The 66,729-nt window shown below is 36.2% G+C and overlaps 10 protein-coding genes across 27 annotated transcripts in view; 4 read left to right on the plus strand and 6 right to left on the minus strand.

Annotated features, from left to right (window-relative positions):
• Positions 1 to 417: 417 nt before the first annotated feature.
• On the minus strand, positions 418 to 4,725 carry LOC121238272 (protein trichome birefringence-like 38). Its single transcript, XM_041135100.1, has 6 exons — positions 4,620 to 4,725; positions 3,957 to 4,335; positions 1,569 to 1,740; positions 1,271 to 1,446; positions 970 to 1,131; positions 418 to 868 (listed from the first exon to the last, which is right to left on the minus strand). The coding sequence occupies exons 1-6, from the start codon at positions 4,699 to 4,701 to the stop codon at positions 571 to 573; spliced, it is 1,269 nt and encodes a 422-aa protein (XP_040991034.1). The 5' UTR covers positions 4,702 to 4,725; the 3' UTR covers positions 418 to 570.
• Positions 4,726 to 6,853: 2,128 nt separating this feature from the next.
• On the plus strand, positions 6,854 to 9,591 carry LOC121239257. 2 transcript variants are annotated; one of them, XM_041136466.1, is made up of 5 exons: positions 6,854 to 6,994; positions 7,890 to 7,995; positions 8,639 to 8,760; positions 8,872 to 8,993; positions 9,142 to 9,591. In XM_041136466.1, the coding sequence occupies exons 2-5, from the start codon at positions 7,890 to 7,892 to the stop codon at positions 9,449 to 9,451; spliced, it is 660 nt and encodes a 219-aa protein (XP_040992400.1). In that variant the 5' UTR covers positions 6,854 to 6,994; the 3' UTR covers positions 9,452 to 9,591. The 2 variants fall into 2 exon arrangements, with proteins under 2 accessions (XP_040992400.1, XP_040992401.1); XM_041136467.1 differs by having other exon boundaries at positions 9,095 to 9,284.
• Positions 9,592 to 10,019: 428 nt separating this feature from the next.
• LOC121239259 (calmodulin binding protein PICBP) lies at positions 10,020 to 13,532 on the minus strand. The gene is given in 5 exon segments (XM_041136468.1): positions 10,020 to 10,299; positions 10,414 to 11,089; positions 11,234 to 11,548; positions 11,550 to 11,948; positions 12,021 to 13,532. Coding segments are annotated over 4 exon segments (2,580 nt in total). The 5' UTR covers positions 13,224 to 13,532; the 3' UTR covers positions 10,020 to 10,299; positions 10,414 to 10,426.
• A 5,210-nt stretch (positions 13,533 to 18,742) lies between these two features.
• Positions 18,743 to 22,873, minus strand: LOC121239410 (the record flags this gene model as incomplete). The annotated part of the gene is given in 9 exon segments (XM_041136662.1): positions 18,743 to 19,071; positions 19,385 to 19,478; positions 20,416 to 20,474; positions 20,865 to 20,957; positions 21,374 to 21,526; positions 21,773 to 21,807; positions 21,810 to 22,108; positions 22,210 to 22,249; positions 22,384 to 22,873. Coding segments are annotated over 9 exon segments (1,482 nt in total), but the record flags the coding sequence as incomplete, so codon positions are not given.
• Positions 22,874 to 24,303: 1,430 nt separating this feature from the next.
• LOC121239256 (RNA helicase aquarius) lies at positions 24,304 to 37,381 on the plus strand. Its single transcript, XM_041136465.1, has 14 exons — positions 24,304 to 25,019; positions 25,166 to 25,255; positions 26,218 to 26,280; positions 28,002 to 28,088; positions 28,185 to 28,337; positions 28,432 to 28,589; positions 30,679 to 30,913; positions 31,046 to 31,156; positions 32,148 to 33,206; positions 33,323 to 33,586; positions 34,131 to 34,316; positions 34,470 to 35,624; positions 36,091 to 36,429; positions 36,593 to 37,381. The coding sequence occupies exons 1-14, from the start codon at positions 24,609 to 24,611 to the stop codon at positions 36,914 to 36,916; spliced, it is 4,635 nt and encodes a 1,544-aa protein (XP_040992399.1). The 5' UTR covers positions 24,304 to 24,608; the 3' UTR covers positions 36,917 to 37,381.
• Positions 37,382 to 37,849: 468 nt separating this feature from the next.
• Positions 37,850 to 41,264, minus strand: LOC121239766 (U-box domain-containing protein 44-like). The gene is made up of 3 exons (XM_041137079.1): positions 40,451 to 41,264; positions 40,059 to 40,359; positions 37,850 to 39,569 (listed from the first exon to the last, which is right to left on the minus strand). Exons 1-3 carry the CDS (start codon positions 41,195 to 41,197, stop codon positions 38,119 to 38,121), a joined length of 2,499 nt encoding a protein of 832 aa, XP_040993013.1. The 5' UTR covers positions 41,198 to 41,264; the 3' UTR covers positions 37,850 to 38,118.
• Positions 41,265 to 44,418: 3,154 nt separating this feature from the next.
• Positions 44,419 to 53,130, plus strand: LOC121239688 (CSC1-like protein At3g54510). 13 transcript variants are annotated; one of them, XM_041136966.1, is made up of 10 exons: positions 44,426 to 44,770; positions 45,631 to 45,771; positions 47,181 to 47,244; positions 47,495 to 47,707; positions 48,158 to 48,346; positions 49,496 to 49,794; positions 50,649 to 50,928; positions 51,172 to 51,450; positions 52,130 to 52,363; positions 52,475 to 52,789. In XM_041136966.1, exons 1-10 carry the CDS (start codon positions 44,487 to 44,489, stop codon positions 52,679 to 52,681), a joined length of 2,190 nt encoding a protein of 729 aa, XP_040992900.1. In that variant the 5' UTR covers positions 44,426 to 44,486; the 3' UTR covers positions 52,682 to 52,789. The 13 variants fall into 13 exon arrangements, with proteins under 13 accessions (XP_040992910.1, XP_040992907.1, XP_040992901.1 ...); XM_041136968.1 differs by lacking the exon at positions 52,475 to 52,789 and adding an exon at positions 52,865 to 53,130 and having other exon boundaries at positions 44,427 to 44,770; XM_041136973.1 differs by lacking the exons at positions 52,130 to 52,363; positions 52,475 to 52,789 and adding an exon at positions 52,865 to 53,130 and having other exon boundaries at positions 44,424 to 44,770.
• A 1,211-nt stretch (positions 53,131 to 54,341) lies between these two features.
• LOC121238465 (proline-rich protein 4-like) lies at positions 54,342 to 55,865 on the minus strand. Of its 2 annotated transcripts, XM_041135322.1 has the most exons (3): positions 55,647 to 55,838; positions 54,882 to 55,507; positions 54,342 to 54,815 (listed from the first exon to the last, which is right to left on the minus strand). In XM_041135322.1, the coding sequence occupies exons 1-3, from the start codon at positions 55,735 to 55,737 to the stop codon at positions 54,534 to 54,536; spliced, it is 999 nt and encodes a 332-aa protein (XP_040991256.1). In that variant the 5' UTR covers positions 55,738 to 55,838; the 3' UTR covers positions 54,342 to 54,533. The 2 variants fall into 2 exon arrangements, with proteins under 2 accessions (XP_040991256.1, XP_040991255.1); XM_041135321.1 differs by having other exon boundaries at positions 54,342 to 55,507; positions 55,647 to 55,865.
• A 3,875-nt stretch (positions 55,866 to 59,740) lies between these two features.
• Positions 59,741 to 66,043, plus strand: LOC121238462 (integrator complex subunit 9). Of its 2 annotated transcripts, none has more exons than XM_041135320.1 (12): positions 59,741 to 59,861; positions 60,012 to 60,092; positions 60,201 to 60,590; positions 60,678 to 60,892; positions 61,540 to 61,863; positions 62,066 to 62,261; positions 62,527 to 62,619; positions 62,745 to 62,836; positions 63,592 to 63,709; positions 63,861 to 63,946; positions 64,657 to 64,708; positions 65,355 to 66,043. In XM_041135320.1, the coding sequence occupies exons 2-12, from the start codon at positions 60,084 to 60,086 to the stop codon at positions 65,877 to 65,879; spliced, it is 2,100 nt and encodes a 699-aa protein (XP_040991254.1). In that variant the 5' UTR covers positions 59,741 to 59,861; positions 60,012 to 60,083; the 3' UTR covers positions 65,880 to 66,043. The 2 variants fall into 2 exon arrangements, with proteins under 2 accessions (XP_040991254.1, XP_040991253.1); XM_041135319.1 differs by having other exon boundaries at positions 59,747 to 59,861; positions 60,017 to 60,092.
• Positions 66,044 to 66,300: 257 nt separating this feature from the next.
• Positions 66,301 to 66,729, minus strand: part of LOC121238466 (annexin D3) — a 3,560-nt gene continuing 3,131 nt past the window's right edge. For all 3 annotated transcript variants that reach the window (XM_041135325.1, XM_041135323.1, XM_041135326.1), the window contains exon 6: positions 66,301 to 66,613. In XM_041135325.1, the coding sequence (XP_040991259.1) occupies positions 66,410 to 66,613 (204 nt within the window). In that variant the 3' untranslated portion in view covers positions 66,301 to 66,409. The remainder of the gene's footprint in view (positions 66,614 to 66,729) is intronic.

Genomic DNA, 66,729 nt, shown 5'->3' on the forward strand with positions numbered 1-66,729 from the left:
GATTCAAGGAGAGGAGAGTTGGGACTAGGTCTTCGAAGGGAGGGGGTTCCAAGGAAGGGAGGGGGAGAGTTGGAGGAGAAGAGTGGCCTGGGGTCAAAGGGATTCAAAGAGGGGGAGAGTTTGGAATTGGGTTTTCGAAGGGAGGGAGATACAAAACGACGCGTTTTATTTTCCACTTAGGCACTGATTTCGCGGCGACTATGCATGCCGACTGACTTTAGCATTTTTCTTAATATTAATAATGACGGAATCGCATCAGCAATTCAAATTCTAATTAATAATTCGAATTTTAGAACACAGAAGCACTTATTTAATTTAGTACGTACGTACGTACATGATATTGCACGTACCACGTGCTAACTAATTATAATTAATATCTCAGGTAGATATATATTATTTTCTGTAAAAATATTCAAATCAATCGTGAACAGATCATCAGTACTAGCTATATATTGGAGTAATTTCTTAAAAATTAATTAATGCTTTCATGCAATATGGCTAGCTATATATAGCTACGCGGCTTTTTTCATTAATGTGTTTGTACATTAATTGAAGAATTCGATTAATTAGCTAGGTAGAGATCACGAGAGCCGCGTATAGAAGCTGATTCCAGGTGTCTGGAATTCCAGCAAGACACCAATGGGTGCAGTCCATGCCCTTGAATCCATTATAAGAGGCAGGATGTCCATCTTTTCTCAGTTGTGAGAGGTTCGTTATGTCAAGCAAATGAACAGGTTTCCTTATTGTGCTCAACACTTCTTTCACCACGTATGCTGCCTCTGGCAAACCACCTGGGTAAGACGACCCGTTTATGGGCTTTGTCTCCTTTGAGCAGTTCTTTACTTCTGGCTCGTCCCAACCCTTCCCACTATATGCACCATATAATATGCTCATAATCAACACAAAAAACTTGGGAAAAATTAAAGATTACAATTTAAGAATTAAAAAGTATATTGATCATGATCTTACTCGTAGTGTGAAGGAGAAATTCCTTGAAAAATGACTCTGGTTTTGTTAGGATCCACATCTGTATCGACCCACTTCGCCCATGTTGTTAAACCTTTTCGAAAAGCAACCATCCGATCCATGTCCTTGACAACGTCCTTGTTTTCATCTTCAATGTAATCCCATCTGCAATCAGAATTCCGTTACATATTTTCTTATAGTTATGAAAATACATGTGACAGTTTATATATATATATATATAATATCTATCATAGATGCTCGACTTTATAAATATTTAGAGGTCAGTACTCAATATTGTACGTACGGTTGCTTAGGTCCTCTACGGTACCACCACTGCCAAGTGTTGAAAACCAGAACATCGATTTCTTTCCACATGTCGCCATTCTTCAGGGAATCAAGCTTTAAAACACGACCGATTTGTTCTTCTTCGATGTCTACCAAGTAGTGAGAATTGAATAGCAGAACTGAAACTCCATAGTCCTGCATGCAAATTAAGTTTATAGAGTACTACTGCAATTCTTAGCCATTAATGTACATGAAACCTAAATTTTTGGTACGAACATTAATTAATAATATTATTAGTTCGTTTATATTATATATACCTGAAACGTGGTGTTAGAAATCGAGTCATTTCTCTGGTCTATGATAGTGGAATTTGGCACAGCTGCATGAAGAAGGCAATTTAGAGATTCCCACTGGTTGAGACTAATAGAGTCTCCTATAAACATTATCTTCTTGCCCTTAAACCTCTGTAAAAACTCTTGACCATCGAAACTGCAATTCATCATCATGTTTTCCAACATAAATAAATAATATTAGCATTAACCAAAGACAGGAAAATCCAACGAGAAGAGAAAAAGTAAAATTATATAACAGCTTCACCAACTAATATATATATATATATATATATATATATACACACACATACTAGGGAACGGCCCCTGGTGTGTTAGCCTCGGAATGCACCTGATATAATGATTTAAATAAATAAAAAAGACAGTAGCTTATTTATCTAGGAAAAGAAAATACAAGGTTAAAGAAAGACAAAAAAATCATGATTAAAAAAAAATTTAAATTTCAGCAAAATATGAGCATTAGTCTGCATCCATATTGGATTATTTATTTACTCTCTATATAATAATAAAATATTATTAATTTAATAATTTTTTTAATTTTTTTTTATCACATTTTATAGTTTTACTAATTAAAATATTAATAATAATTATATTCTAATCAAATTAATAATATTCAATATTAATATTAATAATAATTATATTCTATTAATAATCTTTTGGTAAAACATGATCATTCATTAAATTCTACAAGGGAGTTACATGTCAAATAGTCAAGGGTCTTAAGGACCTTTTGATAAAACAAGATCCTTCATTAAATTTTACAAGTGAGCTACATGTCAAATGGTCAAAAGTTTTAAGGACTTTTTGGTAAAATAAGACTTAACGGACTTAACTGACTTAACGGTAAAACAAGACTTATATAATAGAGTATATATATATATATATCTTTCATTTTCAGATCGTCATTTATTGATCTAAGAAAATAAAAACCATTAATTTTCGTAATAATGGAGAAGACAAAAACATGATCCCTGGACTATATATATATATATATATATATATATTATGCAAGATACCTCTAAGTTATTCTAAAACTGATCATTTATGAAGATCAAGAAAACATTAATTTCAAGATAATAATTATTATGAGTCTCTGAAAACTTATGCCATGTGCATGCAAAGGATCATCATATATTAGCTGGCATGCATGAAGCTTCAATTGTTCCTTCCCATTCATAGATCATTAGTCAATTAATAGATAATTATTTCTCTGGGATGATGATGTTACCTAATATGCTAATGGTTCGAGAAAGGAATCTATCAAAACCAAAAAAAAAAAAAAAAATTGAAAAAAGGTAATTAAGAAAGTTAATAACTAAAAATGAATATATACACTTAATATGAGCACTAAATAATTGGGTCAATTATATGAATATATATATATATATATATATATCATCTGTGGTACCTTTTTTTTTTTTTTTTTGGGGGGGGGGGGGGAGGTATCATATGTGGTACCTGAGAAAAAATTTATTCGAATATGGTGACTAAATCAAAGGCTAATTATAATTTGAAATAGAAACAATGAGACCCTCGCATTATACTTTTTACTTAAAAAAGAAAAAAAGAGAAATATTTTAACTATAAAAGACTCTAAAAAAATAAAGTTATGAATTTATATGACTTGATTATATTGTGATACTTTAGATTATTAAATTAGTTTTATTATAAAGTAGATATAATGTATCATATGTAATTATACATGTCAATTTATGCATGTATTTTTATATGATAATCTAGCTCTTTATGTCGTTAGCACTTCTAAAAAAACGATGCACGAGACTTATTTCATATTTCGATTACAAGTACTGCATGCGCCTCAGTAACAATATCCTAGATACTGCAGATGTTCCAGATGACATACATACATGATGATACATATTCATATATATATATATATATATATATAGTACAATTAATCCTGAAAAATGAGAAAGCCAGGACAACACGCTAGTAAAAGACAGCGTGAAGATCATGTATTCTCTAGATATTTTAATGCGTCCAAGACTCAAAAAGGAAATTGTGTGAGCCTGCGAAAAAAGATGGTAGACAATCTAGAAATTCCACCGAAAAAAGGTAGAGAGGAGAGAAAAAACAGCGGCGTTAGGAGAAGAAAAACGAACTCCACTTTTGCAAAAGTCACCCAACTTTTTCCAAAAGCCAGAAGATTGATAAATACATGATAGGCTAGATGGAAGGCGCATGATCAACAGCTGCTTTTGTTTTTTCTTCTATCTTTTACATGTGCGGTTGCGCTCGATCACATGCCTCATAGGGGAAAAGTTAAACACTCTTATTCATATAAACACATGGCAGAGCAGAAGTGCAGAGCGAGAGAGAGAGAGAGATCAGAACCTGGGTAAGTCGCATTCCTTGGGCTGCCATCTATATTTGAGGTAGAGTTTATCCGGCCGACCAAACTTCTGGCAGTCAAACTCCTTGCGGATGTGATAGCAAGTTTGAGAATCGTAGAGAGGGTAAGCATCATCGATCACCCAAGTTCCTTCATACAAGTTACAACTGATCCTTTGTTCCTTTCGCCACTTCACATTCATGTCTCTCTTGTTTGGAGAGTTTGCTAGACAAAGGCATGCGTAAATCACAAAGAAGGTAAGAAGGAATATGGAACAAGAATATCTCTGTACTGTTCCAGAACCCTGCTGCATCTTTGTTTCTTCTGGTGAAGAAGCGATGAGAGGGCGAGAGAGAGATTGGGAATCATCATTATATATACCTATATAGAGAGAGAGAGAGAGAGATGTAATTACATGGAGAATCTTCTTAGCTGTATAATAGATACAATTTTCCTTTTTCATGGTAATTCTGATTACTACTAGTATTTAAGATTTCAAAAAATCCACTATAAAAATCACCTTAACATTAATATCTTAAACACGCGCACATATATATATATATATATATAATAGTTAAGATTTGAACATGCATGAACATGTTTGACAAATCTTAAATTGATACATGCATTTTGTAATTTATGAATGAAAACGAAATTAATGTTACCAGCTTCCAGGAAGGGGTCCAGAGCAGATATGATATCATATCCCAGCTCGCTAGCTCCTTGATTTGAAGAGGCCGTTGACATGATAAAAATTGCAAAAAAAAAAAATAAAAGCTAGGGACGAGAGTTTTATATATAGGCCAGAGCGCTAGCTGGAGATCACCGATCGATGGAGTTCATGTAGTCAAAGAATGTGCATGCATGATCCATCATCCATCCAAGTTTTAGATCATTGGAACTGCTTTAATTAGGTGATGTTTGATCATGATCACATGCACCACATGACTGACCACTTACACCTCAATTCAAAAACGTATCATTATGTCTTATAGTTGGCTTCATTAATTCTTGCACGCATGGATTTCTCTCTACAGTTTAGATCACTAATTGAAAGAGAGAGAGAGAGAGAGAGAGAGAGAGAGAGAGGGGTTTTACAGATCGTCGGAGAGAAAGAATGAACAAATTAATGGGTATTTAGTGATTGCTATGATGATGAGGAGGCCGGAAGGTAGAGAAGCAGATCAGATAACCCTCATCTTGTAGAATCATTTGTGACAGAGTATTAATGCTATATATACACCATATTCTCATCTCACTTTTATTCTATTATATAATATGTGTCATATTTATCACTATTAAATTATAATAAAAAATTATCAAATAAAAGATCAATTAATAATAATAAATATGCTACATCTTGCATAATTGGATGAAAGTGAAATAATATTAATGTGGTGCAAGTATAGAATTTTCCTTTATGATATTAATGGAGGCCGTTTTAATTGAAAGTGATGATATCATTTAAATATACTTACTACTTACACGTTAAAATAAAATTAGAGGATTGCGCGCATATCTATTTTATTTTCTTATTTTATAAATATTCTAATCATATATAAAGAAATTTTATAAAAATAACCTTATCAGATTAATCTAACTTTAGGTAATAAGTTAGATTATAAGATTATTTTTATTGTAAACAAATCTAATAAATTCATATTAATTTATAACTTTACTTTTATAAAAAAAAATTTATAGTTATATTATCTGTTTTTTTTAATCGAGCCAGCCAAATGTCTCTCCTTTCCATTAAATACAATTAATCCTACTAATTTGACTTTGCTCGATTAAATTAGGTAGTTATGATTGTAGAATAAGAATCTTTTTATTAAAATGGATCGTATCCATTGACTATCCAATCTATTTTACAGTAAAATTCAGATCTTTTCGATCGTCGAAATCTTGTTAAATTTTTTAAGGGAAATTGTTGTCATTTATTTATCAAAGAAATTTATATTCATAACTAGATACATTCTGAAAAGTTTTCATATTTAACATAACATCATAAATCAAAATAATATATTTGGAGTTCCACCAGTATACTATTTCCTTTCGTGATTGGTTTGGTCTTTACTATTGCTAATACTCTCTGCAGACAAGCGTCTAAGAGACAACACTCTCTACATAAACAGAGACTCAACCTTACTCTTCATAGAAATAGAGAATTCAACCTCTACATACAAAAGTTCGAGAGACAGAACATTTTTTTTTAATTAACAATAATGAAACAAAAAATGTGCGAGAATCACCACTTTTCTTTGAACGATTCGACCTGTGAATCTGCTTGTGTCACGCGTGTCTCTTGAGAGTTGTTGAAAAGCTATAGATCTACTTTTTTCAACCTTGAAGAAAATAAAATTAAATTAAATAAAAAAAACCTTAATAGACAAGGTAGGTGAATGAGAGAATAAGGGAAGGAGAGGGATGAGGAGGAGGAGGAAGAAGCCGGGGCTCCCTCCTTCCGACAAAAATAAAATCTGAACCTCTTAATTTTCTTCGAGAGAAAGAGAGAAGAAGGCCCGGTTCCACCACCATTGAAATCTGAAAAACCATATAACACCCGATATTTATGTTTTATTTTTGAGTTATTCTATTTTTTATAAGAGTGATGCTAATGTGTCGTCTAGCTTTAACCGTTGGATGTGTCCACTAATATAAATTCTATATTTTCTTTTCTTTTCATATTTTTTAAACATCTTTAAATATTTTTAAAAAATATACAAATATATTAAAAGTCATTTCTAAAAATATACAAATATATTAAAAGTCATTTCTTTAACTATTAAGTAAAAAAATTAAGAAATAAATTTAAATATATAAGAGACCAAAATGAGAGGAGAAAGTTAGATACTAGCATTTTCTTTTTTATAATTGTAATTTTTCTTTTTTTTTTTTTAAGCGGATCTGTTGTGCCACGTAAGTTCGTAACTACAGAAGCACCGCCAAAGACACAGAGAGAGAGAGTACTGGCATTCCAAAGTAATCGGAAAGTAAATCATCAGAAAACTTTCACCCCACGCCGGCCAAAGGATTTGAGGTAATCCAAGCCAAGCAGCTCCTTGTATTGCTCTTCTTCTTCTTCTTCTTCCTTTTTTTCTTTTTTTTTTTTTTTTTTTTAAATTTTTTTTTTAAATTTTTATTTTTATTTTTATACAAGTAAATAAGTAGTTTTATCGAATAGAATGAAACTAAGCAATGCCCAAGCTCCTTGTATTACTTTTTTCTTCTAGAAAATTAGTCGTTGCTCCTATCTCGTTCCAAGTTTATTCTTTTTTTAATTATTATTTATTTTTCTCGATTTGGTGTGCATAATACATATCGTCGAATATATATATATATATATATGAATTTTGTTATATCAAATTTTGAAACTTCTCAGGTTAGTGATTGGGTATTGCTGGATTTGTGGTGGGATGTTGAATTTGGCGATTGAATATCTTATTTTTGAGGTATTGGGCATTCTACCTGTTCGATGAAATGTCTTATTGGCAACAGGCTTTTAAGTTTACATTAAGTGCATAGGTTGTAAATTATTGCGTGCTTGACATTTGTTCTCTTTGTCGCAAATGCCTGCTTTGGAACTGCAACTGTTACGTGACGAATTTGTATGGGTATATTGAGTTTTTGGTTTAGATTTTGGCGTCTCTCCTGTGTTATATCCATGTACTTTTGCATGTCCACTTCTATATTCTAATATAATTCTACTTCTGAACAAGAAAAAAAATTCATATTGATACTTTAGGAGTTGGTTATTGTGTTTATGCAAACACCAAACACCTTGCCACTTGAAGTATATTTATATCCAATTTGTCTGTATAGTGCTGTAAGGAAAATTCATTGATGAAAATCCTCGCGATATTCTGAGGTGCTTTCCTGTTGATATATTAAACTTTGTTACTTCTGGCTTCAATTACTTGATTATGGCTGCACAGATGGGGGGCAGTCTTGCTGAAGAGCTTTACTCAGAAAGTTTGAAGCTATCAAAGAAAGACTTGGGTTCTTCTTCAATCTCCATTAGTAAAGCAAGTGATTCACGTGGTATGGATACTAGTTTTAAGATGAATCTGTTCAAAAATTTAATGGCAGATGCTCATTGCATTTTATTATAGTTTTTTTATTTTGATTTTTTGGCAAATGGCAATTCCAACCCGCCTGAGGATGGATGGTGGGCAAGGTCACGGTTCAATCTACCTAGGTGCTTAAGTTACTTGTTGTTTGAAAAAAAATGGAAAAAGGAAATTTCTTTTGTTTAGATCTTTCTGTTTTTTCTTCTATTTTTTCTTATTGATAAGTTTGAATGACCAGGAGTGAAATGGTTAGTGTTAGCATCTGAAAGGAGGATTTTTTTCATTCATCCGGATATTTGAGATGAAAGTAAAGCTTTTCTGCCACATTTGCATTCGATTTCAAAAAGTGCCCAACTTGATTGTAATTTTTTTTTTCTCAGCGAATGCTGAGTGACATTATCGTAAAAAGTTGTATATCCTTTTTCTTATTCAAGTATTTATGTAAATATTTTTCATTTTACTTATAAATATATATATATATGTAAAGATTGCCTTTTCAGGTCCATAATTCCCTCTTTACCTTCATAATTGTTATGGAGGAAACTTATTTAAGAGTAGAACGTGAGGTTTGGTACTTTAGTACCAAAACATCTTAATCATCTTCTGGTTTTCAGACTGTGATGTGGATGACTTGCAGCATGAAGGTGGATCGATGTGGGAAAATTCTGGGGAGGAATTGGATGAATCATCTGAATTGGACAGGGAATGGCAGAGGAGACGTGAGCAGTATCATATAGTAATCAGACAATTATAGCTGGTTTTCCTGATCTATTTTCATTTTTTCCAATGCATAAGATTAAATGGTTTTTATTTATTAACTATTTTCTTTTGTTGTTGAATTTTTCAGCATGGGTATCGTGAAGGTATCTCTGCAGGGAAAGAAGCTTCTGCACAAGAAGGGTTTAATATTGGCTTTAAGCAATCAGTCCTTGTCGGGTACAACTGGGGCATTGTTAGAGGTGTTACCAGGTAAAGAAACTGGGTGGAAGGGATTGGGTGGGGTGGGGAAAAGCTAATATTTTGCTTTTTCTAGATTACAGATAAGATTAAGTTACTCGATATTGCTACAGAATTAATAGTTTTCATTTACTTTTGGGCATCTACAACACAAATGAAGTGCATTGGCTTCCCTTCCAGATGGGTTAAAGGAACGGTTAATTGAAACCCAAGAAAAGAGAGATGAATTCAGGGTCTTGTATGAATCTGTTCACTCTATTTCGACAGTGGATGCTCTTCGGCTGTTTAATGATGATCTCGTGGCAAAAAAGGCCCTAGAAGGAAGTGAAAATGCTGAGGCTAGTTCTCGTTTACCAAGTCTGCAGGAGCAAAGTTCAGGCTCTAATCGTCTAGAAAATTACTCCGTAGAGCTCCAATCACTTCTTTCAGCCTGTCCTGCACTCGATGTACATTTTCCTGTCAACCAGTAGATGCTATTGTAACTTTTATATCTTGTAACTTTTATATCATTAATTATTTTAGTCTAAACAAAAATTGGAGGAAAAAATATCTGATACTCTGGCACCATTTATTGTTGAACTCGTGTTATTGAATAAATTATATTTCAATATGGTATGTGCAGTCTGTCTGGTTCATTATGTATTTTAATCATGTCAGAAATCCATCTATATATAGATATAGAAGTGCAATGCAGATACTATTCGAAAATGGGAGCAAAGAACACTTTGTCTCTGGATGTTTCGGGGCCTTGACAAAAACCATTCAGGTGAGATGCTGTTAATCTTCATGTGACATGTCCCTATTGTATAACGAGTTTAATCGGGGCCTTTGGATATTGAAGCGCTTGTGATGTTTTAAAGTATTTATATGCTTTTCGTTTGTTACTCGCTTGAATCTTGATGTTCAAGCAAGTCCCAATAATAATTGCTTAAAAATGGCGTTTATTTTACTCGGTTGTCTAATCCATGAGACTTGTTTCTTTTTGCCACAGGAAGGCATGACAGAAGAACGTGAAAACTAAAGAACTCAGTCAGAATATAGACTCAAAATTATTAGTAAACAATATCAGACAAGCAACTAGAACATATCTGGAGGAAACAGTGCCCCCAGAGACAACCAAAGGATTATAGAAAAATTAAACACAATAATCTATAGTACTGTCATCACATAATATTATCGAAGAAGAAACTAAACTTTCAGTCGCTAAGTTCAACAACAACAACAGTCTAATTCAGTCTCCAGCTGAACATCTGTTCATCAGGATGCTTTTTCCTTAATTCTGAACTTACTTCACTGACTAATTTCTCTTCGTTATCACCTGCAGAGATTGCAAATAGATTTCTGTAATGATAGTTTAAAGACATAAATAGAGAATTAATAACTACTGAGAAAAAAATGTTGGATAGATTATGAAGTTTCTTCTTACGTTTACCTCAGATGCCCTGTTAGCTACAAGCTTGCATGGGTCTTGCATGAGCAAAGGCTGCTGTATTCCTCAAGCGGGTTTCGTATTTGGATGTCGGCATGACTGTTTCAAAAGCTTCAACAAGTAGTGCGACCTTCCTCTTCCTAGCCGGAGCGAGTTTGGTAACAGCCTGTTGAAGGTGGTAATCTAGCATCCACTCCTCTGCATTTCTCCTTTCATCCTCCATTTGATGCTTCAGATCAACCTTTTCTGCTTCTGGATCGGGAACTATAGGCAGATAGTTTGGTTCTCGTGGGTTGAATTTCCTCAATTCCTCCTCATCGTTGACTCGCCTCTTGCATCTAGTTGTCCATTTGCTCTTGCAAGAGTTGGGAAATTCTTGGGTGGAATTGCTCCCAGAGGGCAAGTATGTTGTCTTCGTTTCTGGACTGGTTATACCATCGATTTTCGATGCATCTGCGGCCTCTAACTCGCTTTTGTCTTCCACTTCCATTTTTTCAACTTCTTCTACGCACTCTTCAGCTGAATTCGATTTCTTCAGCCTTGGATTGCTTTGCCTCTCATCATCCATGGAACTAGAGATTTTGGAACTCTTTGCTTCCCTTTGGCCTTTCTCCAAGTTCTGGTCCTCAACAACACTGGAGCTATTAGAGAGCCCATCTGACACATTAGTTTGAGTCTCCTCGGCTAACCCGTCACCATCAATATGTTCACTTGAATTCCAGTCTTCAGCTGTGTCATCAGGCTGGCAAGCTAGGGCCATTTTGTGGCTTTTATCATTATCGACCTCGGTACTGACTTGGTCTGCTTCAGAGTAAGCTTGGACTTCAACCATTATAATGGCATCATCTTCTTGCTCTGTCTGTTCGATTCCATCTCCGGCATCTTGGAGAGTTGTATGCATCTGCTCATAATTTGAAGCTTCATCCGTTGCTTTGCTGGTGCAATTAGTTTCATCATCTCCAAGTTGAGGATTAGTTTCAGGAATCAGGTTCTCGGCTTCAACTCCGTTCTTCTCGTAGCTGTCCTCGCTATTTGCGCTTGGTTCCACAAATGAAGGGGTCTCGGTGCTGATTAACTTTTTCTCCGACTGTCCATTTTCATCTTCAGCAGTTTTTGATTCCTCAAATGCATTTTCATTTGAAGACATTTGGTTGCATTTTTTTTTTCTCGAAGGCTAGGCTATGTTCATGAATCTCTAAGCTCTGACTCTGACTATCTACTTCAGAATCCCCCTCATCATATTGCGGCTCAGAGCATGCGCTTTCCTCCTCTGCAAACAGCTCTCGTGGTACGTCGGCCAGAATCACTTTGTTGCAGCTACTAACGTTGTCATCTGATATGATCACATACTCATTATGAAAATCCGGATTCTGGTCAATTGAACAACCAACATTTAGGTCTGATTCGGCATCGATCTTTATTGAATAATCAGCTTCACTATCTTGCTCTGAGGGTGGAGTAAGATGCCCCTTCTCCCATTCCATATCAGTAACTTCAGAACCAGCCCATTCACCTTCAAAGTCGCTATCAGTGCAGAAGGTCGTCCCCATGTTTGTTTTTTCTTGAGCGAAGATACGTAAGAAGTCTTCATCCGCATCTTCTACTTGTTCTTCAGGAAAGCTCTCTGTCCTATCCATTTCTCTGGATGTAGTATCACCATGTTGTTCAATCTTTACTTCAAAATCAACCTCAATTTCAGGCGATCCATCAGAGATGCTCCCTATCACTTCTTGTTCGTCCCTGTACACTGACCCTGCTGCATCTCCCCAATCATTTATAGACATGATATCATTCTGCTCCTCAATATCTCCAGCAACAGTGTCCTCGTTCTTTATTTTGGCATATATTTCTATGAAATAATCTACGCTCCCATCTTCTGCGAAAGGAAGCGTGGCCAAGTTACCAAAATCATCTTCTTTATGCGTAGGCTTGTCCTCAAAGATCAACTTAGGAGTATCAATCTTTTCTGTTCCTTCACTAGACAGCTTCGGTCTTTGTGGGCTTAGAGCTTCCGTTTTCATACTTTTCTGGGTCTTCAACAAGCGTCTCTTTGCGGACAAGAAGCACTTCAATGGGGGCAGAGGAGAGTGGCGATGACCGTTAAGAGAACAGTACGTGTAGGGGCATACTTTCATGACTGAAGTTCCTTCAGATTCAGTTGCCCCTGGACTAAGCATAAGGTATGCTGGAAACTTTGAGTCCTTCAGAGTTGAAGCACAGGTTGCTCTCTGTGCCTTCGTATCTTCACAAAGAACAACCCTGGAAGACTTTTTAGCCGAAGCTCTAACTGGCTTGAAACTGGGGGTCTTTGTTAAAGTCCTCACAAGCTTCAAACTAGACGTCCTTGTTAAAGCTCTTGCTCCTTTATTACCAGAAGCAGAGCTTGGTTTTGAACTGCTAGAACTTCTTCTACTGATATTCTTGCTTTCGGAACCAGTTTGGGTATTCCCAAGACTCACCTGAGACTGCTCCTTTCTTGCTTCAAAACAGCTTGTGGACTTCATGTAATTTGGTGAAACATCAGATGCTTTGATTAGAGGCTGCTGCTTCTGTGGGATGGCTGCAGTGGCTGGAACACCAAGAGGAGGCGGCTTTCCCGGCTGTGATACGTTCCTTCTCATAGGTGATGGTCTCAAACTCTCAATATCTGAAAGCTTGATTGATCTTGTCTTCTTCATCTTCCTCTTCAAATCAGCTACTCTGTTTTTGCCATCCTGGTTTTGAAAAGATGGTTTAAGGTTTGCCAACAGCTTTTCGGATTTAACATGATCAGCTTGGATTCCAAGCTTGTTGGTTACCTTCCTTTGGACCATTTTCAGAGGAAAATCTACAGGAGAAGCATATGGAGATGAATTTGAGGTGGGGTGGGTTTTCTTCCCCTTGGCCAATATGCACCTCAAACCCAGGAAGAAAGGTATGTGTCTTGTGGTTTGCTTTGATATGAAAACTGCATGGGGGCAAGAAAAGGAAACTCTTGAAACCCAAACAAGAAGAAAAGACTCTTCTTCATGGTTTGGTTTTCTTTGGTTTGCGGTCGGTGGCCTTTCTGTGGATTTTCAACCGTGATAGGCAGAGGAAGTTCGAATAAGGCTGAGATATGTTAATTATGCTGACCTGCACTAACAGGTGTGTGTAAGACTAAGGGGTCTTTGTTTACCCACTTTCCGGATTGAATTATTTCACTTCTGACATGTAAACTCTACACTTGGCACCATCTTATTTCTTGCTTGTTAAGGTATTAAAATAATTAATGATGATTTGAAACACTAACCCATTATCTTCTACAATGACAGAAATAGCCCCTCATGTTTTGGATAAGGAAGATCAGCTCATGAGCAGTTAGGTAATCAACAACATATACATTTTATGGAACTTGAAAATCCATTTGGGGGCCTCAATCAATCAATGTTTCTGTACAATCAAATTGCTTACTTGATGAGCTCAAATGCTTGAGAGGAAGGTTGGTTCTATTTAATTGTTTAATTGCTAGTAATTTTTAGGACAATAGGCTTCGATGAACACAAGGTAATGGGTATTGGACAGTGATTTTTCAATTCTAGCTGCAGTCCAGCCAAACCCACTTTGAAATATTGCACAATTCACAAACATCCAAAAGGAATAGTACGTTTGCAAGGAAAATATAATTTTTGGTTTGTCAATATTTTAATTAATAAGATATTTTATAGTTGATGAGTTTTATGGTTAGGGGTTAGTTTGATTACAGAAAATTAAATTATCTCATTTCATCTCATATAATCATTACAACTTTTTAAAACTCTCACATAAAATATAATAAATAATTTAACTTTTTCAAATTTTAAAATAAAAATAATATTTTATTCAACTTTCAACAAAACATTTCATATCATCTCATCTGAACTGTGTAACCAAGCAAAGCAGTAAAATATTTTTTTTATGATAAATCTTAATAATTAATAGAAAATAATAATTTGGGATTTGAAATCTCCATTATAGTTTTTTATTTCTATTTTTGAAGTGATGCTGGGAGTGGTGGTAGAGTAATTTTACAAATTAATATGGAATTGACTTTTTCTTTACTATGACCTTTTTTCGGCCGAGAAAGTGCAGAATAAAGATTGGGCGGTAACACTTTAAAAAAGACAAGCGGAGTGGTCGGCTATAATGGGCTGCCAGTGGGCCCTACTCCGGGCCGCTGGTCCATTTATGCAGACGCTCCTCTTCCCTGCTCCCAACGGAAAGCATATAATACTGCATAAGAAAAATATATGCACGGACCCACCCTCAGGACATGCCACCATCCAATTTTCTGGTTTATATAGAGTGCTGCTAGGGTGCCGGCCGCAGTGGTCGTTGGCGTGTCCTCTAGGTAATTTTTTTTTTTAATTTTTTATATTTTTTTATTCATATTTTTAAACATTTTTAAAAATATATAAAAAAATTATCAATAAACTAATAGTTACTCTCTTGATCAGTGAATAAAAGAAAAAAAATATAAAAAAAATTAAATATATGAACGGTCAAAATGAGAAGGTAAAATAAGACTATATAGTAACATCATTCAGTGTATATATATATATATATATATATATATATTCAATTCATTACACATTTCTAATTTTTATTTTACATTTTTTTTAAATAGACTTTTTTAATACCTAGTGTTTGTTTGCCCTTTGGGACCTGAACATTAATAAGTTAAATACTGAAATTTCAAACTACCCCCAGCTTGGTAGATATTGAATTGTTCACTCATGAAATTTCAAACCTCGGGTAGGTCTAGATTTGTTGTGAGATAGGTTAGATTACCCCATCACTCACATTAATAACCCGAAGTAATACGCGATGAACCATCAATTCATACAACTAATTATCATATTTGGTTGAAGAAATAGAAGTGTAAAGATACCCGAAGTGTAAAGATACTGCGTGTCACACCTCTAAATCAAAACTAAGTTAAAGTGAATGATGATATTCGTCGTCCAACTACCACCGTTCAAAAAGGGTGGAAATCTAAATTTTTCTTCTGTAGGGAAAATTCACCTAATCAAACTCATCGGAACTTAACCCTTTATAATCTGTATTTCATAATTTGAAACCTATTTTGTCTATAATGAATGATATTTTATCATCAAAACTAAGGCGTGCATTCAAGTTGCCTACACATTTTTGTCCAGACAGATTTAGAGAGTGAGATGAGATAATTTTGTGAATAGTAGTAAGATAGTTTGTGAATAATAATGAGATAGCTTGAATTTAATATTTTTTAAGTTTTGAGAAATGAGAAAAAAAATTAAATTAAAAAAATTAAAAAATTAAAATATTGTAAGAATGTAGTTTTATAATATTATTTTTATTTGAGATTTGAAAAAGTTAGAATTGTTTTTTATTTTTTATTTAAAAATTTGAAAAAGTTGTAATAATTAGTTTGAAAATTTTGTAATAATTAGTTTGAAAATTTTGTATTTGAATTATGTTTGAGAATAAGATGTGATAAGATAAAATGAGATTAGATGATAATTTTATATCTCTTCTCATGTCCCAAACCTGCTTATATTTAAAGTGGTATTATAGAAAAAAGATATTTAAGAAAAACAATACTATTAAGCATTGCCCAAAAAAAGAAAAAAAAATACTAGGGTGCATTTGTACATATATAATTAATATAGTAATTGCTCATTGAAAAAGAAGCAGAAAAATAACGTGGCGTACCATTTAGTTTCCTCTCTCTTTTTTATAATCTTTTGAAAGGCAATTGATCAATGAAAACACTTTTTTATTTCCTTTTTCTTTTTAACTTTTTGATGAATGAACACATGAAAACCATTACTTTTTCATACGTAATAAACAAGGAACAACTCATCCACTAATTCCAAGCTCGATCATGATCAATAAGAATTAATGGGTCCGTTAGAACCAAAACGTACGAATTATCTGCTTGTTTCCAAGCTAGCTTTAGGTCTTGTCTGAGAAGTGAGATAAAATAAAAATTTTGTGAACAGTAATAAAATATTTATGAATAGTAATGAAATAATTTAAGTTGATAATTTTTTAAATTTTGAGAAAAAAGAGAAAAAATTGAATAAAAAATATTATAAAGTTAAAATATTGTAATAATATAGTTTATAATATTATTTTTGTTTTAGATATTTGAAAAAGTTAGAATTATTTTTTATTTTTTATTTCAAAGTTTAAAAAAGTTGTAATGATTAATTTGAAAATTTTGTATTTGAATTATGTTTAGAAATAAGATGAAATGAGATGAAATAAAATGAAATGAAATGAAAATTTTATATCTCATCTAATACTCTAAACCTGCCGAAATTCAATTGGCCGAGAGAGAGAGAGAGAGAGAGAGCCCGCGCAAAAGTCTCTCATGCAAAGATAAGGATTATAACACTTTGAATCAAGGAGTGGTTAAGAATAATGCAGATGTGAATGAGTTTTGGCTTCTTTTGAACGTATGAGACAGCACTTAGTGCAAGTTATAATGGCACCACGTGAGCTGCAAATGGAAAGACAGCTCTCCAATTCCTCAAGTGTCGTATGCTCATCCTATTGCTGCCAACTTCTCCCAAGACAATCCCATTTTCCATTGTCTTGCTCCCCCATGAAAAAAGGAGAGATCAAAGAGAGCCAAAGACTATGGTCGTCCATCTCTATCTGAACATTAATGGGTCCTTGGTGTTTTGGGTTGTACCAACAAATATGGCCGCAATCTATTTATTCATACTTTGAAATGATAGTTAAGTACCTTAATAGGTTAATATATAGTTTATTTATGAAACCTGAAACTGAGCAAAGTAATATTGATATCTGGGCCTTTTACCAAGAAACAAGGCACAATATCATACCTACTTTATCAAAAGGAAGAAAAAAAGAGAGTGAGTGAGAGTGCCTAGCTTTACATGATGTTACATGTTGCATCTTTAAGTAATATATATTAGAAAGCAATTAACTTTGGTAAATTAAAGACAAGGATCTTATTGGGAATCTGCTTTTGTTTGGTGCGTGAGAAATTACCTGGAATGATCAAGAAACTTTTTTGTAATAAAAGTATGTCTTCTTTAATGAAAACTAATGAGCAGTGATCAATCCACAAGTTAAGGATGGAAAAAGGATAATAAAATTCAACTTATTACAACATATAATATATATATATATATATATATTTTTTTTTTGCGGTGGATATTGGCATTTTGTCATCGGATTGCGTCCTAAATCTTTAAAAAGGAAAAAAAAAAAAAAAATCTGGGACGTGAGAATATTGTTCAAGTGCATTCTTCTCTATTTTCTCTCTGTCTTATTTCTATCTGATCAGCACAATAAACAGAAGATTATTGTGGGGTAAGTGCAATGAAAAGCATGGCACTGACGATTGCTCCAGTGTTGAAACTTTGCCAATCACTGCTACTTTTCATGCAGATTAATTAATTAGCATAGTTGGTGAGATTAGGAAGATGGCTTCCATATATGCAGCATTCCCCAAAATGTTCTGCTTCATTGGTTCATTATCGATGGCATCATTAACGGAATAAGAAGAAATCCTTAGCAAAGCCCAAATGATTGAAAAAGTTTGAATATTTTTGAATATTTTTACTACATTATTACAAGCATGCACTCTAATATCATGGTTGTTTTAGTTTCTTTTACTGTTTTAACTGAATAAAAAAATTTACAAAGGACTATCCCTTTTCCTCCTCAATGGACAAATTGAAGAAATTAGAACGGGCATAATCTATGCATGGTACTACTATTGCACTTTCTAATTCTCCTTACTAAAGCCATCATCAATTTTTTTTTTTTTGGTTTCTGTGAACAATCTTAAGTTGCAGTCCTTTAGATCATGTGGAGAAACTACTCACAACCTTACTGTGTTTTACAGATATCATCAAGCATATAATGCAGCATAATCTTTTGCTTTGATTAGCACTTATCAGGAAAGGTATCCCCAACTAAACACCAACTGCTATTTCTGTACTCATCCAAGAGAACAAAAAGAAAAACTCTACTTTTATAGATAATACTTTTTAACCCAGTTGGACCACATTTTTGCTGATTGAAAATTTTTTAAAGACCATTGAATAGTGAATGGACCACTTGTGTTCTAGTGATGAATGAATATCATGTGAGAGATTCTTGCCCTAGTTTGAGGGTTACCTCCATCCTCCAGAACCATTTTTTAGCTCAACCTGAGAATTGCTCCCCCATGAGGAAGGATAGTGTTACAGTCCAGTACATGGGGAGTTCATGGAAAATATTATTTTTGTTAAATCAACCACATGATTAGTGATACCATGAACTGAAAGAATAGTTAGAGATATATACCATCAAGGAATCACAAGAGAGAATATTTACAGATATAAACCATTCCTTTATTTTATTTTTTATTTTTTGTTAAGAGACATAAGGTTCCAAGGATAAGTATTTTCTATTCATTTCCTAGTAGACTGTATACTCAATTTATATTCTCTTTTGTACAACAATAATTAATAAGGCAAAAATGGGAGAAACTAGAAAAATAATATATGGGAGAACTTGATTCAGACCACCCTCTTCAAACTCAACTTCTTTTAGGGGATAATTCGATTTCTTTTCAATAAATGCTTCAAAAAAATTCTGGTAACCTGCATTCTTCAGATAAAAAGGCGTGCTTGTTGTGAACTTCATCATCTCCATGGCCTGTTAGAGTTGTAATTTGACAATGACTATTAGATAGAAACAGGAAAAAAGAAAAGTAATATACCTTGTTATGTGTCACCAATTCTAGAAAATCCCCATAATATGTCTAGAACTATTTCTCATTGGTGGTGGGAAATTTAAACTTGAAAACTATAATCTTGCCATGCTCAGGAAAAGAAAATGCCCACACAGAATATAGTTCCTAGGCATTGACATAAGTTACATTTCATTATTAACACTGCCATGTTAGATTTAAACCTTTCAGTAACTTTGACTCTTCACCCATAAATACAGACAGTAAATCGGTAGTTACCTGAAAGCTGAACATGAATTGTCTTGCTTTCTTGCTTACTTGCACATTTGGGTGAGACTGAAGCTTCTCATACATTGATCGAGCCTCATTTGGCCTGTCAACCATTACACTGTTTAATAATCATCAAGTGAACAACAGAGTTAATATCACTCAGTATTTTGCCTCTGCTTGTCAAGAGGCTACATATTCAATCTAACATGCGTTGTTACCTAACAGGTCTCAACTCATGCAGCAGCTAACAAGCTAGGCAAATGGATTTTGTTGTATCTAACAACCTGTTAGAATCAGTGGTACGTAGCCTTGGGAAAACCAGGCAATAGCGACAGATGCAGGTGAACCTCATCCTTTGTTATGCGCATTAAAATTCAACTCCCTTACAACTCAAGAGCAGAATCCCATGTACTATGCCTTGGGACGGATCAGAGTGATCAAAGGTTGACCCTTTGATTTTAATAATTCCACTTTTATTATCCTTTTATATCAGGCCAAATGAAAATAAGTCTGAGACCATCTAGTACTCTTTTCTCATTCAATCAATTCAATATTTGATTATAAATCTCTTATTTCTTTCTCTTTGTCATCAGCCTTAATAACAATTATCCACTGTAATTACAATGTTGATTCCGACACAATGATGCCTTTTCTGACATAGAAAAGTAAAACCTCTAAAAATACTAGCAGCGAGAAGATTTTCATAGCTAGTCATCCTATTTAGAATCGCACTCTCAAATACCTTATCTGGTACGGTCATTTAAACAATATTCTAACATTCTCACGTAGGAAGCCAGATTCAACTACAACATGTGGAAGACTTAACTTGTAACTAGTTGTCCCAAGCATTTAAGTAATGATAAATGGTGAATAATCATCTAACCAAAAATAACTCATAATTAGTCACATAAGCTCTGATGCTTGCAAATGATTCAAGAACTATTGAGAATATTGACAAAGAATAAATTCAGTATCATGCCATGTTAAGGGATGCCATGAGGGTTCTCCACTTTCAGTTAATTCTCAAATGACAGATATACCTACTGAGGGAGTCTTGACAAATAGACCACTGCAAAGCAGCTAGCCCATGAAGCTCACTCTGCAAAAATTATATGCATGAAATGAAATACAGAACATTCAGATATTGTTACTTCTAAAGAAACCAATTAAAAGAAAAACCGGAGAGATAAAGGTAAAAATTCATTTCCTGACTGGAAATTGTTCACTTTCATCTAATATGTACATGAAGGTATAATAGATTTTTTATGTGACATTAAAATGATGGATTATTTAATCAATCTCACAAACATCTAGGCAAAAACAGCCCATTTTATTAGAGATGAGGTGAAACCTTCCCGAAGATGGCTGGAAGATATGGAAGAAAAGCTAGAAAAGTATCACTGGATTGATATCACAGTCAAAATATACATAGGAGTATTATTTTATCCCAAATACACAAGTAGCTCGAATAGTTTAAACACCATATCACCTGGAATGTTAACTTTTCCATGACCTTTTCGTAGTAGGGTAATGCTTCCTTAAGCTTTCCAAGATTCATTAACGAGTCTCCATCCTTTAATGCCTGTAAACATAATCAGTTCACTGAATGAAAATGCATTACAGGTACAAAAAACTGTGTAAAAGATGCATTTGAAGTTAGTTAACGGATTAACATAACAAAAAGGGTGAAGCTCAATTCCAATACTCATAATAACTACACAGAAACTATAAAATTTTAGTTTAAATATTAAATACCAAACATAACTTTAAAGTTCAATTTCCAATACCCATAGGGCCATATTAACTAGAAAATCATTGATTCATCAAAACGATGAGTAAGTAACCACATAATTCTTAGTTCAAGAATTTGTTGGAAAAAAGATCTTAGATCACGACAAAAACCAATCATATTTAAAAATTTCTAAAAGAAAATTATAATTCCTCATCTGAAAACACTTTTAACATTAATTCAAGAATAATAACATACTATTAACATACCTCCTGACATTCAGATTTTAACTTTGGATCAATTTTTAAGCCAGTTTTACTCTTGTAGGCAGCAAGTAACTCTCTTGTACGTGCTTCTTTAGCAGCTTTCTCTTCAGCTGTTTCAAGCACCTCGCCAGGGCGTATAACTCTTCCACCACCGAACTAACCAAGAGCAAAAAGGAAATATCTATCAAAATAACTTTTGCATGCTTGTGCTTGCGAGCTTAAGAAGGTTGTAACCCTAAAAGGCAGAATCAAAATCCCAAGAAAAGTAAACGACAAATGATATTCTAAAACAAAATGCATATCTATGATGATGACTTATTCAGCAAATATGCCCACCAAAAATCTTGACAAAAATATATCAATTCACCAATCCAATATCAGTTGTGATGGCGATTAACATACCGTTCTTGAGATATTTCCAGGTCTAGGAAAGACTCCCATGAAGAAACCTTTGGCTTGTAAAGATTCGAGTCATGTTTCCGAGGCTGCTCAAGCTGTGATGCGGTTGTGTCTTCAAACTTGCTAGTATCCCCAACAATAAACTCCACATCAGTCAAGTCTTCTTCTGGGAAAGAATCTGAAACAGGAACCAGCCCAGGTGGCAGTCCCCTGCTCCTCTTCTTATCCGCGAAGTTAAGCCCCATAAAATCAATGCCGGAAACTGAAAGTTCTCCCTTCTTATTAACCGTCTTCTCCACAGTCCCATTTCCCAGACTCCCCCCTTTCCTCCGTTCAATCCTTCAAATAAATGCAAAAAACCAAATTTAGCTCAAGTCACTCGTCCAACTAAATCATTCTTGAACAAAAATCATAAACTTGCAATCAACCAAGAATCATACAGGATCAGTAACAACATTTTGTGCGCTAAGCTAATAAATACTATATCAAAAACAATTAACGAAACAAAGGTCTCGATATAATTAGGGTAACACCAGTACTTGTTTTGCGTCTTTGGATGTGCCAACCAATCAATCAGAAAATGAAAACGGGCCATTCCCGCTCGATCTCAATACCTCGACTTTCGAAAATAGAAGGTGGAATTGCGTCGCCTTCTCCACCCTTCGTGCCGCTACTCACAACTCCTTTACTCTTGTTATACTCTTTCGCCTCTTCCATTGCAACCTTAACCGCAACCGGCACTTCCCTAGTCCCACCACCGACGCCAGAATCCTCAACTGGGTTCTGCTCAACTTCCGAAACCAGTTTCGACTTTACCTCCTTCTTATAAGCCTTGGCCTTTTCAAACGCTAGCTTCACAGGGTCAACAGCACCGAGTTTCGCATCCGGGGTGCTTTCCGGTGAGTTTGGTGGAACGGGTTCGGAAGATTCAGCATTGGATGAGTTCACAGAGAAAGGCTGCTTCAACGGCTTGAACGAATGGGATATGCTGAAATTCGTGGAGGGGAGAAGAGAGTAGGTTTTGAGGGAGAGATAGTGTTCATGGTATTGATGGCAGAGAGCCAAGATGGTTGAAGAGAGCCCATGGTGGGTTGGCGTTGGAAGTTAATGGGTTTGTGAGTGTTGGGAACTGAGAGGATCTGGTTTTTCAGTTACTGTTAGATAAGGGAAGGTTTTTCGGTTTAACAGATTTTTGATTGGTTGAGGGCTGTCTTCCTCGAGAACATTTCTGATTAATCAATAAAATACTGAGAAGTCTGCCAAGTTTTTTCACCCCATCAGAAAACAGTTGTAAAATCTGAAGTTTATATATATTGTATGCATATTATACATTGTATATAAACAAAATCTATTAGGGTTTTCACTTTTAGATTCAAACAAGTGCATCTAATGGGAACGGATATTACCCAACAGAAGACAGTTTTGATGCGTGTAGAAAGCAAATCTTTCTGCCCAGAAATGATCAGATGGTCAAGACAATAACCTCTGCTTTAGATTCGGGTTCATATATAGTTCACAAGCTTGTATTTTTTTTTTCTTTTTCTACTTTTTAATAAAAGAGAAATAACCTAAACAATAATTATATATACAAAGAGAAATAAGTTTTGCGCATGTAGTTTATAAAAAGTGTCGGGAGACTCACTTTTTTTTGTGAAGTCCATTTTGTTATAAAAGACTTGCACGAAACTTATCTATTTAGAACTTATTCATAATATTATTTTTAGGTTTCGTTTAGTTACTTGACTCACTTCAACTCATCTCAACTTATCATTATAATTTTTTTAAATTTTAATACAAAATATAATAAACAATTCAATTTTTTCAAATCTTAAAATAATAATAATATTAAAAAATAATATTCTAACAATATTTTATTATCTCAACTTAACTCAATTCAGTTCAACATCCAAATACAACCTTAATATTTTCAATAGCAATATAGCATATTTCTTGACATACGTCCATGTATGTTGTTAATAAATGAACTAGATTTATTCAACCCGCAAAGACTCAGAGCCAAAAACTATGGAGAGTCCTAATTGGATCTAAGCATTTGGAAAATATTTAAAAAAAGAGAGAGAGAAAATTATATTGCTTCCTACAAAATTTAGGAATAATTAAATTTTTTAGGACTCTAGGTTAACAAAAGTTTTATACATCTTATCCTTAATTATTAAAATTGATATGCTACATCTTTAAATTATCATAATTTACATTTTACACTTTGCATACTAACGGTCGAAATTGTGCTATGCCATGTATTTTTTTTATTTATTTATCATAATAATCCGAAATTGAGCAAAAGTGTAAAATAAATTTTTTTTTAGTAACTTAAATGTGTAATATATTAATTTTAATAATTTGAAATACGAGTTTAAATTATTATTTAAATGTGTAATTTAAATGTGAAATCCCTTGGGCCCTCGGCGAGACGGGATTTTGTTAAAGAAGGGGTCGGGTCCAGCCCATAGATCAACCCGAATCGTTTTCTTTCGGGTATAAGAGCCCCAATCTCTGATACCGTTCCCAATTTCCAGTTGACACACCGCCTCTCAGTTTTATCAAATTATTATTTTTGACAAAAAAAAAAACCATAATGTCCACTGAAAATTCACTCTGAAGTAGAACGGTGAACCCCCTGCTCTCTAGGGTTAGGGTTTATCACTCTTTTCCTCTTATTAGGAGCTCAATTCAAAACCCTGATTTAAGATTCGTAGCCTTTAATTTCAAGACCCTCAATTTTAGCGCATTTCGTTTCGCAATACAAAACCCTACATATCTGAAGCCAGTTTTTTTCTTTTTTTGGGGGGGGTATTAGTTTCTGACTGACTTGTTCACGATGACGAAAGTGTACGGAACCGGCGCGTACGACTTCAAGCGGCACCGTGTAGCGGAGTACCCGGTGGAAACACCGGCTGATAAGCCGGCGGAGGCAAAGCCTGGCGCGGCGCTCCCGAGCACGATAACTCTATCGGAGATACAGCGGGACCGTCTCACTAAGATCGCGGCGGCTAATTGGTCAAAAGCCGGCGGCGGCTCAAAGCCCGACAAGCAGTTCGACCCCGAGCTGGTCAAGGAGATCTACGAGACAGAGCTGTTGGTGAAAAGTGGGAGAAAGCCCGTTCCGTTGCAGAGGGTGATGATCCTGGAGGTCAGCCAGTATCTGGAGAACTATCTATGGCCGAATTTTGACCCCGAAACAGCGACGTTCGAGCACGTGATGTCGATGATAATCATGGTGAATGAGAAGGTAAGATTCTGAAGTTTGTTTTGTTTTGCTAGTGGGTTAAGTGTGAGGGAATGAATGCGCAGAGAAGAATTATTTTCCGATGAAAGGAAAGAGGGAATGTATTGCACACTATGATTAGCTCACTAGATTACCTTTTGAACTTGTAGTTTCGAGAGAACGTGGCTGCTTGGGTATGCTTTTATGATCGGAAAGATGTGTTCAAGGGATTCCTCGAGCGAGTTCTTCGGCTGAAGGAGGTTTGTCCCTTTTTTTTTTAAATGGCCATACTAACTTACTAAGTCGTTCTTGTTAAAGGACTTCAACATTCTGTGGAAAGCTAGGTTTGGAATCAAGCGATCGGTTTACAGTTTTATGCAATTGTGGGGACCTCCAAATGTGTCCAAGCCTCACATTATTGATGTTCTGTTGATGTCAGTGTTATGAACTTAGATGGCGTTTAGCATCTGAATATTTCTTGTATTCAAGTTATCAGATGCTTGATTGAACTGCTCATCATTATTGTTAAAGCCTACCGTTTCTTTTCTTCACTACATTTTCATCTTGGGGTACCATGTAAAATCTTTTGGATAGGTAGGTACCATGTAAACTCTTATCGAAAGCTGGGTGTCTTTAGTGCCGCATTCTTTAATCTTGTCTATAATTTGTAAGAACTCAACAGTTTCTTTTGCTTTTCCAGCAGCCCGCACTATCTGGTTGGATTTTCAGATAGTTTTAAAAAAAAAAAAATCATTTACTGCTATAGTCTTGACCACTTGGTATTTTTTCCGCTTTTAAGACTTATATTGCACCTTAGTACTGGTTCTAAGCAATGCTGCCTGCTTTAGTATTATTTCACGTTGTTCTTTATGTCATTATTAGTTAATCTGTTTAGTTAAGTGATACTGCAGCATGGATTTAGGATTTTTATTTCTATCATGATGACCTTGGTTTTTGCAGCACTTGTCTGTGGCTTAAAATGATTGTGTAGTGTCTACACTCCCATAATCTAGTATATCTATCCACATTGCTCAAATAAGTAATGGTCACAAACTATCTTATGGTCTGCTGTTACTGGGAATTTTCAACTGATAAATATCTTAATTCACTGTAATGAGGTTGTGTGTGTTTACTTTTGTCCATAATCATTTGATTATGTGATAAACTTGTGGCATTTTTTTAATTTCTGACTGAATCTCTTACATTTCAAATGTAATTGTAGGGAAGAGAATTAAGCATAGCAGAGAAGACAAATTACTTGGTCTTCATGATCAATGCATTTCAGGTATTCTAGCTTCCTATTTTATGATCTGATTGAATGCACCATATTAGAATGCATGTGATATAGAACGATATACACCTGTTAGGGTGCAAACTAGTGGTTAATAGATGGGCTTGGTATGAGCTGTAGACTCATACACCTCGGATTTGATCCCTAACTAGCAGTTCCTTGGGTTACCTGAGACATAGTTCTGGTGGATGGGACCAAGTATCCTGGGTTTACTCCAAAGGTGTGGGTCCAAAGGGCCTTGCCTTGGTGAGGTTCCATGCCATTAACATAAACTATTTTCAAATATCCCATTAGATCACAATGTCCTTTTTTTAACAAGCTGCCTTTATTTACTTGAAGTACCAAATATTATCCGGTCTTCGAGTAAATTATTGAAGTTCAATCTTTGGAGACTGAAATTACCATATTTTCTTTTTTTCTTTTTGATAAGTAAGAGATAAATATTATTGATATGAATGAAGTAGGCGTAGCCCTTGTACACAGGAAGTATACAGAAAGACCCCTAAGTACATTCTAAGAGCAATAAATTAAAGACAAAAAATCATAAACATTGTTCCCATTTAGTAAAACAGCAGAAAACCAAAGCATTAGTGTGAAAGAAAAAATTCTTCAGCTCCGCCATAGTGAGTTCCTTGTCTTCAAAGTATCGCACATTCCGTTCTGACCAAATACACTACATGATGCACAACAAGATCATCTTCCACACGGCTGCCACTTGGTGACAACCTTGCATCTTCCTCCAACACCCCAACAAATCCACCACCCTCAAAGGCATAACCCAAGCAATATCAACCCTTGGAAAGATCTCATCCCACAACATCCTTGTTACCTCACAGTGCAATAAGAGATGATCCACAAATTCTCCATGCTTTTTACACATAGAACACAAATCCATCACAATTCATCCCCTCTTCCTCAAATTTTCCGTGGTCAAGATCTTCCCAAGAGCAGCATTCCATACAAAAAAGGCTACTTTAGAAAGTATATCGAGACCTCCAAATATCCTTCCAAGGAAATGGAGTAAGATCCTGTGTTGACAAGATTTTATAGTATGCCTTAACCGTGCATTTCTTGTGATCCTTGTACCTCCACTTCAATTTGTCGTGTTGTGCCATAGGAGTTCCCATGGAATATAGTAGACTGAAAAAATTTGATACACTAGATAATTCCCAATCATGAAAGTCTCTGTTAAAAAGTACATTCCACTGGTGAGCGCCATGGGAAAAAAGCCGCATATCTGCCACTGAAGCCTCCCTATTAGCTGCAATACAATAGAGAGCCGGAAAAGTCCTTTCCAATGCATGTTCTCCACACCACACATCCCGCCAAAAACTGATTTGATTACCCTCTCCAACTACCAACCGAATGTGTTTTTCAAAACAAGGCCACCAGCCCCCCCCCCCCCCCCCCCCAATATAAAAAATTACCATATTTTTAAACTTTAGTCACTCTTACAAAGCATACATGCGATTGATTCTTCTTGGTAGAGCTGTATAAAACATACTTATCTAATGATTATAAGTAATATAAAGCCACCTAACTTCAAGCAGACACTCAAGAAACCCTCATGATTGCTACATGCTTGACTTGTTCATACACGTGTACTAGTGGACACATGCCTGCCTATATGTATAATACACTAGCATACATGTACATGCATGCACATATGAGTGGTTCTTGCTTCTCTCTTGATTATTGAACAAATTTTGTAACAGAGTTTGGAAGATGAGGTTGTTAGCGAGACTGTTTTGAGATTAGCAAGTTTGCAATCCTGGCATGGCCTGTCATATGGCCGTTTTCAGGTATGATGTATGCTTTAGCTTAAATCTTTTTCTGGGCTGGAGTTTATGTCATATACGCTTGACTTGACTTGGTAAATCTGCTTCTCTTCTCTGTAGATGGAACTTTGTCTTAGTACGGATCTGATTAAGAAATGGAAAAGAATGATAAAGAGAGAGGCTAAGGAGGCGACAAAGCAAGGGGAGCTTTATAACCCCACAACCAAGCTTGAAGTGAAATTCTTGAGAAAATTTATTGAAGAATTTCTGGAGGTTTTATTGTGCAATAAATTTTAGAAGTAGTTGTTTGATCTATAATTGTTGTTGCTCAAGGTATTTATGGTTTAAGTTTTTTAATTTGTACCAGGTACTTGATTCAGGGGTTTTCCCCCAGCAACAGTGCATTAAAGATGATGGCGTAATTGATGCTACTGGATTGGAGCATGTTGATGATGCCTGTGTTTTGTACTGCGAGAGGTTTATGGAATTTCTTATTGATCTTTTGAGCCAACTGCCAACAAGAAGGTAAGGCTGCACCTTAAAAATATTTTTTAACTTATAAAAAAAGTTAGTAGAAAGGCTAGGGGTATAAGAATTTTGGTCCTGACCGAAAAAACCGACCGGACCGACCATTTTCAGTCAGTCCGGACCAGACCGATTAAGGAATCAGTTAGTCTTGGTCCAAGAAAGTAGGGAAATTCGGTTTTCGGTCTAGTCTTGAGGTGGGGTTTTTTTACCCTGGGCTAGACCAGACCGATCGGACCAGACCGATCAGACCCTAAGAAAGGCGATAAAGGTACCTTTGCCTGTTTTGATCTCCAACACACATTACCGTGGTTTTGATTTTTTCCTTTTTTTTTTTTAGGTAATAAGAAATTTTATTCCAAGTAAATAGGCATAACCAAGTACACAGGAAGTATACAAGTGATTATACCTAAATACAAGCTAAAGTAAAACAAAACTAAAACACAACATTACAAGTATTCCCATCCCTTGCAAGGTTCTTCACCCAAAAACTTAAAGAGATAAAGAAAAAATCCCTAAATTCCCCCATAGTACGTTCGCAATCATCGAAACACCTCCCGTTTCTCTCTAACCATAAACACCAAAACAAACACAAGGGGTCATCTCCGAAATTCTGCACTGCCTCTGCAACCCGCTGAACCATGCCAACTAGTCAACAAATCCACCACTCGCAATGGCATAACCCAAACAATGCCAACCCTTGCAAGTATCTCATTCCACAAAGCTGTCACAAACTAACAATGGAGAAAAAGATGATTAACAGATTCACCATCTTTTTTACACATAAAACACCAATCAATTACAAATAATCCTCTTTTCCTCAAATTATCTTCGGTTAAAATTTTCTCAAGTGACACCAACCAACAGAAGAATGCAACTTTACTAGGTACCTTTGTTTTCCAGATACATTTCCAGGGGTATGCTGAATCACCATGACTATTTAACACCTTGTAGTAAGATCGCACTGAAAATCTGGAATTATAGTCATGTATACACAGCAGCCTATCCTCCCTATTCTGATCGATCTTCATATCATATAACTTTGCAAATAAATCAGCAGCTTCACACACTTCCCAATCCTGTAATTCTCTATTAAAATCCACATTCCAGTGCAGAAGATTAGGCTTCGTTTGAATGCTAAACTCCTCTCAACTCATCATTACAACTTTTTCAAATTCCAACACAAAATACAATAAACAATTCAACTTTTTCAAATCCCAAAATAATAATAATATTAAAAAATAATATTCTAACAATATTTTATCATCTTAACTCAACTCAACTCAACTCAGTTCAACATCCACTGCAGCCCCTTTGTTTCTAGCTATCCTAAAGAGATCAGGATAAATAGATTTGAGAGCTGAATCCCCACACCAAACATCCTGCCAGAAAAAAATATTAGCCCCTTTCCCCACTTTGAAATTAATATTATTGATACACGCTCCTTTAACTTCGTTAGTACACCAATTCCCCCACATCCTTCCATATTTGACATCCACAATCTGCCTCCATAATGCATTACTTTCTTTGTTGTACCTCCAAAGCCACTTCCCAAGAAGAGCCTTATTGAAAAGCTTTAAATTCCTAATTCCCAAACCTCCACATGACACCGGGGCACAAACTTTATTCCAGCCTACCAAGTGCAATTTTATTTCCTCCTCAATACTGTCCCATAAGAAATTCCTGAAGATTTTCTCGATTCTTTTAGCTACTCCTGCAGGTAAGAGAAAAGGAGAGAGAAAATAAGTGGGAAGGTTAGACAAAGTACTTTTAATCAAAGTAATTCTACCCCTTTTGATAAATAAATCTTTTTCCAGCTAGCTAATCTCCTCTCTATCTTCTCATTGTGACACTGGTTTCTTTAGTTTCAGCCAGCCATATTATTACTTATAAAAAAAAAAAAACAAAGAAGCTTTTTGTCAGAATAGTTTTTTTTTTTTTTTTTTTTTTGCTTAGGGAAATATGCTTCTAACTATGAAAGGTGGAAATGCTTCTGTCAACTGATTTTCTCATTCCATGTTTATGTTTTTTTATATAAAAAAACATGTTAAATAATTTTTTTTTCTCTATTTCTTTTATGGGGACTAAGGTACTTGAGGCCTCTTGTTGCTGATGTTGCTGTTGTTGCCAAGTGCCATTTAAGTGCTCTCTATCGACATCAGAAGGGGAAACTCTTTGCACAATTGGTCGATTTGCTGCAGTTCTATGAGAAATTTGAGATTAATGATCATGTTGGGACACAACTGACAGATGATGAGGTCCTCCAGTCTCATTATGACCGCTTTCAATCTTTTCAGCTTCTTGCATTTAAGAAGATTCCCAAGGTGTGTTTCTAATAAGACAATCATAAGTGTCTGAAATTTGTCAAATTCCTCCTTTTTGTTAATAAATGCAGGGAAAAATTATCTGGCTCGAATGAATTTTGTAGATGTCACAATTTTCTTTGGTGCTTTTAGTTGCGAGAGCTTGCATTGGCTAACGTTGGTGCCATTCACAAGCGTGCTGATCTTTCTAAGAAGTTGTCCGTGCTTTCTCCTGGAGAGCTGAAGGATTTGATTTGCTGCAAGGTCTGTAAATGGATGATTTATTCCATATTGCCATTTACAGATATTCTTGTTGATTTTTTGCATGGAGTTTACAATTGTTGTTTCTTGATGGTTTTGTCTTAAGGCCTCTGTTTCTGTCATCTATTGATGCAGAGGTTATTTTGTTACTGATTATTCTCATGAATCATCACTCTTTCAACTCTGATTAATCATGAGTCACAAAATTATGGCATCTGACTTTGGTGCTGCTTACAGTCTTCCATAGTGTCACCTTAAATATGGTTGACCTTCGTTTGTTATTTCCTATGCATTTTCATTGTGTAAAGACTCCACAACATTAGTGGTTTGTGGTTTGCATTAACATGATTCTATAGCACAACAGTGGGGAATTGATGATACTTTTTGGTGCCGGAGTTTTTGGGAGATGCCTTCCCATCTTTTGGAAGAAAGATGTACAGCTTTGCCTTTTCTCATTAGGTTTGTTTTTTATATATATTAGGTTGGGGGTGTCAGAGTGTTGTTCTTTATAACTAGTTATTTCCTGTACATTGATTTTTTGGTGCACAAAGGTTGCAAATTAATACTATAATCTCTAACGTATGTGCTGAGTCTTAAGTGGGTTACAAGTATTTTTTGAGTTTACTTATATAAAAAAAAGTATTCGTTGAGTATAATCTTTAATGTTTCTGGATATATAGTGCAGCTGGGTTCAGTTTCTGGCTTACTGGCATTGCAGTTATAAATTAATTAAATTTAGTAGTTTTGTTTCTTAATCATGAAATCCTCATATTGGCATCTGAAGTACGAAATTTATTCTTCTGTAACTCTTTCTGGGGCAAACCTAGTGGACTGTTACTTGACATTTTTCTTGTGTTATTTGGTTAAAATTTGTGCTAGCTTAAAATATTCAGTCTTAAGATCATTTGGCCGTAAAATTTATATGTATAAAAATATTGTTGTATATGCTGTTTTACTTCAGAATACTATTGCTGACATTGTTTCCCTTATGCAGCTCAAGCTGATCTCAGATGAAGACCCCTGGTCAGAAAGGGTTGATTTTCTGATTGAAGTCATGGTCTCCTTTTTCGAGAAACAACAATCTCAAAAAGAAGCTATAAATTCTCTCCCACTTTACCCAAACGAGCAGATTATGTGGGATGAAAGCCTTGTACCAAGCATAAATTACTCAGGCGAAGGTTGCCTGGCTCTTCCTAAGCTTAATTTACAATTCCTAACACTTCATGATTATCTTCTGAGAAATTTCAATCTCTTCCGTCTCGAATCAACGTATGAGATCCGTGAGGATATTCAGGAAGCTGTACCCCATCTCCTTGCGTACATTAATAATGAAGGAGACACTTCTTTTCGTGGTTGGTCAAGAATGGCTGTGCCAATTAAAGAATTTAGGATCACTGAGGTAAAGCAGCCAAACATTGGAGAAGTCAAGCCATCGTCTGTTACTGCAGAAGTCACTTTTAGTGTTTCCAGTTATAGAGCCCAAATAAGATCAGAATGGAATGCCCTTAAAGAACATGATGTTCTATTTTTACTTTCTATTCGCCCTTCATTTGAGCCTCTAACTGCAGAAGAAGCCGCCAAGGCAAGTGTGCCACAAAGGCTTGGCCTTCAATATGTGAGGGGATGTGAGATTATTGAGGTTCGTGACGAGGAGGGAACTCTCATGAATGATTTCACAGGAAGAATTAAACGAGATGAGTGGAAGCCACCAAAAGGGGAACTGAGAACTGTAACTGTTGCTTTAGATACAGCACAATACCACATGGATGTCAGCAATATTGCAGAGAAAGGCGCAGATGATGTTTATGGGACATTTCATATATTGATGAGAAGGAAGCCTAAAGAAAACAACTTCAAAGCTATTTTAGAATCCATAAGAGATCTTATGAACGAATATTGTATTGTTCCTGACTGGCTACACAACATTTTTTTGGGCTATGGGAATCCTTCTGCAGCACAATGGACTAATATGCCTGATATTTTGGAAACAGTAGATTTCAAAGATACTTTTCTTGATGCTGACCATTTGAAAGAGAGTTTTCCAGATTATCAGGTTCTTATTTGTATTTATTTTTGATGATGTGAGATCATTAATTACCAATTCTAGATGTTATGCATTGTGAACAATAAATGTGACTTAAACACTACCTGGTTCTTCTGTCTATATAGGTCTGTTTTATAAATCCAGATGGGAGTGAAAATTTGCATCCGAGGCCTCCTTTCCGAATTAGTCTTCCCAGGATGCTGAAAGGTGGCATTCATGCCCTCCCAGTGAATAAGATGTCTGCCGTTGATTCAGCAAATGATGCCAATAAGGCGGATGCTGATTTTGAGAAAGAAAAACTCACTGTTGAGGCATACACTGCGCCTGATCCAGGTCCTTATCCCCAGGATCAGCCAAAACAGAACTCAGTTAGATTTACACCTACACAGGTGCTATGCTTTTTATTTTTGATAAGTACACAGGTGCTGTGCGACTAGTATTTTTATTTCAAAGTGTTATCATCTTTAATCTTTTCTGGCGATATGCTTCTCTTCTCTTTAATTGCCAAAGTGTTATTTGTGTTTAAATCTTATCTGACTTTCTCGAATACTACCCGTGTACGTGGGTTATTTATGCTGCATTTTTTAATAAAACCTTCAATTACTGATCAAAAAATAAACCTTTGATTACTTCAAAAAAGAAAAACTCTTCTGATGCTCCCAAATCTTCTACTATTGGCTGCAGTCCTTCAAGTTCTACTTTTGTGTCATGTCACAATTGCTTAGAATCAACTGCATGAAATCAAGTTTGAATGGGAAACTTGCTTGTTGACTAAATTAACCAGTGGGCCTTGCCTTTATAACTCGTATTTCTTCTTTATTTTTTATCTTTTAACTTTCTCATTCAGGTCCTTTATCTTATATTTATTTATTTATTGGTGTTCTCTGATGTATTACTCTCACTCAGTTCTTAACAATCTTCTCTGTTACACAGATTGGAGCAATCATCTCTGGTATTCAGCCTGGACTGACAATGGTCGTGGGTCCACCTGGTACAGGAAAGACTGATACAGCTGTACAAGTCCTGAATGTTCTTTATCACAATTGTCCTTCTCAGCGAACATTAATTATTACTCACTCAAATCAGGCTCTGAATGATCTTTTTGAGAAGATAATGCAGGTGTGGATGGGTTGTCCCTTTGGGATGATAACTACCTCTGCCCCCTTTCACTCTTTTAATGATTTCGCTTGTCTAGTAGTTAAGCTTGTAATTTTACCCTTTTTTAGCTCTTGTTAAATAGATTTTAATGCAAAATTCTGTTTACTGTTTCAGAGGGATGTACCTGCACGATATCTTCTTCGACTTGGTCAAGGTGAGCAAGAGCTAGCGACCGATCTCGACTTCAGCAGGCAAGGCCGTGTAAATGCAATGCTTGTTCGACGGTTAGAATTGCTTAGTGAAGTGGAGAGGCTGGCGAGATCTCTCCAACTGCCTGAGGATGTAGGTTATACTTGTGAAACGGCTGGATACTTTTGGTTGCTTCATGTATACTCGCGCTGGGAACAATTCCTGGCTGCTTGTGCAGAAAATGAAGATAAACCGACATTTATTAAAGACCGCTTCCCCTTTAAGGAGTATTTCTCCAACGCACCACGTCAGGTTCTTACCGGTGATTCATTTGAGAAAGACATGAGAGCAGCGAAGGGGTGCTTTAGCCATCTTAAGACTATGTTTCAAGAGCTTGAAGAGTGTAGGGCATTTGAATTGCTCAAGTCAACGGCTGACCGTGCAAATTATCTAATGACCAAGCAAGCAAAGATTGTTGCAATGACTTGCACTCATGCAGCTCTAAAGAGGAAAGATTTTCTTCAGTTAGGTTTTAAGTATGACAATTTGTTGATGGAGGAAAGTGCCCAAATATTGGAGATTGAGACCTTTATCCCGATGTTGCTTCAGAGGCAAGAAGATGGTTATGCGCGACTTAAACGCTGCATTCTGATTGGTGATCATCACCAGTTGCCTCCGGTTGTGAAGAATATGGCTTTCCAAAAGTACAGTCACATGGATCAGAGCCTATTTACAAGGTTTGTTCGTCTGGGCATTCCATATATTGAGCTCAATGCCCAGGGTAGAGCTAGGCCAAGTATTGCCAAACTTTATAACTGGAGGTACAGGGGTTTGGGAGACCTTCCTTATGTAAAGGAGGAAGCAATCTTTCATAGGGCAAATGCTGGCTTCTCCTATGATTATCAGTTGATTGATGTGCCTGATTACCTCGGGAGAGGGGAGACTGCCCCTTCTCCTTGGTTCTATCAAAACGAGGGAGAAGCTGAATATGTTGTCAGTGTCTATATGTACATGCGATTGCTAGGTTACCCTGCTAATAAGATATCCATCTTGACGACATACAATGGCCAGAAACTTTTGATCCGTGATGTTATCAATAGAAGATGTGTTCCGTATGATTTCATCGGTCCACCCAGCAAGGTACATTATTACATTAGAATTTGCTGATATACTAGCAGTTAAATAGTGGGTCATGATGTTAACATTACCATGTTCGGTTTGTGACAAGCTTGCATGTCCAATAACAAGGCATAGTTGGGTTCTTCCACTTGATGGTTTCACCCATTAAAATTCCTGGGAATAAACAACCAACCCTAACCATCCTGGGGTGAAGTTTCAATTGCTGATGATTGCCTAGGTTAGATCTGAAATTCTTAACAACCCTTTTGGAGGAGGCCAGAAATTAGATCCAGCAGTATCAATTATAGGGCTTCCAAACGCCATTTAAAACTAGGGAAGACCTGTGTAAAACCAGGAAGACCCTTTAAAGCCATAATTACCCATTTATTCCACGAAATCTCTTTATATTAGAACCTCCAGAGTCTGAGGCTTGACCCTATCTTCGCAACATTATATTACAGTTGTCCTTATTTTTTTTTCTTTTCAGGTTACAACTGTTGATAAGTTTCAAGGTCAGCAGAATGATTTTATATTGCTGTCTCTTGTGCGTACTCGCTTTGTTGGTCACCTTCGTGATGTTAGAAGATTGGTTGTTGCCATGTCTCGTGCCCGACTTGGTCTGTATGTGTTTTGCCGCCGTTCTCTGTTTGAACAATGCTATGAATTGCAGCCTACATTTCAACTTCTGCTTCAGAGACCTGACCACCTTGCCCTTAATTTGAATGAGATCACATCATATACAGAACGCCATGTTGAAGATACTGGACCTATCCATCTTGTCAGCAGTGTTGATGAGATGATTAGCATTTTTAACTGGAGGTATCAGGTATGCTACCATTTCTCTCATGATAAACTTCTGTCGTCAGGGCACAAGGCACCGATTTGATCAATTAGGAAGAACTTTTTACTTTAGTTTTATCGGAAGAACTTCAATTGTATTTGTGTAGCTGAATTCTGAAGTTGACAAAATAAAACTTTTTTGATGTCAGGAACAGTACACGAGACACCAATTTGATCATTATATGGCCTACCCGGGTGCACATGAGGTGCAAAATGGCCAACAGAATTCAACGCCCATGTATCATTCTGTAGACACTGACATACCGAAAGCTACCAATGGCGCAGCCGGGGATATGCCAGAGGAAAGTAGCATGGAAGAGGATACAAAGACGAATGGCCTTATTAATGGCCAAAATGGGGATGTTCAGCTTGTGAATTCAAACGGGAAGGTAGATAAGGAGGTTAGTAGAGACGATGAGAGTGACCCACTACCTGAAAGCAACTCAAATGAGGAAACCACAATGGAAGAGTAGTGTATTTAATAGCCCTTCTCTCAAGGGTTCTCTGATCTGGGATTTTTGTACCCTTAAAAGATCTCTTGATTCAGCTTTGCGCCAATCGATGCCAACCGGGGAATGCTTTGCCCTAACTTTGGTCTCAGGCTAGTCTACCTGGCTCCATGACATCGTTTATTGGTGTTTGAGAGAATTGTCGTGGGAATTAAAATTTACTCCTGACGCTTCGAAACAAAACTCCTTGAGAGAGTGCTCCGTGGCTCCGTCATCTGGAAGAGAAAAAAAATTGTATTCTGCTTACCAGAGTATGTATTAGTTGTACAGCGCTGCATTTGTTGAAAAAATTTCGTCTCCTATGCTGTCTAAACAATGCATTCGTTGCAAGTAAAATCATCCTGTATTGGGTTTCAGCCCTTTTTGTTGGTAACTTTAGCATGTTTTTGTTAATGGTTGAAGATGTTATTGTAATAATTTGTTATGATCCTGAGGATTAAAAGTTTAACCAAATTAGTATCTAATAGTCTTAAGGCTTTTCGATTAATGGTTGAATCTTTAACAATTGTTATCAGAGAAGGGACCATGGACCATATCACGAGTTCAAGTCACTAAGAGGGCGAGTCACTGAGGAGGCGACTTATATGTTGGATTAAAATGTTTTTGTACTATGTATGGATATAGTGCTAAGTCATTGAATACTGATAGATAAGTGAAGTCGCCAAAAGAGAAATGACTACTATCAATTTAGTGTTGATAGAGTGGGCCGTCATGGACGTTGGGTTATGAAGCGTGGTAGAATGTTATGATTCTTAGGGTTAAAAATCTAACCAAATTAGTATCAATCATTTTTAGGACTTTTGAATTAATGGTTGAGCTTTAATATAATCTCTCTCTACTACACAATCGTTGCTAAGACCTTTTATGGATTTACTTGTGTCAAATACTTTATAAGGATTGAAACATAAAAAAATGCACACTTTCTTTTTTTAGTAATATGGATATAGACAAGAAATATCACAAAGAACAAGTAGTAGGAATATTCACCTTTCCTAAACAGCATTGCTAATGGCAAACTCCATAATCTAGCCAAATAACGGCACCACACTCCTCTTTTCATCATATGTATTGTGAGGAACAAAATGTAATGTATGAAGGCTTGCTTACAAGAAGTTTCTATGAAACAAAATCCGAGGCATCGTCTAGCTTACATGTAATGGATTGTCTCAAAAGTAACTAGACTGAGTCTGCAACAGCTCAAGCTGCGCCAATAATTTTGCAATTGTTGGTTTTAACCTAGGATCCCCAGTCTGTGCTAAATCGATAAGCTCCACCTGAGCAGATTCCCCATGCTGTTCTCTGCATTCGTCCACCCCTAAAATCCTCTCCAATATCCATAGTGCTTTCTCCTGAGCCTTTACGTTCCCTGATTCTAAAACTTTTATGATGGCTTGAATGCCTGACATTTTTGCTATGCGTTTACTTCCATTCTCCCAAATCTCATCTTGCAAGAGGGTTGCAAGGGCACTGAGCACAGCTTCATCTGCTTGCCTATCGTTACCTTCCAATATTTGGACAAGTGGGGATATAGCACCTGCCTTGACCAAACAAAATGTGCTGTTAACAAAGCAGTAGCCATCATGAACTTCACAAAATGCGTCTGCAGAAGGTGGAACACACAACCACCTAGACTTTCTTGACTTTCTAAGGGAGAGTGTATTTTGTGATAACTGAGCAAGTGAGGTTGCAGCTCTGCATTTTGCAACTGGTGACTCACTTGAGAGCAATTTCACAAGCAGAGGAATGACCCCGTGTTCCACGGTGAGGTGCTGTAATTTCTTATCAGAAGGGTTTGTGAACCTGATTAATACACCTGCAACACTCTCCACTAACCAGCATGTTGTGGGTGTTGAAGTTGCATTGGAACTCATAATGGAGACCAAAATAGGCAGCAGTTTTTCCTTCTTAAGTATATCTGTTGCTTTTTTATCACTAATGGGAAGATTGCTAAGTATGCCAACGGCAGCAGCTTGTTCATTCTCGGATGTTGATGATGAGATGATATTGACAATGATGTGAATATGGGCTTCTCCAAGCTGTTCGGTTAAGTCTTCTGGTAAACCTTTAGAGAGTGTGTAAATCAAATTTAAGGCCCCACTCCTGATTTTTGTGTTACTTTCCATCAGAAAGGGTAGTAGAAGTTGAATTGCACCATTTTCCTTCATCTTTCTTCTAACTTTGGCCGCACTTGAATGGGCAGAAATGCTGTTGAGTGCTTGTAAGAGATGACACTGAATTACTGGACTCGAAAGATTTAAAAGTGAGAGCATCTGCTGAGCCACATCTTGGTTAAAAAGAATAGATTCTGACTGAGCTATCCTTGCAAGAATTGCCGATGCTGGCTCCCGAAGAGTCATGAGCACAGAAGTCACAGAAAAGAGAAGCTGAAGAAGAGGCACCACTATGCCTGAACGGACCAGGCGTTGGATGTTTTCTGTCAAGACAGATAAATTTTGCAATGCACTTAAAGCTGACAATTTAGATTCTAGTTTCCCTGAATTGAACATCTTAACAAGGGGTTCAATCGCCCCATCTTCTCCAAGGGAAGCTCTACACTGATCTGTGATCTCCATTCTTGAGAGTGCTGTTGCCATGAGAATCTTACTCATGTCAGAACCTGCGGATATATCACCAGAAGATTTAATCAGATAAACCCAACTTTTATAACCTGACAAATGTGTTGACTGTTGTATATGGTATAAGCATGTAGTTGTACGGTAGTGTATTCAGAAAATGTACAATTCAGTAGGTATATCCTCCTGGTTGATCCCCTCTGATTATGCTTTTACAGCCATATCAAAAGTGTCCAAATCCATTGACCTTGTGCCTTTACGACAGAATGCTTCACTGGTTTATCTTAACTTTTGTGTACTCCTTAAAATTGAAATCTTTTTGAGAATAGGAGAGTCATAAGACCCTCCATTCAAATTACAGACTCATGTTTTGTAGATGAGACCCAAAGTTTGAAGCATATGTCACGTCAAGCAATCTTCGAATTTATTGCAGCTAGCTCATTGCAAACATCAATTCACACTAAACCAAGCTAAAATGCAGAACATCAAACTATATCACTAAAATAACGCATTCAAGCACAGGTCGTAATCACCTTCCTTCAGGTACTGCACTAGTGGCTTGAAGTAACCGGCCTCGGCCATATGAAGCGCATTCTGAGTATTACTTGAAAGGGCATTTAACAGCTTCCCTGCATTGCAGGCAGCAATGGGATCATCCCCATTTAGCATCGCAACCAGCAAAACGATGCACCCTTGAATTCTGCCAAGGCGCCGCTTAACTGCTGTGAGATCTGAGAGATCTAGCAACAGCCCCACAGCTTCCCTCCTTTCTTCCACATCCCGTGTCAAAGACTTCACCAGCATTGATAAATACCCAGCATCCGCCACCTTCTCCTGTACACTTTAATTGATTAGAAACATACCAAATTTGCAGTTTTTGTATTCAAGGAAACAGAAAACCAGTAGTTTCACATATGATATATACCTTGTTGTCATCACTCTCTAAAGCCAGTCTTCGTATTAATTGAATTATAGTCGATCTATTGTCCTGCTTGCTTGAACCTAAACGATTAAACAAAATTGGAATGATCCCTTCTTCACTGATCATTTCATGACTAACGTTTCCACTTCCAATCAACTCATTCAATCCCCAAACCGCAAATTTAAATTCTTCATCATTGCCACACTTAAGCTGTAACGCAACATCACCAATATCAAGAGTAATTCTCTCCTCAATAATTTCACTCTCCACTTTTAACTCACTAACAAACTCTGATCCCCGACTGGAACTTGGACTCGAATTTGGAGTAAACCTTGCATTAATCAAATCCTTTTGTAGCTCCCCAATCTTGTCTTTAAAATCTGTAGACAGTTCAAGACTAGCGAAGAGCAAAAGGCCTAGCGACCGCCCAAGATTATCAATTATTTCCTCCACACGCTTAACAGATGTCGGATTGGGACTTTGGATCAAGGCCTGAGAGAGTTTAAGCTCTCTCTCAAGGGATTCCACTGCTTTTCGAATCGTTGACCTCTCCATGAACTTATTATTGCCCCCTAGTTCATCCAGAAATGGAGAAAATTTCCCAACAAGCAGTGCAAACTGAGTGGAAGTCTCTCTTTCGGTGCCAGGCTCTTTTGACAGAGAGACAACCTCGTCGGCATACGCCACCAGTTCCGACATGAGCTCTGAAAAGCTTCTACTATCGATATTGTTCATTTCTTTATGTAACATATAGATTGAAAAAGAAGATGAAGACGAAGAACTTAATCACTCGGATAAAATACCTCAGAAATTAAACAATAAGGAGAGGAAAAAATTTACCGAATTAGTTAAGTATGCAAAGGAAAGTGAAGTGAGAGACGGAGAGAGATATACAGGTACAGAGAGAGATCCAATAATATCAAGAATTATACAGAAGAGAATCGGAATATAAAGAGAGTATATATAGATAGAAATATCAAAGAGCAAACAGTATTCAACAGCAGAGAGAGAGAACCAGAGACCGACCGACCGACCGAGAGAGAGAGAGATAATTGGAAGGAAATGAATCTGCAGTGCAAATGCAAGAAAGACTGGTTCTCTGACCGACTGAGACTCCAAAGATTGTGCATCCACCTCTACGTCTTAGACCCGAGAACAGGAAAAAAGGAATCAAACCAAAGCCAAAGGAAAGACCAAGACTTGCACTCGTTCTTGTTTGTCCCCGTTCTTGTCGAATCAGAAATATAAAAAACAGAGAGAGGGAGAGAGAGAGAGAGAGAGAGTGTGTGAGGTGTTGAGAGGGGTCGTTGGAGTTTTGCAGTTTGGTAACATATGGAGAAGGTTATACGGCGAGTCAGTGTCAGTCGGCTTTGACCATTTCATTGACATGATTAAAATATACAATGTACAGTTTATCAATATCGTCCTCTTCTTCGGCCATTTCAACCAGGGAAGACGAAGTCAAGATCTTCCTTCTTCTCTCTCTTCACTGTTTTCTTTTGGCCCTCCTCGTGTTTTCTTTTATCTTGTCCACTTGCTTGCCCTTCCTGTTTTATTTTCCCGTATTCAAGCAAGCTAGATGCCGACTGGTTGCCCGGGTCAACGATACTTCGGCCGGTTGAGTCTCGATTGGTGTGGGGCCTGGGCTGGGTGTTAACCCGGCGGGTGGATTTCAATACTCTCATGCGAATTAAGCTATTCTATTCTCAAACTATTGTATAAATATCATCTATATAATTTGATTTATTTTATTATATTTATAAGTCGATAGTACATGTAAGAGCGTCCCCATCCGCCACCCTATAATCTAACCTTAAGAATGATCTAGGCTTTTTTTTTTTTTTTAATTTGATTAAGGATAGATTATATTTTCATTTTTTTTATTCCACATTTATATTTATTTAGATATATTTGTTATCCTTACTCTTTTTTCCAAACTATAAACTATATCATAAAAATCAACGTTTCTTATTGTTTTTGTAAATGTGAGGTAGATAATATTTTTATATCCTTTAATAATATTAGATAAAATCATTTTGACTAAAAAATTAACTAATTTTATTAACAAACATACATTTCCATTTTTCACAGTGCTATGTATGATCTCAATTCCTTAATAATTAGGTATTTTTAGATTTTTTATTTCGAATTTAATTAAATATTTCAATTCCTTACTAATTTTTAAAATTTAACTGTTACAAAATATTACCGTTGAAAAATACAAATTTAAAAAAAATTATATTATTCTTAAAAACATAATCATTTTGAAAATAGTATTGTACCCGCAAAAAAATAATTTAAACCTTTGTTTAAAATATTCGCTAGAGAATAATAGTTCAAAATATTAAAAAAAATAAAATAAAATACTGAGTAGTTAAGATTGTGAAGGAAAATGTGAGAAAAAAATAATAAAGAAAGAGAAAGATTGTTTTAATAGAATAGAAAAAAAAAAAAAAAAAGCAGAGAGTGCCAGAGTTGAATGTAGAAAGTTTTGTAAAGATGAATAAGATTTAAGAAAAAATGTAAAAATAGATGATTTTAAGCTAAAATTTAGAAAAAAGATGCGGATGCTCTAATAAATATAAACTAAGAGAAGATATATTTACAATCATAAATTGTATAATTACTATGTAATCGTTTTGAAAAAATGAATAAAACATGAGATCTATATAAAAAAATTAATTTTTTAATAATAGGCTTAACTCTTTTTCAAATTAATTATACAGTATTTATATACTTTACGATTATATGTAAAATTACTCATAAATTAAAATATATCTAACCAAACACGGGTCAACCCGATATCATGGGTGAACATCCATGGGCCATGGCCCACAGAAGCATCCTCCACATTTCCAAGGCAAAAAACGTTCATCATGCTCTTCTAGAAAAAACACGGCTTTCTTTTCGAGTGTTAGATTCGGTTATAAAGTAGTAGAGTTTGAAAAGGCTAAAACTCAAAAAGGGAAGCCGAAAGGAGTATGGACTCACCCATCCATTCCAAATGAGGTGGGAATTGGGATGGACGCTTTTCTTTTTGGGAAAAGTTTGCTTTCAAATCTTTGAAATATGGAAAATGATAAAGTTTATAATTAATTTACTATTTTATTTAAAATGAAGGGTAGTTAAATAAAATTAAAATTATTTTTTAATGAAGTGTCACAATTATATTGATTGATATAAAATTAATTATAAATCAATTATAAAATAGTTGTACGTGTATTATTATTTTTTGAATATATGCAAGATTTCAATACTAGTCCAATTTAATAATTTTATATAAAAAAAATAGACACAATATTTAATATTTATATGATATTCACAATTTCACACCATCGTGTACGAATAAACTATATATAAAAATTTATTCAGATTGAAAAAAAAGGACATTGGAAGAGAAGAAAAATAACTTTTATTGAATCTCAATCCTCATTGAAAGTAAAGATGATTAAAGATAAAAATCTTGAAAAAAAATTAATAGATGAGATTAAAAGAATAAAAAAAAAAATCTAAAATCAAGAGCAACATTTTTCTTTCTAAATTTTGTATTCAATGCTAATCAAAACTTTCAATTACGCATATAAATACATGCGAATTAAATACAAATTAGTTTATGAGATTATTAAGGTTGATATCTTAATATTTTCTAGGAGTCATTTTTTAAAAATAAAAGAAAATTTTCATTTATTATCTTCACACATTATATATTTTTTTTAATTTTTTTCTCTTACAAAATGTATAATATATAGACGATAAATAGAAGAATTTAATTAATTTAAAAAAAATAAAATAAAATTTTAAAAAATATAATGTGTAATATATAGAGATGATGACAAGCAAAGTCGAAAATAAAAATACAGTAAGATGGAAGGAGACAAGGAGCTTGCTTAATCCTAACTTTCGTACTTTCATGTACCTCCGCCACGTACCACCTAAGGTGGCAACCTCTCTCTCTCTCTCTCTCTCTCTCTCTCTGTTTTACTCTGTTGCCTTGTACAGAGATCTCTTTTCTCTATCTCTGTCGTGTATTTGTGTGAAGATGAATACTCAGAGCTTGTTTGCTTCGGCTGCCATTAACATAGGCTTGGCCTTTGTTGTTCTCTCTCTCTTCGCTATCCTCAAGAAACAACCCTCAAACGCTCCCATATACTACGCTCGTCGTCTCTCGAAAGGTCACAACATTCACTTCCATCACTCTCTCTCAATCCATCGTTTCTTCCCTTCCGTTTCCTGGATTCCACGCGCTTTTCGCGTTACCGAAGACGAAATCCTCGAAACCGGGGGCCTCGACGCTCTTGTCATTATCAGACTCTTTAAATTCGGGTCAGTTTTTTTAAGTCTTTTATTTCTTTACGTGAACTCGCAGTTACTGCCTAAGATATTGTCATGGACTCATGGGAATACCCCTGATACTATTTACCATAGTTTTGTATAATATTATGGTGGATTACTATGATTACGAATAATAATATTGAGATGTTCATCGTATAAACTTGGGTGGGAATAGAATTTGTCACAGAATTAGTTGATCTATTCAACTAATGAGACCTCAACTCTTGCCAGTGGCCTGTCCCAGATGACATAAGCCTTGGTTTCTTACCTGGAGTACCAAGGTTCAAATTCCCCACCTGTTGCCTTGCAAAATAAGAAATAAAAAGAGACCTCAACTATTCCAGCATTAATCAAGGACTAATGAATATTTCAGCCTTCAGGTGCTGAGAATGACGATCCATCCTTCTGCAATTTATAGTTCAAGGGAAAAAAGAAGAAGCTTATTCAATGGCTTTTAAAACATGATGTCTTCAGGCTTTTCTATATTATGTCCCATGCTCATGTCTAAACGGTGATTTGTGCAGTTTTCCATTGCAGAAACGAAAATATGCTAGGCTGTGTTTTATAGAAAAATGAGTTGAATCTCGATTGTTATGATTAGATCTATTGTTTTTATTCAGTGTTCTAGTGTGTGCGTGCATGCGCGTCTTTGACCAAATGCTGTTATGTCGGGCATTGTAGAAATGAATGCGGCGGCTACTTAGAAATTGATGCTATGATATTCTTGCAATATTATATGAAATGATTTGACCTATAAACAATTCTTTGCACACTGCAGAAGGTTTCCAAACATTTATTGACAAGGATACTCTTAGGTTTTTTCATATATTTTAAATGTGCTTCTTTTGCAGCATCAAATTCTTTGTGGTATGCTCTCTTGTTGGACTGGCTGTACTTATCCCAGTTAATTACAATGGCCAGGATGGCTCATATCGAAGCTATCATTCCATGGATTCTTTTACAATATCTAACATTAGTCGAGGTTCCAACAGGTGAGACACTTTCTTGTTTGGATTTAGAGATAAGTTGAATAAAATATTGATAGAATATTAGTTTTAATATTATTATTGTTTTGAGATTTGAAAAAGTTGAATTGTTTATTATATTTTGTGTGGAAATTTGTAAAAGTTGTAGTGATGAAATGAGATGAGTTAAGAATCCAAACAAAGGCTAATCTTGGGCATGAAACCATTCACAAAGACTGGCATGAAGTAAATTCGCGCATTGGCAACACCTTTACCTGCGTTCTTTACGGGGAAAACGTTTGTTTGTTCTTTTTTTTTTCAACCTCATGCTCCAGAGTCATGGCATGCATGCTATTTCATGAGAAAAATACAGAAATAACTTGTGGCTCTAATGCTAGAAGTGAAAGAACATTTTGTCAGATTGGCTTAAAGGAAACATTCCGTAGCCTTTTTTCACCTGCTACTTGGCATCGTGCAACATTTGGCTACAGTTGACCATGTAACCTCGGCTAGAGAATTTTAGCAAACCACTTTATGTGTAAGATATCGTTTGAGCCTATGAAAAAACCAAACCCACCCCTTTACTTGAATGAGGCTGGAAAGGTCATTTTCTTAGATCAAATGGTGCGAATGCAAGTTTTCAAAAGTAACACTAAATTTTGGAATCTTTCATCATTACAATTTGTGATGGGGCCACCCTTGTTGTAACTGGGACTCAACCAGAGGAAGGCAAGACCACATATAATAGAACTTTGATGAAGTCCAGCCTACCATTTGGATGTGGATTCCTTACTGCCAGTCTTAATAGCCGACCGGTTACCTCTGTTCTTTAGTCACCCCCTCTTTTGTTTATTGAACCCACCCTTCATCCTTTGTGACATCCTTGGAAGATCTCCTCTCCTCTTAGTAAAATAGTCTAGTGGGAGTTTTTGGTATTTTTTAAGCTTAATATTCATATCAAGGGGTATCACCACAGGTAAAGTTTGCTTAGTGAGCATGAGAACCAGACTGGCGTATTTCACTAGGAATTTAATAACAAATAGGTGAAATTACACTCTTTACCCATGAACTACCCATAAACTATCAAAATTCAATTTGCACCCTAAACTACCTGTATCTTTCAATTTATACCACTGGTTAGATCTGACATTAAGATGAAAAATATGTTTTATTAAAAGAAATTAGTAATTGTAATTTTAGAACTAAAGAATCTTCCTCGTTGTTTAAATTGATGAAGCGTATATGTATCGTGTATAGATGCATAAGTGCAAGTACACAACTCTGAAAATTTAAACGTTTAACATTCTCATGTAACTTGTTTTGCTAGTTTGAGGTACTTTCTTTGATTTAGCATTGCATATTTACTTATTTGCAAGCTGAAATGACATTAACCACCAATTTGTTTACCCGAAGTTTCTTCCTATTTCAATCTGCAGGCTTTGGGTGCATTTTTCATGCTTATGGTTTATATCTCTCTATGGATTGTACCTACTATATGAGGTGAGGTTTGCAGTTATACATCTAAGCTGAATAGTTACTTGTTCACTCTGAAGAAGCACTTGATATATGGGGTATTTTTATTAGAGGAGTGCAAGCACAACAGTACAGTATAAGCAACTGTCACTCCTTGAACTCTTTCCTGACAAGTCTGAGTTTCGATGCTGATTATTGGAATAGTCATGTTGGTTCTTGGACTTCCAATTTCAGATAAGCTTACGTTGCATTTTTTTTTTAATTTCCAAAAATCCAGGAATACAATGGGATTTTGGTGAAAAGGATTCAACAACTTCGGAAGATAAGACATCGGCCTGACCAGTTTACTATTCTAGTTAGGGAAATTCCCTTTTGCACAGAACACAAGGCTCGTGGCTGCTATGTTGATCACTTCTTCTCTAAACATCATCCTTACACTTATCATGCTTATCAAATGTTGTACGATGGAAAAGATGTTGAGGTGTTGCTGGTAAGGTTGTAACAGTGTGAAACTGCTAATTCTTGAAATTTTAATTTTTCACTTTGTAAACTGTCAGCACTTGCGTTCACTATTCTTGAGACCCGTAGCTCCCGTTTTTCTAAATCTATTCCATGATTAAAGTTTAAGTTATTTTCCTTCAGAACAGTGCTCTTATTCCATGATTATAGTTCTGAGTTTGGACTAGCAGGATCTGAGATGAACGACGGTTGATGAATAGTGTTTTTAATATTAATTTTCACACATAGGAACTTTCCTCTTTTATTCATGGATGGAAACATACTGCTGGACAATGAGCTCTAGCCTTGTTTGCAGAGCTCCAGCCTTGTTTGCATGAGAGCTTGCTCTATTCAAAATTCTCTGTAATTAGCCCCACATGAGATATCCTTTAGTTTTTTTCTGTTTGTGATGGACACCTCTTACAGATTCTATTACATGTAGAGCCAGGCAGAATCTATTGCAAGAAAGATAAAGGACTTGAGAGAGGGGCCCATGGCTAACAAGCATAAGAGAGAACGTTTGCTCTTGGATGCATCTCAAGAATATGCTATATCCTTGCAACAGGAAAAGCTTCAAGTATTCTGCGAAAAGATACGCCAGTTACAGCGTGAGATTATAATCAAGCAAAAGGTAATTCTGATGGTGGCAATAATTACAATTAAATTCTGCACGGGTGGCATGGGCATTTATATTAATGTCTTTTTAACGTATGACATTTTGAGTTTGCCCTTCTTTACATTAAAACTACTAGGAAAAAGTGTTGCTCTCTCTCTCTCTCTCTCTCTCTCTCTCTATGTGTGTGTGTGTGTAAACTGGGTCCGGTACTTTTATGTATGAATATCATGCCATCTCCGATACATTTTATCATTGGTGCAGTATTCTTTCTAATATTTCTATCATGGACCACCGACTCTTTCCTGGAATCTGAACTTCTTGTCTTGGTAGTTGGTTAACATGTGTAGCTTTGTCCTGCCTGGAGTCATTTGACTTGCAAATAAAAATTGTTAAACCCCTTACCGGTAAATATCATTGTCAACGACACTCTGGTTAAGCTTAGATGATTGGGTACTTGATTAGCAGATGCTTAGTTAGGTAGAACAGAAGTCACCGTACTTATTGTTTTGTGAAGTAGAAATACAAATTAATCATCTTCGACACCTGCAACTTGTAAAAAAATCATCTTCTACATCTGCTATCATTAAATTCGTTGTCCAGGATCTTATGGTTTGGCTACGTTTGGTACTTGTGGATTCCTTGGTAAGCACAAAACTTCTAGGTAGGAGTCTTGATATATCTTTCTTTCACGACATTCTCAATTGGCCTAGTGGGATTGGGAGCACCACTGGTTCGACACACGGTGTTCTCTCTCTTTGCTACGCATGCACTATCTATATTCGGGCCACTTGGGTAAAGCATGTAGGGGATTGCTTGAGCTTGATAGAGGTATACGGTAGACTTGGGAAACAAAGGTTTTACTTAGGTAATTGTGCAGCTATAGGGTGGTTGAAACCAAAAAATGAATCTTTAGTAACAGGAGAGTGAATAGGCTAAACCAATCCATCATGAGTTGTCTTTTTGAATCAAGTGATAAAATCAGTGGCACCATAGCTATTGAAGGACCTCTCGTTATGTCTGTGTTGAAAATGTTCATGTGGCAATTTCCATACATACTTTTATGAGGTCCTGGATGCAAACTGAGACAACTCTGGGACAATTTGCATTGTTGGATTTTTTGAAGATACATAAATTTACATGTCCTTAGTTCTTCCATTTTTGTAGGAGTTACCTGTTGCCTTCGTTATATTCAAGTCTCGGTGGGGTGCTGCACTAGCTGCCCAATCTCAGCAGCACCCGCATCCACTTCTATGGATCACTGAAATGGCTCCAGAACCAAGGGATGTATCCTGGAGGAGTTTGGTGATTCCCTATAGAATATTGTGGCTTTACAAAATCGGGGTTGTTCTTGCAGCATCAGTTCTTACGATTTTCTTTGCTATCCCAGTCACTGCTGTTCAAGGAATTGCCAGATTTGAGAAACTAAAGAAATGGTTTCCTCCAGCTATGGCTGTACAGTTGATGTAAGGAACTCTGCTCTTGCTCTGCTCCTAGTTAAAGACGGTTGATGTAAGAGCTCCATTCTTGCTCCATTCCTTCTGGGGATGATTAGTGTTAGTGGAATCTTTTCCGCTTATGACTTAGACACCTCAATCCCTTTGTCTACAATTAACTCAGTAGTTTGATGAAAATTTTCCAAACAAATTAACTCAGTAGTTTGATGAAAATTTTCCAAACTTCACTATGGGCATGGCATCATCATAAAATTTAAGAACCTAAAATTGGTACAGTTGATAAATCTTTGTGAACTAGGAGTCTATGCATGCATGATGTAAAATTAGGGTGTTTGTCCCTGTTGCTTGATACACATAACTCATAAGAGATCCACTGGGAACTAGATTGAGCTCTTTCATTTCATTTTTAAAATTTTTTTGTTCCTTTTTATGTTATTATCTTTGGAGCACTTTGATTTCATTGGCATTTTAAAATTTATATATTGTCACACTTAAGATGAGATGGTGTATAAACTTTCTCATACCCACAACACATGCACATGCCCAACCCCTTTCTGTCCATTGAATTACTGAAAATTAGTTTCTTAAGAGTTTCCCTATTCATCCAAACTTTTGAATCCCTGATCTTTTGAACTCTCGAACTTCTTGTCCTTGCATATCCTATTGCTATTCCACTTTCAAATGCCAACCTTCTTTTTCATCATCCTAGGCTTTCTTTTTGTATTTGACTACATACAATAGAGATTGAAGAAAATTTAAAATAGAATAAACATGCAAAGATACAATGATGTGTGTGATATAATGATGTTTGCTGACTTTGAAATCAAATAAATATCCTCCTCTGATGCATTAATTATCAACAGACCAGGCTTAAGCTCTATCTTGACAGGGTATCTTCCTAGTGTCATTCTCAAAGGTTTTATATACATTGTCCCCTTTGCAATGCTTGGGATGGCTAAAGCAGCAGGTTGTATTTCAAAGAGCAAAGAGGAGATTAAAGCTTGCAACATGGTTTTCTATTTTCTTGTGGGAAATGTTTTCTTTTTGAGCGTGTTGTCAGGGTCCTTATTAGATGAAATCGGAGAATCTTTTACTCACCCCAAGGATTTTCCTAGTCATCTGGCTGGTGCTGTCTCTGCTCAAGTAAGCTTGTTAACCTTTATTCATATTGCTGGCTCTTTTTAATAATCTTTATATTATTAAATAATTTTTTTTTTCAAAAGCTTTAATAGAAAGGGCATCATTAAAATGATAATTTTCTTTACATTCAAAAGAAATTGTGTATAAGATTGGAAGCTCTGGAAAGTTATTTCCAACTATTCAGAAGTTTTATGTTTGCAATAGATTTGTGCTTACCTGTTTTACAGCTAATATATTGTGTTCCAGGCAGATTTCTTCATGACATACATCTTAACAGATGGGCTTTCAGGGTTTTCTTTGGAGATTCTTCAGCCTGGCTTACTCTTTTGGGATGTTATAAAATCGATAACATTTGGCCATGGGAAGAAGAAAAATCCTTATCTATATTCACTACCCTACTTTAGGATTATTCCTATGGTCTCATTGTCAGTACTGATTGGTACAGTATATGCAGTTGTGGCACCATTTCTGCTCCCATTTCTTATTGGCTACTTCTCTCTAGGCTATGCTGTTTACGTCAACCAGGTTGGATTTCTTACCTGACTCTTGTCAACCAAGTGCATCTTTTTACATGTAATTGGATGCTTCCATGGACTAGTCTTTCACCATCAAGATGTGTTATTACTTTAACGATGTCAAGGTGGTCATCATTAGAACCTAAGCAAACATAAAATGGGGAAAGAAAACTACCTTAGGACAAAGCAGCAAATTGTACATTTGTTTTGCTGTTTTTTCTTTTTAAATGATATGGGCCTCTTGTTTGTAACAAAGTTTGTACATCTAAAAAGGCATTATCCATTACTTGAGTTTTATTCTGCTGTTTTTTATGATCAAATATTTATTACTCTAGAAAGCATTCGTGTTGGGATGCCATTGCAGGGACCATGGCAACTCCCGCCTTTTAATTTTCAGGTGCCACTCTGCCCATTTTTCTCCTCCTCTTCTCGCTTTTTCGCTGAAAAAAGAAAGATCCCTGTGAACCAAGTTACCTCCTTTACCATGTATAGCCCTTTACCATGTATCAAACATTGTCCTGAGTGGAGTCAAAACTATTCCCACACTTCCATTCATATGGAACCAGTATCATCTACTTCTGTCATTGCAAGGATTGATATACACCTAGAAATTCAATAATTGGTTCTTTTTTAACAAGTTAATTTCTCTGAATGATCAATTTCAAGGATCATAATGACAATTTCTGCAGATTGAAGATGTATATGAAACTGTGTATGAGACATGTGGACAATACTGGCCATACATTCATCTCTATATTGTCATTGCGATCATTCTAATGCAAATTACTATGATTGGTCTTTTTGGACTGAAGTCAAAGCCAGCTGCTTCCATATTAACAATTCCACTCCTCTTGTTCACCCTGATGTTTAATGAGTACTGCAAGAAACGATTTCTTCCCACATTCCACCATTACCCTGTCCAGGTATATATATTACTTGAAGTGCTGGTTGAGAAGCCATTAGTGTTATTAGTCGTTTCTTTTAACACTATTATTTTATTGCCGCTCTTATGTAACTTGTCCATCTTCCTGCAGGCTGCAGCCATAACTTGGCAAGATTTGTTTAGTCTTGTAATAAGCAACTTCTTAATCACCTTTGTGTTGTCTCTGTGGGTTGAGAAAGCTGGACTTCTAGCCTTTAGATGCACCTCAAATTTACAATTTGCGCTTCAAAAACTGTTTTTTCTGGATGGTCTAAACTTGCTCCAGCTCTTCTTTCTGGATGGCCTTAGCGTATTTTAGTTATCTTAATGACTTCCTATGATTCCGTGATTTCCTTGGTCCCATTTATAGGAGCCAGAGCCTGAAGGAGATGCACCTAAACCTTGGTCTATTAGCATGAAATGGTTGCATAGTGTATGTGTGTGTCATTATCTATTCGTTATATTCCAGCTATAACCTGATTACGGATTTTTTTTTTATCAGAATGCTGTAGAAAACGATGAGCTTGATGTGAAGAGCAGGCAGATGGAAGTTAACTACGAGGGTGCGATTAATGCATATTGTTCCCCATGTTTGCAGCCTGTAAACTTCCTGGAATCAGAATCGAGCTCGACACAACCATTAGTTTCTCCATTTCCATCTGAGTTCTAGCTTTGTTTATTTCCGTCTCCATTCTTTTGAACTACTCGAACAAACTACGCACCCTTTTGACATAAGATGTTGAATTATTTCATCATCAACAATTTTGTACAGGATCCTTCTCTGATATTGAGACCAAGAGTATTAAATACGTTATATGACAATAAGCTAGAGATTACTACATTAATTACAATTTACATATCCTTCTAAGTCATACAGAAGGTTGATAATATTTGTTTCTTCTTTTTTGAAAGTTAGAGGCCCCATCGAATGGTTGAGAGGAAGAGTTGAACTAGTTAGCTGAAAGGTGGTCCTTTGGCCGAATGCACGGAATCTTTCAATAAATTTGAGAGAGAAACAAGAAAGAACACCTCATAACACGGTGTAAAGCTGAATGCATGATTGAGTTACATTTATTCATTCGTACGTGCTAGCTCTTTCAAATGTCAATTAGATATTGTTGGAAAGCGATGAGAAGTGGAAAAAGGAAACAAAATAAAATCAGGCCAACAACTTCCACCTCGCATTATGCACACATATACGCGCGCGGTGGGAACTTGAAGACACAGAAAGAGAGAGAAGTTGCCCTTACGTACCTACCATGCATGAGCCGCTGCATTTACTCGGTTGATTAGCTTTTCAAAGAGGTTTCCCGCCCCGTATGCTTGCCTACTCTAATGTCAACTGCGCAGTTACCTTTATTTGTGCTAAGGCCGGCTAGCTAGTTTTGTACCTGCCTGCACCAGCACCGCCCTTGAAAAATATTCAAGTTTATAGTTCAATTCTAGTATCTTTTATACCAGCTTTTTGTTTTCAAAGGAATATATATATATATATATATATATATATAATATAGATACGCGCGCGCGCACACACCAGTTTTTCAAAGAAAAAGGGTTCCGGGGAAATAAGCTAAGTAGAATATCTGTAGGGCCGTTTGCCAGTTAATTTTAACGCATGCATGCAAGTACTTATTAGCGTTAAGCATGAGAAAAAGAAGAGAAACGCTTCATCACAAAGAAGATTTCTTTGTTGATATAACACTTCTAAAGAAAGAAGTAGGTGTTAAAAACATGCATTGGACTTCCAAGAATGATTAAAGCGATCCCACATCCATTGTGGTCGATGCAAAAGTATTAGTTAGATCTATGATTTCTGCTTTGGAGTTAATAACATCCCAAAATGTTAGATCAATAGCTCCCATGAAAATTTTCTGCTTACCTCTAAGTCAGAAAATATGAGTGATAGGGAAAGTTTCTGGCCCAGCGAGTGTCAATAATGATTAATTGCGAGAAAAAGAAAAGAAAGAAAGTCCTGGCCATTTTGGTCGTCATAATTGACGTTTTTAGTCGTCCAAAGGAGCTTTGTATAAATATAAATAGTTACAACTTCCAGCAGGATCATAACATTATGAATATAAACCATTAACATTAATAATCATTCACTCTTCCCTCTCTTCATTGTCTTCACTTTATTACAGTAGAGCTACACTGATACCAGATCAATAATTATTCTAAGGAATGGGTTTCTTGAAGATTGGCTTGTGAATTGGAAAAGGAGGGAGTGGCTTCTTGGGGATTGGAAATGGATGGGGAAGAGGCTTCTTGAAAATGGGTAGATGTGGAGGAAGCGGTTTTTCGAAAACTGGAATTGGAGGCAAAGGCTTCTTGACAAAAGGTTTCTTAAATATCGGAATTGGTGGTGGAAGTGGTTTCTTGACGATAGGAAATGGTGGAAGTAATGGTTTCTTAAACACTGGAATTGGTGGCGGAAGTGGCTTCTTAAATATTGGGATTTTCGGAGGAAGCGGCTTCTTGAAAATGGGTATTGGTGGTGGGAGTGGCTTCTTAAAGATTGGGATTTTCGGAGGAAGCGGCTTCTTGAAAATGGGTATTGGTGGTGGGAGTGGCTTCTTAAAGATTGGAATTTTCGGGGGAAGTGGCTTCTTAAAAACTGGAATTGGTGGCGGCAATGGCTTCTTGATAATTGGAATTTTTGGAGGAAGCGGCTTCTTAATAATTGGAATTGGTGACAGTAATGGCTTCTTGAAAATAGGAATTTTTGGTGGAAAAGGCTTCTTGATAATTGGAATTGGTGGCAGTAATGGCTTCTCGAAAATAGGAATTGGTGGTGGTAATGGCTTCTTAAAAAATGGAATTGGTGGTGGAAGTGGTTTCTTAAAAAATGGAATTGGTGGCGGAAGTGGTTTCTTGAAACCAGGAATTGGTGGCAGAAGTAATGGTTTCTCAACGAATGGAAATTTTGGTGGAAGAGGCTTTTTGAAAGTTGGAAGTGGGTGTGGATGCAACTTCTTAAAAAACGGTTTCTTAAACGGTGGGAATGGTTTCTTAAATGGTGGGAATGGTTTCTTATAAAGTGGTGGATGTGGTAGAAAAGGTTTCTTGAATTTCTCTTCTTCTTGGTGGAGATCTGCAGCCACTTTGTGTTCTACATTCTGAGGCTTTCCATCACTGTTTACACCAAGTTCTGCACAAACAAATGCACAAGATCATCATATGCAAGGATTATAAAAGCAGATGATGTCAATATTAAACCATAATGCACTTGACAACTGAGCATCTTAGTATCTGCAAATTAAGTCAAAGCATCAAAAGGAAGAAGGTACCTGTTGAGGTGGCCTGGACATGGCAACTTAAAGCAAACAAGCACACCCAGAAGGCTAGAAGAGCCCCTGGCCATGGGGATTTCGTCCTCATAGTGAACCCTGATGATGGCTTTTTGGGTTTTACCTGCAAAAGTTAATTTGCAATCTGCTTCAATGTCTGGGTGTCATTGAGTTGCAGAGGTCCATCTCTTATATCGTGAGCATGGTGAAGCTATTTAAGCGGTGCACTCACCCTGCACTAAATAGCGGCTTTTATAGTATGTAGTTTGGGATGAAAAGTAGTAACCTGCCCACCGGATTTGCCGCTCAGACGCCACTATCATCATTGATGAGCTCCCCCCAACCGTCTTCCAGTTTTGGTTGTATTTTTGCGGCTTTCAATTTTCATACAGTACCTGGTCTCCGTACAGTAAGAATGGACATTGATTTCTCCCCACAGCACGTAGAACCCATCATTTAATGCAGTAGAATCAAATGCAGATGGAAAAAAAACAGAGTGCACAAGGATAAAACAGGATGATCTACTCGCAGTATACAATGATTACTTAATGATAACTTAGCAAACATTTCATTTTATTATTATAATTTTTTTTAAATTTTTTTATAAATATAATAAATAATTTAACTTTTTTAATTTTTAAAATAATAATAATATTAAAAATTAATATTTTAATAATATTTTATTCAACTCAATTTATCTCATCTTAATTCACTATCTAAACAATAACTTCATAATAAAAATACCCATATATTGTAGAGAAGATAATTAACGTTTTGAAATTCAACTACCAATGAAGAGTAGGGCACTTACTACTGAATAGATGGAGTCGATTGGGTCAGGACTTGAGCCTATAAATGCACCATATGCCACAAATTCTGATAACAAGAGCTCACAAGAAAAAATAAATAAAATAAGAAAATAAAATGACAACATAAATATGTGTTGAATATATTTATACATTTTTTTTTAAAGAGTCAGGGTCACAAGTCCACGAGTGACCCCTCTCCACATTTATTAAAAAATCATCACTTATAGCAGAAGAATACCTTAACAAAAAGACCCAACCCACTCGTGTACTATCAACATTGGTAAACACAACCTTACAACAAAAAACACGCCGGATATTAAAATCGACAGCGAATATTAGCCATACCCAAAAAGCGTTAATTATCTGTACAAACCTCGCACCTCACGAGGTAAATCCACTGCCTCTAACACGAGAAACTCCTCCTCTAAAGCCCTAGCTTTAACTAATTCATCAGTCACTTTATTTCCCTCCCTAAAAATATGAGTGATAGAAAAATCAAACCCAACCAACAAAGTTAACAAATAATCCCAAAAATCTTAAATATACCACATTGTACAAATTCTACCTCTCAACCAAGACATCACAATTAAAGAATCACATATAATATCTATGGAAAAAAAATCAAGCTGTCGGCATATTTTTATTCTTTCAAGAATTACCTGAAGCTCCGCTTTGTTACTAGTACAAGATCCAAAAAATTTTAAAAAAGCAAAGACTAACCTCCATGATTCCAAAGAACCCCACCTCCCCACTAGAACCCGGATTCCCAAAAGAATTCCCATCTAAATTCAATTTGAATCTTCCAATAGGAGGCTTCAACCATCAAACAATATCAACTCATGGAGGTCGAGCTTGTACTGGGTGTATCTCCAATCTTGACAAAATTTTTAAATCCTACGTAGACATCCTCTTATAAAGCAAATTCACCAAGCGATTTCGAATGTCATAAAAGATATAAAAGACATTTTTTTTATATGAATAATTTTGATAGTTCAGTCTTGAAATGTGTAATTTTCGCGTACTTCTTTTAAAGAAATGTATAAATCTGAAATGTATATAAAAAATTTATTTTTTTAATAATAGTCCTTACTTTTTTTTTTTAAATAGAATATACAAAAACTTCTGTAGCTGCATCTAGTCTATAAGGAATGAGTACGGTGGCCGAATAAAAATGGCAGCCCAATTCTAGACCCAATCTGTGAAACACGAGCCTAAGACACGTCCTACATTTCCATAACCCCACGCGTATTTTCATGCTCCCCCAAACTCTTCTTCAGATTCTCAGACTGGATACCGAACAACTGCGTGCCACCTTGTGAAAACGAGTAATGACGCCTTTCCTCACCATCTCTAAGGCTTTGCTCCCCAGCTTTCAACTATAGTTTCACTATTTTTCACATACAAATGAAATTTTCAATATGTTTAATGAGTAATTATATTCTTAGGCCACTTAAGTCTCCAACATCACACACTAGCTGAGCTAGATGGCCTTTTTTTCTTTTTTTTTTCTTTTTTTTTTTCTCAAAACCATTCATTTTGAAGACTACTTCCACATTTTTTACCTTCTCCCTCAAATCTTCCATTCGGATTCGCCCCTTCGCCGTTTCGTTACAAACACCAACTAAATATTATAATGGATGACATGGTTGAACAGAGTGTAACTAGAAGAGAAGGTGAGCATCTTGCAAGTGTCCATTGGGGGATATAAAACTCCAGCAAAATCAACTATTTTTACCGAGTTCATATCATACAATAGTCAAGTGTAATTTGTACAAGAAAAACAATTACACTCATCTTCAAAAATATTTTACACCCTAATTATTGGATGATCTAAGGTCTAAAAATATCATCCACCTTACTAATTAGAGATCTAAGTCAACTAATCAAATTCCCCATATTAAATGTCTACCTATCACCGAACTCTGCAAGTTTGTTCATTCAAATCATCCATTGCCAAGGTTCTCTTCCCATATCACCTCAAGTTTCTCCACTTTGCATACCCTTTGAAAAAAAAAAAAAACATAGAAGCTATTAAAAAATCTACACAATCTGAAATGGTTCACTGTTGTGCCGTTTGAGATGCTTAGGAGCTGGGGACTCGGATTCGGCTTTTGTGGGGATTCGGCGTTCGCAGATGGAGATGCATTTTACTCGAAGGAATTGGACCGTTTTACTTAAACTCGATCGGCCACATCAGTTGGTGTGTGGAGTTGGAGGCTATAACAGCTTAGGACTAGATTTTCTCATGTTTAATATACATAAGTTGAAACCAAATCTGTCTGTATTCCTTTTCAATTAATTTTGAAACTTTATAGAGTTCGTCTTTTCTCATTTTAAACTCGACATTCTCTCTCTGTTTCTTGCTTCTCCACCCCCCACCACCTGGCGATTGAAGCATTTTTTATTTTTTATTTCGTCGCTTTCCAAGACATGAATAGAATAATTCTGGGCACTGCAGTCCTTATTCAAGGCCTCCCCAAGCACGACTATGAAACGGAACGTTTCACTTAATAAAACGATTCCGTTTCATCCCTACCCAAAATGAGCACTGCTACAACTCCCTCCCTCTCCCAAATTCCCCTTGCCCACTGCCCCGGCACTGCTCTCAGGCTCTCTCTCTCTCTCTCTCTCTCTCGCTCTATAATCGGACGTCTGCCAAACATACGCCTCAAATCAGACCAGATGTAGTTTGCTATATGTAAACTATCTGTAGTTATCTAAATGGGTTTTGGTCTATTTTAATTTTGGATTTCGATTTCGATTTCGATTTCGAGTTTTTTCACCTTCGATTTTAATGGATTTTATCAATTTGGCTTTTCCCCATGTCCATTCTAATCTTTGGTTAATTTTGGTGGTGTTTCTGGTTTTAAATGGTTTAGGATCCTGATATAGCTGTGGTGTTTATTCTTTTACAAGTTTTGATTCCAGCAAGTAGTGCTTCAAAGGAGAAAGCCTAGGTTTGGATTTTAAGAATTCTATGTTTATCTTGCTGAATACAACTATTTTACCATCAAGTTAAGTGAATACCAGAAATCAGGAAAATTTGAGACTGTCCATCCAAGTGCCAAGAAAAAATCTTTTTCGAACACTTAGGAGGATACGAAACACGGGCCATTCTCGGGCAGAACCACTGGAGAGTGGAGGGAGGGAGGGAAGGACGATCTGATAATTTGAGCTCTAGGGACTTTTTGACATTTCACCTCAATTCGAAGAGTAAATTACTATAAAGTCCCATTCGTCCGCAGGCCCCTATTTGGGACGGTACCTAGCAGTTCTCCCAAGACATATTCAGCGAACCATGCTCAAGGGCTTGCAAATGAATGAGACTTGATTTAAAGAAGGTAGAGGCGTTGTCGTTGAAGATGAAGACCACCCATGTATTTTCTTGACCTCTCCTATCAACCCGGTATTTCTTCAATCTTTCCTACGTTTACCCATCTCTCTCTCTCTCTCTCTCTCGTAGTTAATGTGTTTGATCAAATGTACAAGTGACCTCAACCCAGTGTAATGCCTTCGTTGGGTTTTTTTCAACTAATGGGTTTTATTTATTTTGAAGGATACGATCTTTGTAGGTGAAGTTAAGGGTCTGCCGTGTTTGCAGCGACAAATTTTCGTGCTTTTTATCTCCATGAAATTTGTAAGTTTCTTTCTGCGTAGTTACCGTTAATTTGCATACATAAATACCTCTGTCTGAATATGTGCATGTAAAATATTGTAGGGGATTGATAAGCTTCATTTTATGCAGACATGTTTGAGTAAAGGTGGGGGTTTTCATTTCCCACCATGCCACATACTCAATGTATGCGGGTTTAGGATCTTGTTTGATTGCCCGCTGGACCTTTCAGCTCTTACAATCTTTTCTCCTGTTCCCACCGGTTATCGTGATGTGGTAGATGAAAAGGATTCTGATTGTATACGCTATAGTATTTTGGATTCGGATTGTGTGACTTGGAAGAGGCAGAAAATTGGAAAGCCCCTCGATGCAAATGATTTGATCTGTGCAGTACCTTGGTACAAAATTGTCAAGTATTTGCACCTTTGGAATGTGTCATTCATTGATGTTGTGTTGATTTCGAGCCCAATGGGAATGCTAGGATTACCATTCCTTACTCGAATGAAGGGATTTTCTGCTAAGGTATGAAGAATTCAGCTATGATATTAGTTTAGCCTTAAAAAATATTGTAGATATGATTGCATTAATTTTGGTTGGTAACTTTGCCAGATATATGTGACTGAAGTAACCGCTAGACTTGGGCAGCTTATGATGGAGGATCTTGTTTCAATGCATATGGAGTTCAGGCAGTTTTATGGACCTGAGGGGTCTACTTTCCCTCGCTGGATGGAGCAGGAAGAGCTTGACCTGCGGCCATCTGCATTGAGAGAAGTAGTTTTAGGCAAAGATGGGGCTGAGCTGGGTGGTTGGATGCCCTTGTACAGGTAACTGATGTTTTATTTGATAGTCTATGGAGCTGTTTGTTGAAATGTTTAGTGGCATACTGGCTTTGCATCTTTCTTGAACTAGTTTTTTATATCTCATTGTCTATTACTAAGGCCTTGCTAAGCAAAGCACTCATCTAAACAAAGAACTTTTCCGTCAACTTCTAAAGAAGGGTAACAAAATTTGATTCTGAAAGGAACCTCAGACTCTCGGATGAATTTAATTCTCTGGGACTGAGTTTTTTTCATATTGCAATACCTGTTTCATGGTGCTATTCAATTGAAGAGGTTGACCTAATGCTTTCCGTGGTGCAATAGGGTCTTTTGTCCAATTTCTATGTTGATTGGCGAGTTGGGGAATTCCCCTGCTTGTTAGTTTTGAGCTCCATGAGTGATTAGTATAAATCTGGGATCTTCCTGCCTTCAGGCAATCCTATATCTAGGCATGCTTTCCATGATGCAGTTGACATGGAGCAGCTGCTTTTTCTAGTTTGATGTTTTCAAGTTTCTCTGTCTTCTGTATAAATTATAAATAAACAACAAAGTCGACATTCCCACAAGACCAGTGCATTTCTTATTCTCAACTTTCATTGAAGGCAAGATAGCAAATTCCTGTGTTTGATGATGTAATAAGTGGAATTTATCAGTGCAGCTGACGTGAAGGACTGCTTGCAGAAGGTTCAGACGCTAAGGTATGCTGAAGAGGTCTGCTATAATGGAAAATTGGTCATAAAGGCATTCAGCTCTGGTCTAGAAATAGGCACTTGTAATTGGTCAATAAATGGTCCGAAGAGAGACATTGCCTTTATTTCAAGCTCTATCTTTGTTCCTGCTCATGCGATGAGTTTTGATTATCTTGCTCTTCAAGGGAAAGATATCGTATTATATTCAGATTTATCATCCCTGGACACCACGGAGGGTGTTGAGGATGGTTACTCTTTTCTAACTACTGACAGTTTCTCAACTCTAAGGTATTTATCTCTTTGCTTGGTTTTGACAGTTTTCTTGAGGGGTTCTATGTTTTTCTTGAGGGGTTCTATGTTTTTCATTAGACGCTGTACTTTAGCTATTTACATTTTTAAATTTCCTTCTTTTGACAAATTTGCAGTTGCTAACTTTGATATCGAAACTTTCTGCCTTTTTAATTAACTTCTGTAGCTCTGAAAATAACAGTTGGGAAGAGTCTGCCAAAGCCTTACTCAATACTTCTGAGCATTTGGAAGAAAGGGAGAAACTATATTATCTATGCTCCTGTGCCACAGATTCTCTTAAAGCCAGTGGTTCAGTCCTTATTCCCATCAACCGACTTGGAACGTTTATTCAACTTTTGGAGCAGATATCAGCTTTGCTTGAATCTTCATCTCTGAAGGTAGCCATTTACTCTTTTTTTCCCTTTTGGGAAAACACATTTAGTCTCTACAAAAGAAGTTATAGCAGAAAATAGAATCTTTGAATCTATTTTATAAATACCATATTCAATCAAGACAAGTAAAAATACTTATTAAAAAATCAAGAGAAGTAAGAATGTGCAAAACTTATGTCAAAGCCTGGCTTATTACTTTAGTAGGACATGCTTCTTGACGTGATCAATTAATGCTTCCTATTTTATAATCAGATTATTAATCGTTTTCTAGGTTCCTATATATGTTATTTCTTCAGTAGCTGAAGAACTCTTGGCATACACCAATGTCATTCCAGAATGGCTATGCAAAGAGCGGCAAGAAAAGGTAAAAAATATTTTTACGCTTATTGATTGCAGCTTGTGTTGTGTTTTTGTCAACGCCCAACATTCTAGGGTTAGAAATCAGATAACAGGCATGCTCTAATTTTACTCTCTTGAGGGTTTTTGCAGCTTTTCTCTGGTGAGCCTTTATTTGCACATGTCGAGCTCATAAAAGATAACAAGCTTCACGTGTTGCCCGCAGTTCATTCACCTAAACTTTTGTAAGATGCAGCCTCCTTTCTTTCTCTTAATGTTCATGGTATAGAGACTCTTTGAAAGATTTTTATCAAAAGAACTTGATTCTTTTTTTTTTTTTTTTTTCTCCTGAATTACAAAGTTATGGTTCCCTGCTCAATTACAATGGTATTAACTTAAGCCTATTAAAAAGTAGCACTGCACCAACCTCATGTCTTTGTAAAGAATTTAAACAGAGATATTTCCTTATGCTGTTAAGTCTTCTTTGAAACCAAGACCCAGGTGTCATTCTCAATGCTTCTTTGGAACTTTTTACGGCCATAAACTCAAATGAGTTGTGATAATGCTTGTAGGAGTCATATTCAGGGGGATACAATTGCCAGAAATGTGCAATAAAATTACACCTAAAACCCACATAAACCTTATTTTCTATATCAAAAAGGTGTGGAGTAGAGTGTCTTCCTTAATAAAACCCAAAGGTTAGAGAAAATTCGTGTGTCCTGCTGAAGAGGTTTGAGTGTGTGCGCGTGCGTGCACGCATGCGTACATGCACAATTTACTTCTCTCTCACACTCCCCTCCCCCGAAGTCAGCCTCCTGTCCTTTTTCTTTCATTTTATCTTGGTGTTTTGGCTTATCATTTACCTTTGTGGAACATTCGTCACACACCATTTAAGTAGAGTAACACATCAACATTGCTATGTGATGACTTTGGCATTGCTTACCAACTTGTATGGTATGTCATCAGTGTTCAACACTTGAAACTGACATTTTGCGGATAGAACTAATTGGCAGGAACCATGCATCGTATTTTGTCCTCACTGGTGTCTACGGCTTGGTCCAGTTGTTCATTTGCTTCATCGTTGGTCGGGGGATCCAAACTCCTTGCTTGTTCTAGAGGTGCTAATATACTATAAAAATCATTTTGCTGGCTTGTTTATCAAGTTATATTTCACTGAATCATCTCAATTGTATGTGCAACTGATTTTTACCATACGTGATTACTGGGATGTATTTATTAATAAGCATAAAATGGATGGCCAATATGCAGAGTGGACAGGATGTGCAGCTGGCGCTGTTGCCTTTCCAGCCAATGGAAATGAAGGTTCTTCAGTGCTCATTTCTCTCTGGAATAAAGTAAGGGTTACTTTTTTACCCTACATGTGTGATGTGTTGATGAATTTGAAATTACTTAGCCAGGATAAACTCAGCTGCCCAACTCTTATTGTCTATTTCACCAACCCCCCCCCCCCCCCCTCTCTTGTTCTCTCTTGTTTCTGTGCATGTTGTGTGTGTTTATAGAGATATATATATATATATATATGTCTACGTACGCATATATTTAAAAATAGTAATTCTTGTTGAATTATGTGTCACATGGGAAGGTCTTCTAAATGGAGTCTAGAATTATTTGGATCTACTGCTTTTGTCGTTAACTACATCGATTTGATTTTGTACTTGATGGAAATTTGTAAAAACTGAAAGCACAATAATATACTGAGATTTTCCTATAAGCATCATATACAACTAAGATACCCCATTAGACTTAAATAATAGTATAATACCTTTCTAACAAGTTATGTTCTAGTGGAAGAATCTTATTGTTTGGCCCTGCACCACCAAACATGAGTAATGTGTGAAGATAGGCATTGAGCGATGTTTGTAGGTTAAAAAGGGCTGTATCTTGAACAGCCATACAACTCGTTTGCACCTAGCAAACTGTTCAGATTTTAAGGCCAAAAAATTTTTAAATTGCCTTACACCCCTGCACTGCAGAACTTGACTGCTGAAACTAACTGTTGGTTTCAATTTTAATTTGCTTTTTGACTTGTATATTATTTTTGCAGATTGCCGAAAATTCTACCTTTGCTGAATGTATTGCAGCCAAAAATTACTCTGGTACTCCTACACTTCTTATCACGGTCTACTTAATGACCTATACAGTCATTCACAATGTCTGGCAGGTGCTTATCATTTGCAATTTCTCCCCTAAACAACAAAATGTTGCACTCAATCCTTCCATTTCAAATTGATTGGACATTGAAAGCAACTATTTAGAGATCATGTGCTTATCACCTAACCTCTAGCCATTGCCTAACAATGAATTTATAATGTGTTTGAGAGAGAGGGGAACAGTAAGTGGCGGGGAGGTGGGTACTGAGTGCATCAGCTGCTGCTAACAGCAGAAGACGTAGATTACCCTGGCACGGCACATGGCTGGCAGCTCCACAAGGACTCGATCCTTATCCTCTTCGGCTTCACCACCTTCTTGTTCTCCAGCACCATCCACATCGGCAACCTGGGCACCTCCAAAGGCTAATGTCTTCAACCAAAAACTAATCAAAAGGACCAGCTGAATCCTCACCATGTTCTGTTCTGAATCTTAACCATCCAACCCTCTGACCCAAACAATCTTTACTCTCAACCTTAGATCAGTATCTGAGATCACAAGTGCACAACTTGGCTAAACTATATTTTGTTAATCTGATATGGGATTTGTTAATCAATCTAATCAGTTCTTTATTTTCTGTTCTCTTTTACTTAGTTGCCAGAGGATTTGAGGCAGAAGGTCAGATTTACAAATGTGAATCCATTCAGTGTCTTTCATTATTCTGAAAATAAAACATTAATCATACCAAGCTTGAAGGACAGTTCAGAACTAGAAATTGCAACGGACTTGGCTTTCCAGTTCCAGTGGAGAAATTTGAAACACGAAAATATGAATATCACAAGATTAAAGGGAGAGCTGCATGTAGATCATGGCAAGCACTGGTTACACTCTGGAAATAAGCCATCGAAGTCAAATTCCTCCAAAAGTAGGCCACTTCTACACTGGGGCACACCTGATTTGGAAACGCTTCTGAGTATTTTATCAAAGATGGGCATTAATGCATCTGTAGAACAAGGTGTGGGTGTTGAAGGATCAGAGAAAGCTTGTAAGGTACATGTCCATGATCCTAAGAAGGCTTTGATAGAAATCGGTGAAACAGGTACTGTTATTAGTGCTGTCGATGAGAATTTGGCCTCTCTCATTTTTGAAGCCATGGATAGCATTTTAGATGGCATTTAATAGAACCGAATTCTTAGTTTTCTTTTCTTTTCTTTTTCTTTCTTGGGATTTGGGCCACGCGGGGAGGGGGATTAAAAAAAATGGAAACTAAAATTGAACAGGATACTCAATTTTCAATGCTTGTTCATCAGTAAAATGCCATAATCATTGACATGTTCTACCTACTGTTTCTTACCTATAGTTGTGATTTGTTAGAACGGTAGATGAGTACTTAAATTCTTCATTTCGCATCAGTTTAAATTATTCATCATGCTAACTATTGAATGAACAATTTCCCAAGTGTTCACAGTAATACCCTGAATAATCACTGGATTTGCAGCCGTGACAGTCATATATCCATTTGGGAAAAAATCTTCCCAAGTTATGTACAAACAATAAACTTAGAGATTCTCATTAAATATAAATAAAAAAACCAACTTTGATCCACAGGTAACACACCCATCACATATTTTATTCCAATGAGGTCAATAAGCAATCCAAGGTCATGAATGAAATAAAAACAAACGCAGGTGGGGTAGAGGTAGAATCATTCATATTTTTGCTCCAAGCAAAGTCATCAAGAAATTTTTGTAGTATCCTGAAGTGTCACCAATAACTGCATTGTCAAGGCTGCTATTATACATGTTGTAATACTCCCCTCTGATTTTCATTGTGTCGATTTCAGCTCGACTTACGATTGCTCTTGTTAGAGAATCTTCATCTGTCCCCAGCCCAATAATTGAGTTTCCGATTACCTGGTGACATCTCAAGCAATGGAGAATGTATTAAAGATAACTGCTAGTTCCAAAACAGTTCAAAAGATCATGCTAAACATTCAACTTGGATGACTATATTCAAAATAAAACCTAAA

This window comes from Juglans microcarpa x Juglans regia, chromosome 7D (assembly GCF_004785595.1).
Source record: "Juglans microcarpa x Juglans regia isolate MS1-56 chromosome 7D, Jm3101_v1.0, whole genome shotgun sequence".
Taxonomy (NCBI): Eukaryota; Viridiplantae; Streptophyta; class Magnoliopsida; order Fagales; family Juglandaceae; genus Juglans; species Juglans microcarpa x Juglans regia.

Coding starts and splice junctions, on each gene's coding strand:
- LOC121239766 (XM_041137079.1), bottom strand. CDS start 41,197: ATGTTACATAAAGAAATGAACAATATCGATAGTAGAAGCTTTTCAGAG. Junction 40,360..40,450: donor TAGAGAGTGATGACAACAAG/GTATATATCATA, acceptor TAAAGTGTACAG/GAGAAGGTGGCGGATGCTGG. Junction 39,570..40,058: donor AGTGCAGTACCTGAAGGAAG/GTGATTACGACC, acceptor ATATATCCGCAG/GTTCTGACATGAGTAAGATT.
- LOC121239257 (XM_041136466.1), top strand. CDS start 7,890: ATGGGGGGCAGTCTTGCTGAAGAGCTTTACTCAGAAAGTTTGAAGCTA. Junction 7,996..8,638: donor TAAAGCAAGTGATTCACGTG/GTATGGATACTA, acceptor TCTGGTTTTCAG/ACTGTGATGTGGATGACTTG. Junction 8,761..8,871: donor GACGTGAGCAGTATCATATA/GTAATCAGACAA, acceptor TGAATTTTTCAG/CATGGGTATCGTGAAGGTAT.
- LOC121239256 (XM_041136465.1), top strand. CDS start 24,609: ATGACGAAAGTGTACGGAACCGGCGCGTACGACTTCAAGCGGCACCGT. Junction 28,590..30,678: donor AGCCAACTGCCAACAAGAAG/GTAAGGCTGCAC, acceptor ATGGGGACTAAG/GTACTTGAGGCCTCTTGTTG. Junction 33,587..34,130: donor TTAGATTTACACCTACACAG/GTGCTATGCTTT, acceptor TCTGTTACACAG/ATTGGAGCAATCATCTCTGG.
- LOC121239688 (XM_041136964.1), top strand. CDS start 44,487: ATGAATACTCAGAGCTTGTTTGCTTCGGCTGCCATTAACATAGGCTTG. Junction 45,772..47,180: donor ATTAGTCGAGGTTCCAACAG/GTGAGACACTTT, acceptor TTCAATCTGCAG/GCTTTGGGTGCATTTTTCAT. Junction 47,708..48,157: donor AAGATGTTGAGGTGTTGCTG/GTAAGGTTGTAA, acceptor TATTACATGTAG/AGCCAGGCAGAATCTATTGC.
- LOC121238272 (XM_041135100.1), bottom strand. CDS start 4,701: ATGTCAACGGCCTCTTCAAATCAAGGAGCTAGCGAGCTGGGATATGAT. Junction 1,132..1,270: donor CGTAGAGGACCTAAGCAACC/GTACGTACAATA, acceptor TTCTGATTGCAG/ATGGGATTACATTGAAGATG. Junction 869..969: donor ATTTCTCCTTCACACTACGA/GTAAGATCATGA, acceptor TGGTGCATATAG/TGGGAAGGGTTGGGACGAGC.
- LOC121238465 (XM_041135321.1), bottom strand. CDS start 55,737: ATGAGGACGAAATCCCCATGGCCAGGGGCTCTTCTAGCCTTCTGGGTG. Junction 55,508..55,646: donor TGTCCAGGCCACCTCAACAG/GTACCTTCTTCC, acceptor TTGTTTGTGCAG/AACTTGGTGTAAACAGTGAT.
- LOC121238462 (XM_041135320.1), top strand. Junction 61,864..62,065: donor GACAGTTTCTCAACTCTAAG/GTATTTATCTCT, acceptor TGAAAATAACAG/TTGGGAAGAGTCTGCCAAAG. Junction 63,710..63,860: donor ACTCCTTGCTTGTTCTAGAG/GTGCTAATATAC, acceptor GCCAATATGCAG/AGTGGACAGGATGTGCAGCT.